This window comes from Haplochromis burtoni, unplaced genomic scaffold, assembly GCF_018398535.1.
Source record: "Haplochromis burtoni strain Fernald_Lab_line unplaced genomic scaffold, NCSU_Asbu1 Contig_2, whole genome shotgun sequence".
Lineage (NCBI taxonomy): Eukaryota > Metazoa > Chordata > Actinopteri > Cichliformes > Cichlidae > Haplochromis > Haplochromis burtoni.
This window is the reverse complement of record NW_024582363.1, coordinates 3,936,727-4,008,815: the sequence shown is the minus strand read 5'-3', so window position 1 is coordinate 4,008,815 and position 72,089 is coordinate 3,936,727. Positions and strand designations below refer to the sequence as shown.

Sequence of the window (72,089 nt, the reverse complement as noted above, 5' to 3'; positions counted from 1 at the left end):
CTATCAGGAAGCAGTGAGCCTTTGAAGCGGACCACACCAGGCAGAGGTTCATCCCCTGAGCGCAGCTGGACACGCACCTTGGAACCACAGTCAATATCACGGACACGCTCTAGCCGTGACTTGTTACAGAGTAGCGCATACCGTTCCTCACAGTTAGTAATGGGGAAGAGCAATTCAGCCAGCTTCTCATCCAGCTCCAAGACGTCCCGCTCATCCAGGCTCAAAACCACGTTGGTTTGGTCCAGAATACGGAGACTTTTCTTCCCCTTGCATGGGGGCAGCGTTCTTCCTAGGCTGTTGCGCTCCTGACAGGCCTGGCCAAGACTGCCACGGGGAATCCTCAGGGTCTTCTGGGGAGGCTTCTCCACTGTACACTCCTTTACAACCATGTAGAACCGCCAGTCCTCCCTGAAGCCCCCACTGGGCTTCTCCTGGCTCCACAGGGCAGAGCTCATGTCTGCATGCTAGGCAGAAGCTCCAATGTCAAGGCAACCTTGACCTGTGGTCTAAGAAGAAACGGGAAAAATTAGGAAAAACCCCCCCACAAAACCCCCGCCCAGAACACTTAAGGTTTGACCTAATAAGTGAAAGTGATGAGCTTACATTTCTGCAATGTAAATTAATGTGGTTAGACAGCTGCGGTTATGTGCTTTAATACCACAATAAGTTAAACATTAAAATAATTCATAACATTAACAATATTTCTAATCTAGAAATTTTCCAAAGCACAAATCAGAACTCAACTAACAAGAACAACTGCTCATTCTGTCTAAAAGTACAATTGAGCAAAAAACAAACAAACAAAAAACACACATTGGAACAGTTTCATTAATTAGATGCAAAAAGATGTGTGATGAGCCATACTGAAATTAACCACGGCAAAACTCTGGTAAAACGGTCTTAACTGCACTGAGAGTTCAGAAAATCTGTGATCCAGTTCGCTTGTTTTGGTTTCTTCTGAGAGATTGTTGTGCTCTTGTGTATTCTCCCTCATCTACATTCAGTAGACCAGTGATTTCTATTTAAAAATCAGCACTTTGTGTAAAATTACTACTTATTTCAAATTTCTAAAAATAGAGAGTGAGCAAACAGTTGACTTATTCTGACACTCTGGGTAAGACAGATACTAGTCGGGTGGATTTCCCCTGATCACACCTCAGATATGATTTTTCAACCACCCGACAGAGTCAAGAGCACACAATACTTCTACATCCGTCAATTGTTTCAAGCATGACAGCAGCTGCTGAACTGCGACATTTACTCCGTCAATACGCTGTTGTTTTTAAGAGCCTGAGTAACGTTAGACCAATTTTACAAGATTTTGTAAGGCTAACGCCATACATGGCTAAAACCCAACACAGATTGAAAATGAAAGTAATTTCAAACTGACACGCGCTGACCTGCTGTGACATTGAGTTAACGGGGTCTTTCAGATGACACCTACAAAGCGATACTATGACTTGCTTTAATCATCATTTTCCTTTGACAACATCAGCAGCGTGTCGCCGGGCAGAAGCTGTCAGTCAAAGGCCCTTTAAGAGAGGAAAGTGGCTAGCGTACAGTGAGCTAAAATGCACCAGACAGTCATTTACGTCCAGTGCCAACAACACGGACACCTTACCTTTGATATGCGTGAATTCGGTTAGTGGCTACAAATGGCTGTCATTTCGAAGTCCATTCCAGTTAGACAAATGCTTCTGAAAACAGGTTAAACTGCTCCCGTAATAACCTCTGATTAGCTAAATGGACAGCTAATGCTACTATCCTAACCAGCTAAGTATCACGCTAAAGTTAGCCTAGCGAGCCGGTCAACAGCAAGAAGGCTGGCAGAAGACTGCCACCTTCCTAAGTGTACTAAAAACATTTAAATACACCTATTCTCCACGAGAAATATGTGAAATAATACAGTGTATCGCTACATCTATGAGATATATTATTTACAGGAGACGACCACACTAAACTTAATGTATGACGTCCTCGTGTTCGCTGACAGACATTGGTTAGTCGTTTCTTTCTAAAACGCTGATTCGCTGTTTGTTTTGTCAATAACCAAGTCCCACTTTCTGGGGTTTTCCCACGGACGGCAGAAAGTGTAGTTAGGTTGGAGTGTGGCTTCCAAGGCAGATGATGCTCATCAGCTGCAGGCAGTTCAGAAATATTTATTTAAATAGAAGCAATTTTACACTATAATTATGAAATTAAAAAATTGGTATAAAATTAAATATGGCCTAAGAGTAAGAAGATTGACATTATTAATAGTAACATGTACTTAAGTATAAAATTGCTGGAGATCTGTCTGTGAAGGTTCTCAGTCTCAAGTGTTGGAGATCATTTGTAATTTTCTCAGTATAACCAAACAGGTTCGTTATATGTTCCAAGTTTTAAAGTGTCAAAGACAATACAGCCTCTCCATTGTGGTCCTGTGAGATTTCTTCTTCTTCTTTGGGCTGCTCCCTTTAGGGGTTCTCACAGTGGATCATCTGGCTCCATCTTACCTTATCCCTTGCATCTTGCTCTGTCACACCAACTCTTTGCATGTCCTCCTTCTATGAATCTTCTCCTTAGTCTTCTTTTTTTTTTTATTCCTGCTTGACAGCTCCATCTTTGACATTTTTTGTTCATGTTCATTATCTAAACTGGTCAACCCTGTGCTGTCCCTCTGATCTACTAATTTCTAATCTTGTCCATTCTGTTCTCCCCCAATGAAAATCTTAACATCTTCAGCTCTGCCCTATGCCTTTTTGTCATTGCCACCATCTGCATAATACATACATCTGCAACCATACATAATAGCAGGTCTCACTATCACTTCGTAAATCATCCCTTTCATTCTTGCTACTATTGTTCACACCAACTCTCACCTCGACCCACTCCAGCCTGCATACGCTTTTTTCTCCATTTCTCTTGTGCACTGTGCATTTCTTTGAATGGTGGACCCCAGATATTTAAACTCATCTACCTTCACTATCTCTGCTCCTAGCATCTTCATATTTAGAAGTTGTCTAATTCGTCTCTCTCTCATTCACACACAAATTCTGTCTTACTTCTACTGACTTTCATTTCTCTTCCCTTCACCTACACCTCTCTTCACCTCTCCAGGTTCTTCCACCTGCTCTGTACTTGCATTACAGATCAGTACAGATCAGACTCCTCCATGAACTCTTCTGTCAACTTACAACCATTTGGTCAACCTGTGTTGTTTTTAAATGTGCTTATGAATAAATTGATTGATTGATTGATTGATTGATTCCCACCCCAACCTGAAACACATCTGTCTCTCCTACCGCACACTTCATTAGTGTCTTACTGTCCTCATACATACTTCTTGGCCACTGCCGACTTTCTCATACAGTACCACAGTTCCCTCTTGGCACCATCAAGTTTGTTCAGTATGTGACCTAAATCTATATTTCTATAAAACAAAGGGGGAATGATGTGCTGCTGCAATTTCAAGTGTTTGCACTACTGTCTGGGGCCTGTTCATGAAACAGTAACCAAAATAAGATACAACTCTTAGATCATACCATTAAAAATATTTTGCTTGTCATGTCATCTTAGGGTGAAAAGCATGTCTCAGATCAGTAGTTTGAGCTCCAGTTATGGCTTTTTTTGTATTCATTGCTTTTTGGACTGACTACTTGTTACTATATTTCTAAAATATAGAATTACTCAGTTTCAACTATTACTATTCACAGTATTGTGACCATTCTTTTTTTTTTAAAGAAAATGACTAACCTACACAGCATGACTACTTTTGTTTTACAATTAGTACAAGTTGAACTCTCTGAAGCAGCTTTCTTGTAGTTTTTTAAGCAATCTTTTGGAATAACTCTCCAGGCTTCTTGAAGGACATTCAAAGCTCTTCTTTGGATATTGGCTGCCTTTTGTGTCAAGCTGATCCCTCAATGCTTCAGTAGGGCTCTGGGAAGGCCAATCCATGACTGATGGTGTGTTATTCTATCTAGGTCTGCTTTTACTGCATTGCCAATGTGCTTGAGATCATTGTCGTGTGATCATTGTAGTGCATTATTTTAAATCTGACAGTATTTTTCTGTTTTCTTTATATAATCATTTTTGACAAAATGCCCAACATCACTGGTTCAAATGCAGCTGTCTCTGAAACACAGGTTTACAGATGGCTATAGAGATTCACTGTTATACCTCTTTCCCTCCGTATCTCTTTTCATGCATATATACTGTTGCTGATTTGAAATTAAAAAAATACATTTGGTTTGATCAGTCCATAAGACTGTTTTACACATTTTTAGTCCAGGTTTTTATATTCTGGCATAACTCAGTTCTTTCTCTCTGTTTCCCTTCTTTGACTGAGACCATATAACAAGTCAACCACCCTACTATGCCAGTAGAGCTTGAATTAGCTCCAGAATTTAAATATCTTGGGGTCATTATAGACCCAACATTATCCTACAAGAGTCACATAAATAAAGTGTCCCAGGTACTTAAATTTAATGATCGAAATTTTAATCATATACGTAATAATTTAAATATGAATGTTGCCAAAACTTATTTTTACTCAATGATCATCTCTCATATGGACTATTGTTTGACGTCCTGGTCACTTGCTTGTCCAACAACACTTAAAACTATTGAAAACATTTATAAAAGAAGTTTAAAACTACTTGACAAAAAACCAACTTCCCACCACCACTGTCATGTGTTAAAAAAACATAAATTACTGAACTTCAATAACTTAGTGAAACTTAAAAGAGTGTGTTTAATATATAAAGTCTTACACTCCCTTGCTCCACCACCACTAAAGCAGTTCATTAGGCATAAAGAAAGCTCAGACAGGCCCACTCGAGCTTCAATCCAAGGAGACTTGTTTATACCCCACAGACGGACAGCATTTGGGCAGAACGTCCTCTCTGTTAAGCCATCTGTGGAACAGTCTTTCTCAACCCATTAGAGAATGCTCGACATTCAATTTGTTTAAGGCAAAGGTTAAAAACTGGTTATGGACAAATCAAGTGTGTGATCATGTATGAGTTGTATAGTTTTAATGTTTTATTTGGGAACAGAATGGTGTGTATGTGTAAGTTTGGTGATGGAGTTTTTATTATGAATGTATGATGAATTTTTATGAATTATTATGTCTATTTTTTATGTTTAAGGACAATAGATGGAAATTAGCCTTTGGCTATAATCTGGTATGTTTACATTCATGTAATTTTTTTTTTTTTACATTTATGTTCATTAACATGCACTGTCCTAAATAAAATAAATAAATAAATAAATGTTCTCACCTTATGTGAATCTGATTCAAGTACTTTAGCTGCATTTATTCAATCAGGATTAACAGAATGGGAATTATCTTTTTATAGGATGTTTTTTTAATTACATATCTGCTTAATGAGCATTATATTAAAAGACAGAAAATAGAAACCAGTTTACATACATGACAAAAACAGGTAACATAGACAGCATAAATATAGTATATAGTGTAAAACAGAATACACCCAATTTCCACCAAACATTCCACAGAGTTGTAAACTCATTCCTACAACAAACAACCAGAAAAAAAACATCTAACAAAATGTGCTCTATAAACTTTTCTGCTGTGATAAGTTTTAACAAACAAAAATTGAAACTTGTCATGTCAGTAATTTCTACTTTTAACTTGCACATTAAGGACTGTAAGAATACTCTTTGTAAATGTCCCAGACAGTTTTCTGTATCAGTACAGTAAAAACATGCATCTGATCTGATACAGAAAATTGTTTTTCTTTTTTTTCCCACTCCAAAACAGCATATTTGCCTCTGCCCTTCTATGCAAACTTCAAATGTAACATTTTTTTGTAACCTAAAGACAATGTAACTGGACATGTGTAGCTGTTTCTGACTGAAGGATATGAAGGTGTTACAACTCTTCCATAACGGTAACCACAGACTATACAGTCTTACATTCTGTAGTAAAATTTCACACCTCTTTCCACTAACAACTACAAAATAAAATAAAGAAACAAAAAATAAAAATAACACTTCTGCTGTTACTATGAGTAGTAGAAGTTGTGTTGGTGATGTAAAAGGTAGTATTTGTTATGGTATAAAGCAATGCCACACCACTTCCACCTATAAAACCCCAATAAAGAGGTGTATGTATTTTGCAACCTTGAAAAAACACTGATCCAAAAAATTTTTAAAACCCTATTACACATATTTTAAATCTCAAATAAAAATAGAAACTATTCCTGTAATAAATAAAATACATTTTCTTGCAAAGTAAAGTCCTTTGCCACTGTAATACAAATCAGAAGATCAGTCTTGATTCCAGTTGCTTCATTTCTTCTGCATCCTCCAAACTGAGATCATTGTTTCTTAACCTATAATGCAAAAAGAAGAGACAGTAGTAGTAAATAAATGAACAGGAGACATGGGAACAAAAACAAAGAAAAAAAATATTCTAGCATACACCAAACTGATGCATTTTTTTCTTGGCACTGAAACTGACAAACAACTTGTCTGGATGCAAACAGTCCAAAAGTGGATGCTCTAAAGAATATAAGGAACTTTATATTCATGAGTGTCAGGCTTGCTGAGCATTACATACCATACCGATGTCACATATGTATTGTGTTTAAGGGCTTGAATCAGACATTCCACCCCCATTCTGGTTATGCAGTTTTCTGTCAACCTTTAACAGGAAATAAGAGGGTGGAGCATTTTAAGCACTGCTGTGCAAGCAGTGGTTACCATCAAACCAGACAGCTATTGGTAATCTGCATACAACTTGTGTCTAACACTTACCAAAGTTCCTGCAGTGATGTGCTCTTCCTGATGAGATTAGCGAGGGCACATGCTCCTGCACTCCCTACACCATTGCCTACCAGGCTGTAAGCAAAATGTGCAGGGATGCGTTTTCAAAAACAACTGATAAAACATCCTAACATATCATGTAAATAGCACTTTCATGGTTTTCATAATGTGAAAGTTAAGCAAACATGTTCCAGAATTATTGCAAATCTTACCTTAGCCACACCAGAGAGTTGCTTTTCTCAAGACTACTAGCAAGGGCCTCAGTTCCTGCATCACCTATCCTATTGCCCCATAACCTGGAAATGCAAAGAAATACTGTAAATGAAAATTCATCAACAATAAAACATGACATTTTATGGGAAACACTTACCCTAAGTACGCCAAGGTTTGATTGGCTTTCAGTCCCTCTGCCAGCTGCTTTGCTCCTTCTGCTGTTATGTTATTGTTGCCTAGCCTTGAAGAGAAGAAGGTTATTTGTTAATCTTTTGGTCATTGGGCCAACAGTAGAGTCACATTTGATGACAAACGCTGACCTTAAAGAAATGAAGACCTGCTTGGTCTTCAATAAATAAGAAAAATCCTGCATGCAAGCATCAGTTAATTTGTTGTTGAAGAGCCTGGAAAGAAACAAAAAGATTTTGAAAGTTGGCTGATAAAATTTAATTTAACTGGCAGTATTAATCATCTTGATAATACATACGCAATTTTCTGAAAGCTGTCACACTGGATGACTTTAGCAATCAGTTTGCGGATGCCCTCATCTGTAATGTTGTTATTTCTGAGGCTAAGGAAGGAACAATAGGCATTTCAGAATAAAAACTGCTCCTCTCTTAGAGTGAAAGCAGTTAGAGAGTTTGTTCACTCTAATGAATTGCCGTTCAATCTATTAACCAAGGAAATTTAACAAACGAGAAATGTGTAATTTCCACTTACTAAAGGGAATTGCAAATGTGCATGCACGGGAGAAGCTGTTCCACTCCAACATCACCCACAGAGTTGTTGTCCAGCTGGAGGCCTACAGGATTTCTTAAGTGCTGGAGCACATAAGCAAGCGCAGTGCACTCTACAGGTCCGATATTACAGTATGTCAATTTCAGATGGTCCACCTCCAACTTGCTCATAGCATCTTTAGCTATCTGACTCTCCTGCATCTCATAGAGGCATTTTATAAGCCACACAAAGTCGGGCATTGCATGCATGCTCTTCTTTTCCCCTTGTACAGGTTGGGGAATGGACCTAAAGTGTTTCTGAATGCCTTTGGAAAGGCATTTTGCCACCTGTCTGGCCTTTTTTTCCACCGCAGCGCTGGGGCAGCAGTGGAGCCACAGATTTTGATGGCGCTGGGACAATAGTCCAGACACAAACATGGCTGTGATTTGCAGATTTGGTGTCTCTGCTGCTTTACTTTCCTTCTCTGAAGCTTGCTGTTGTTGATCACTGGAAGGCAAGCAGGCTCCAAAGCAGACACGGGTCAGACCTGTCTCCCTCATGTTCTCTAGCTCAAAGAGCTTTGGGATAACTGAACGGTTAGTGTTACTTGACAAAACAATGAAGAGAGCAGCAAAGAAACATTGCAATGTCACATGACTGAATTCATAGCACTTGGAGTGGGTAGAGGACATATCTTTGCTTTTTATGAGAAAAACCATGCAGATATCCTTTTCAGTTACACCACATGCTTCAAGGTCTGTACCTGAAAAAATATAACAGGTAGATCTTATCCCCTCAAATGCAAGCTGTCCAAGAAGAAGGACTGTTTTTAGGTGCTCCTGTAGCCAGCCTAAACCCATCGTGCTCTTCAGAGGACTTTGGTGCTGGAGAAAGTGCTGTAAGATCATCAGGTAAACATCTGTAATTGTTTTGGGGCTGCCTTCTCCACAGCCCAGCAGCTCCTTGTGGCACTGTGAAACTATCCAGCAGAGAACTGGACTGTGACATAGTCCAAGTAAAGCTGTGTTCGCCTGCATTGACTCTAAAACCTTAGCGGCTACAGTGGGGTCCCTGTGATGTTTCCGTACAAAACAGTCAATCCCAGCTGGGGAAAACCCTTTCAGGACAACCTCTTTGCGTAGGTGCTTCTTTAACAATGGGCTCACTGCTTCTGAACGGCCAGTGACCACTTTCTGCACCCCCTTCATGAGGGAACCCTGGATTAAGTTGAACAATAATACATGAACAGGTGCACGCTGGGTGGGGCAGCAAACTCTGTGTTCATCTGTAAAGCTCTGCTTGAGCTCATCCAGGCCATCAAAAGTGAACAGGATTTGATGCGGGTGGTCCAAGATGAACTGGAAAATTTCTTCTTGATTCCGGTCTGGCCAGCAGCAGTGCTGAAACAACAACTCCTGGACTGACAGTTCATTGTGCTCTGAATTCAACCTACGACAGCTGAATGGAAATAGAAGGAGAAAGTCTTGAAGGGCTAACCCTCGAGCCCAAAGCAAGTGCAGCCTCTGGAGAAGGGTGCTTTTTCCACTGCCTGCCTCCCCAGATACTAGCACTGTGTCGGCCTCCTCATTCACTATACCCGCCAAACCAACGATGTCTTCCAATCCCAAGGGTCCATGGGCATTAACTTCAGCTAGTTCCAGCTCGCCGTCAGTGTAAATGTCATCAAGAGACATATGGCTAGTTCCCCCATAAGTGCTGAGAAAGCAGGCCTGAGCAGACACAGAGCTGCTCAGCTTCTTCTGGTACTTTAAAAACTCTGTGAAAGAAAAATTTGTGAAGAACAGATGGAATGAGTGAACAAGTCATCATTTCATACATCCTGTATCTCTTTGGTAAAATGTGGAACATGCATAATCTTGTAATATAATCTGCCAATTTTGTGTTTCAAAGCATAACCAGAAACCTTCTGTATTTCGGACATTATTCCCTTGAGGGTGATCAAGGATAGCTTTACTCATAAAAACAATACATATTGCTGCGATTTTAAACATTGCTTTTTACAGTAACAGACCTTTGGGAGGAGTCAGGTCCCTCTGGTTAAGTGGAAATCCAGGTTCTTGTTTTTGGTGAATGTACTGCAGGAGAACCGATGCTGCTAAATCACCTCTGGATCTAACATGGTCAAGCAGACGCCTTGCCTGATTGATCACATGGACATGGATGAAAATAATAAAAAGTTTATTTTTGACAGTTATTTGGATTGTTGCAGAGTTATATAAAAGACCAACTTACATATTCATAATCTAATAATGCAACAGCAGAAAGAGCTTTACCTTGCTTAGCTTAGCACAAAGACAGGCAGCAAGTGGTAAAAACCTTGCCTGGATCTATACAAAGGCAGCAAGATATGTTTACCAGTTTTCTTTATATTATTTTATATTACTTGTATAATTACTCAGGAATATCAGAATAGTATTAGATCTATTTAAAGTAATAGTATTGACTGATAAAGTAACATAAAAAATAACAAAAATACTCCAGCACTTCTGTCTGTATGACATCTAAGTATCAGGAATTCAGAAATAATGACAAGCTTCATTCCAAGACAGTTTAAAGGTAAAGAACAATTGCATAAAGTTGTCAAACCACATTTTAACAATGTGACATTCAGGTGCTTACAGTACCTGTTGGGTGGGAGTATATATAGGTAACCGCACTTCATCACAATCAGCTGAAGAAAAGTGACCCGAATCCAGCAGAGCTTCTAGAACACCATCAACACAGCCCTGAAGCTTGTGGACAAGGCTCGGTCGTTGAGCCAGAAGAGTTTGATTAGAAGTGCTCTGACGTTCATCGTTTTCTTCTAGATTTGAGCAGGATTCAGAGAAAGAGAGCCCCACTGCCTGTGCTTCAGGCAAAACCAGTTTGAGAGCATGTAGAAAGAGCCCACATGTGTCCACACCCTTTGTATAGACCAGATCAAGCAGCTGTCTTGCATTGGTATACAGTGTTCTTCCTGGTACCTGTATGTTCTGGTAGTCCTCCCATATGAGCGCCCCCTGGGCAAGCAGTATATCCAGAACCCTCTCCAGATGCTCAGCTGACCCACTGCTGCACAGTGCATGCAGTATCTTCGTCCTTTGTTTAAGCACTAGTTCCTCGGCAAGCATTCTTTCTCCATATCAGTGCCCATGCTCAGGGACATTCAGTTTGTGGTTACTTCTGCTTCTTGTGGTGTGAAAACCTGTCACAGCAAATGGCCAAATGTCAACATGTTACTATGGGCCAACTAGAGCTTCCTTCTTTCTTTTCTAACTCTGTTTTGAATACCATACAGCAGTACATGTCATTTTGTGCGTCTTTCTCTTAAGCCATAACAAAAAGTTAAACCAGAATGAAAAGAATATATGGCTACCATTACATACACAGCAAATGTGTTGCTGGTCCCTTTAAAACATGTACAAGTACGAAATAGCTGACTAAGCGACCTCAATTGCAGACGTAAGTAACACAAAATAAAACCACAAAAAAGAACACTTACTTACTTGGCTTTCTTTCCTCCCTCTGTCATACGAACAGAGCCGCTGTAGAGTTATAGGGTCCTACCCCTTCCCTATTCTGCAGCTGAAAGTGAAACTTTCCCTGATTCCAAGTCCCTCCCATAATATGGTAACTAAATACAGGCGGAGATGTGGCATAGACGCAATGGTCAACTTCTCTGGTGCTTTCCAAACAGAGCAAACAATGGTGACTTGATACTTAAGGTTGGTTAAATATAGCTTGCCACACTCAAGCGCTTACATTTCACTGAGACTTCCACATCCTCTTGTCTCGTTTGCAAGATACTGCATTCTTCAGACCACAAAGAGGAACTGCAGTTTTTAAAAAAGCAGAAGGTTGAATAGAAAGGGTAATTTGGGGTGGGATTTTTTTCTCTCTCTTCTTTTAAAGAAAGTGGCGGAAACTTTTACGGGTCTTAGGTATTTCCAATCCTCATTGCAGTTTGGTGTTGCAACCACTTGATGGAACTATTGCATAAGAAAACAACATGGTGTCGGCACAGATTTTCCACTTTTAGCAGTTTCTTTTTGTATCACTAAAGCTGTCTTCTTCGAATCAATTCAATCAGAGCTCAAACTGTGTCTGTGGGCACAAGATACTGCGGTTCAATTAGAAATCAAGCAGAAAATCCCAGCAGATTCATAAAGAGGTTGTAGGAAATCATCTTGCTGCGGTATCAGTTTTACAATGTTAGAACAGAAACTGAGAACCTGCAGTGTAGGCTGCATGCTGTGCATCTGATCTAAACTTCAAAAAAACCCAACCCTAAAACCGCACATAATGCTCCTTACTCCCTCTGCATTCTTTGAAGCTGAGATAAAATAGGTGCGAGAGTGACTTTTCGGGCAGTCATATATTTATCATTTTCATTATTACAGCTCCCTCCTGAGTAACATGATTAGCTTATTGTGTGTGTTCGCTGTGCCCTGTTCGAGAAAATCCTCAAACACTCAAGGGCAGGAGTAATCAAAGACAAACTGGAGTAAAACTTTCAAACGGGAGTTTCTCTTCTTCTTTTGCTTGTTCTTCTTGTCTGAAAACAGGCAACTCCACCAAGGGGAGTGTAATGCAGAGTGCTCTCTGTCAGGCATCTTACTTGAAGCTTTAAGGTGGAGTTCTGTTATCCAAATCACAGCAGGGGGGTCGAGAGAAGTTTCAACACATAAGAAAAAGGGTAAAATAATGTCGAAAATAAAAAAATAAAATACACACACGGTCCCAAAAGACATAGCTGTATATTTCTGTGCTCTGTTTAGAGACTGTTCCAAACACTTTTTTTATTGCAGGAAAAATATGTAACTCCACTTCATTTGTTTGGACTATATAATATTCTTCATTATTAGTATTATTTTTATATTATTAGGAGCTGTTTTGTTGTTCAATCACTTTAAAGACAACTATATATATATATAAAAAAAATTCTTTATCCTTCAAGTAGAGGTCCTCTGCCAGAGGCCTGGGAGCTTGATGGTCCTGCACAGTATCTTAGCTGTTCCTGGGACTGCGCTCTTCTGGACAGAGATGTTGCTCTTGGGATGTGCTGGAGCTTGGTGGTCACGCCACCAAATGCTGGGATTACCACTAAGACTACCGTTGCCTTCATCCTCCACATCTTCTGGAGTTCTTCTCTTAGCCTTTGGTACTTTTTCAGCTTCACATGTTCTTTCTACCTGATGTCTCTGTCATTCAGTATAGCTACTTCTATCCCTATGGCTGTCTTCCTCTGTATGTGTATGCGTGTTTGTGTATGTTATTTACTTATTTATTTTTCACGACAAGCTTGAAATCGCAAATTACATCAAATTACGCTTGAACCACAGGATCTAATCCCTATCTTGGACTTTATTGGACATGAGTGTTAAGTCTTGACCCACCCAGCACTAAATAACCTCACCCACTAAATCAGCTTTAAACTGCATGTCTATGAGTAAGAGTGCAGCTCGGGGCTGGATCCTTCTCACTCCTGTAACAGAGATGGAATACTTTGGCTGCAGCCCTTTTATCACTGTGCATTCTTTCTGTGCAGATATCAAAAGCACATGTTGTGAGCTCAGTGTTAAGCCAGGTGCACTGATGGGCTGTTTGTGTACTGATTGCTTTACCAGAGATTCAGAACTCCCAGAAGCAAGCCGGCATGTTTCATTTTTAGTGTAATCTTACAGTTACACAAAGTTTGCTTGTTTTTAAAACATATGTAGTGAACTTTGAAACTACTATATTGCAAAAAAAATAATATAACATAACATAACATGATATGACAAAATCAAACAGTCAAATAATCAGAAGCTGTAATTGATCACTGTCAGGGAAATTCGGTACAATGACACCACAAACATGAGCACACCGATTTGCATTATTGTTAAAATGTATTGACTTAAAATCAGTCAGCTAACAGTTTATGTTTTTGTATGAGATAGTGCTTCCTTAACAGGTTACTGAAATTATAGTGGCACTTTGTCAAAAAGACTTTGGAAAACAGTCATATCTTTTTTATAATTAAAAGTTTAATATTTGTTTCAGAGATCAGTTCCCATAACTCCTAAACATAATTCTCTAGGAAACATAAATAAGATGGAATATTAGAGATGTTTTAATCAAAATACAGAGAACTTCAAACCAGTGATGCAAAAAAAAAGCATTCTTCCCAGTGTGCTTGTTTACACAAGCAGTAAAACTTTTATTTTAACAGGTTGCAAACTAAAAACAACAAGGCAGCCATGTTATCTGTGGTATTGCAGGTTAAAAAGCTGAGTGTGTGGTATATTGACATGCTGTAATATTGCTTTCCACTGAGAGAATAGCTGAGTGAATTACCTCATTCAATTTCTAAAGTTAAAGTTGGAGGACAACTAGTGCAGCATGCATAAATATAAGCCATAAAATGCCTTTTATATTGGAAGGATTTATGTATAATTAGAAATAGCCTCTTCAAGCCAGAAAGACAAGTATTCAGCAGAGGAAGTGGATGGCGTCGCTTTCGGAGCTGACGGGTTAAGAGGAGCATGTGTCCATGATGATGTGTGTATGGGTGTGTGTGTCAATCAGGATTTAATTGACAGGAAGATTAAAGCTCACATCTGAGAGCTCCCTTTTTGCAGGAGCAGCCAAGTTGAAGGAGTCTGGTCTCCGGCATCTGCCCGAGGTTTAGGGTGCTGTGCTCAAGGTTAGCGCAAGCACCCTGCTGAGTGTGCGCTGTCTGAGATGGGTCCTACTTGTTGGACATTCATTATCAAACTCTGTTTGCGCCTTTCATCTGCAGCTCTTTGCAGCACTCAACGTAAACTACAGAGGCACCTTGCAGCTTGACACCTCTCCATTCAGTCTGTACCTTAAACAGCATGCTGCCACATCAAAGAGCTGCGGCTGCCTTTGATGTTGCAAAAAGAAAGAGCTCCAATGATCTACTAAAAACCAATGCAACTTTCTGGAGCCTTGTTTTATTCATTTGCTATCTCGAGAAGTCTGGAGTCAGCCTCTGGAAGTCCAGACAGATTTGGACTTTGAAAAAGTTGGACAGTGCAATTTGCAGAATGGAGTGAAAAGGAACAGTCTGCTGCCTTTTGTGTTGTTGTTGTGGCAGGGTTTATATCTTATGGTGAGCTATTTAATTCATAAGTTAAAGCGGATTAAGACTGAGTTTAGATATAAATGTATGTAAAATGGCAAAACAACTTTGCTCTCTGTGTTATTACATCAGTTCATGCAATAAAACTGCAAAGATCAGGCCACATATCAATATCACGGATCCTCTTAAACCTCTCATGCATATTATAGACTGCTGTAGATGCAAAACAATCTATTTTAACTTTTTAAAATGGACTCACCGTATAGCCTCACAATCTCTTTTGCTTGGCAAAGGTAAAATAAAGGATGCATAGAACATTGTTCTTTACTTCTGCCATTCATTTGACCAAGTTCTTCAAAAACATAGGGATCAGAATATACAAGACAAAATTAAACTGTGATCCTTGTTTGTTGTTTGTTTTTTTTTATACCCAATACTAAATAACATAATAATAACTTAATAAACAGATTGTGTTTGCTTAAAATGTTCACATTGTTCTGGAGTTATGATATATAAGAAATACTGGACTAGTGGAAAAATAACTTTCAGTCCTATGCACGAGCCTCCACAGCACCAGAGCTAAACAAAGTCATTGCCATCTTAGTAATTACAGGATGAATTAAATCCTTCTAATTATGATTTCATCAGCTATAACAAAGGAATTGTCCAAAATGAAAAGTGGCATTTAATGAAAATGAGTTCTGGGTCAGTCACACTGAACTTTAACACTTTGTCAGCGTCTTTCCTAATTGAATGAACTTGACAATAATTGAAGTGTTTTATTTTTGCCCTTCTTTAGACACATAAAAGACTGCCATGGCAATTAGCTTTAATTCTCTATTTTCCCCTTTTCTTTTCATGCTCTTGAGGAGGCTGGGACCGGCATATTCCGATCATTTGCATTATCCAAAGCAAATCTGCTTTGAAGTTCTGAGATTCTGTAAGAAAAAAGAACCACTTATCCCACATGAAAAAATGTTCAAAGCTCATAAATTCACTGGAACAGATGTACATTATCATTGGATTTGCCTTTCCCCCTCTCTTTGCTCCTTTATTGGTAATAGACTACCTCATGTCCTTCTCATCCTTTAGCGTTTAGCATCTTCCCTTTACAGAAGCTAGCACCCTGCTGTGCCAATCCACACTTCAAAGCTTTTTGCCTATCTGCTGGAAACAAAGCACAGAGGACATATTATGGCAGCCTCTCATTTCCCCATATTTAAGTCAATATCATTGCGTCTTGCCAGTGGTATCACAGAGATGGGGTATTTCTAAAAGACCATTCCTTCTAACCCATGTCTCCCAACAACTCAAATATAACACAGTACACATTCACAGCAGCTGTTTATCCTATTATAGTCCCAGCTAATGTGGATTTTTTCCATGACAGTCACCAGACTCTTCATAGCCTTAAATATGGAATAACCACACACATGGTTATTATCTCAGTAATGACTTTAAACTAAACATAAAAAAAATAATCAAGGTTTAGAAAAATCACTGTGTCACTATTAGGAAGTAAACTCTGCTGTGCTGAGCTCCTCACCTTTAATTACACTAAGCAACTGTCACCTTCAATAATATCCTCTTAGCCAACAGCACACTTAAATACCTTTATGATGTGCAGTGCTGAGAGAGTGCAGCTCTTTATTTTCTTCTGTAAGCTGCTTTTCTTGGTAATTGTTCACTGTAATTGCTGTTAGCAGAGGTTAGGTATGGAGGCCTATCTCCTCCCACCACTCCCCCTGCCAGTGGCAGACACCCTCAGACATCGGTGCGTTGGTGGTTCTTTGTGTCCGGGGATGGGCGTCCAGGTACACACCGGCTCACTCCTGGTGGCTGCTTGTCGAGGCCTGGAGCCTGGGGCTCGCTCGGGTCCCTTCGGGGGGTGGGGTGCCCTCGGCCTCTGGGCCTGGGGCTCGGTCACTCTGGCACAGCTGGCTGCCGGCTTCTGCTCCGCGGCTGCTGAGTGACCCCTCATCTGGGGCTCTCCTCAGCTCTTTCCGGGAGAGTGGCACGGTTGTCCCTCTGTTGGTCTTCCTTGGTCTCCTGTGCTCTGAGGGCCTCTGGATGTCTGGAGCCTGGATCTCCTCCATACCTGCTTCATGTCCTGGAGGACGAGGCTGTGGCCCCCCACACCCTCTAGCAGATCATTACATGAAGGAACCTTTTGAATACAAGCGCGCTCATGCTCACAGGTGTACACACGAGTGCTCACACACACAAACTACACCCTTTTTGGCTCCTACCTCAAAGCACACTGCGCTGTCGATCTTACATGCTGCACAATAATATTCAACATTTAGTATTTACTGTTATATTCACATAGATTATCGCGATGATGTTGTTCAATATATTGCTCTCTTTTTTTGCTTGTATTCTCTTTTTTCTTTCTCAACAGGTGATCCAGGTGATTGATATATGTATTTTTTGTTTGTTTGTTTGTTTTTGTTTGTTTTTGTTTTTTGCCCTTTATCACCGTTCCTCTTCCCCGCTGTTTTTCTTTCCCTACCTCTCTTTCTTTCTCCCTTTTCTTTCCCCCAGTCATGTCTGTCCCGTGTGTAGCAAGTGAAAATAAAATAAAATAAATAATAAAAACAAAGGTCAATCAAATGGACCAATACGGCAAGGGATGGTCCATTTGGTAAAGTAAATCCATTGGACATCTTTCTTGGCCTTTAGACAATAATTCTGATGGCAAAAGAACCAAACGGGACAGGCCAAAAAAAGAAAAAAAAGAAGTAGAGTTTATGTATAACTGACTCTGTGCCATATGCTCAGACTTTCTATCTATGGTGTAAGCCAGAAGTTGACCTTCCATCCATCAGTACCTCTAGATCATTTGCACGTATTTATATTGACTATTTTTATTAACTAGACTTTAAACTCATATCGGCACTCGAGTTTGCACAGCATATAGCATTCAAGGACAGAGAAGACCTGATTGCAACTCTAGCAATTAATAAAATGCTACTACTATTGCTATAAACAATAATAGTAATAACAACTGAATTATAACATTATGGTTTAACAGCACACAAAAACACTTTTCAGGTGGATGAAAATGTAATGAATCTGGTCGGTAGACCTTCCTATTTATTGCAATTTATCTTAATTTGCCCAACAGTTTTTAAAGAACCACATAAGCTCAGCAGTAACTCATCATCATCCTCAAAAAGGACAATTAAAGTCTATTACAACTTGCCAATTAGTAGTAATGGAAATCAATACTGATATCTCCTGACACCTTGAATAATTCTTGCTATGTCTGCTTGCAGACAATAACAAGTTGCTAGTTGTTTAAAAAAAAAATGTTGGAAAACTAGACATCTGGATTGCGTCTCACAATGGAAAAAATCTTATATTTCCAATTGTCATATGACACAAAGCCCATATCAGCTAAGCTAAGAATAATGATATAATGATATCTGTTTCAAGTTTGGCTTTTTTGGAAGTCACATGATAGTAGTCCCCAGCCCATGTGAGTGAATCCAAAGCCTTTTTTTAACTGCAGGGCAATTATTGCGCTCAACAGAAGAGGCAAGAGTTTCATAAAAAGCACAGTGGGCAGCATTGTAAAATGAAAAAAAAACAAACAATGTCCATCTGTACTAACGAGCTTATAAAGAAAGAAAGAAAGAAAGAAAAAGAAAAAGAACTGCAAAAGAACAAAGGTGGCAAATGTAAGACCACATATTTATTTTGCTTGGCTGGATGATAAATCAGTAGAAGAAGAACAATGAGAGCGTAATAAAAAGGGGAAGTCATTGCATGTGGAAAACCATATCTAGATCTGCTTGTTGACTATAACTCCAAGAGCTGAGAAATGGTACAACTTCAAGTTATAGGCTTATAAGGCTTATACACAGAGATCATTTCAGTTAAAGTTCTTTATGAAATGACAAAAAAATCGTGGATGTTCAGATCTGTAGAGGTTAACAAAGTTGAAATGAACAGTCAGTAGTAGATCACCTTTCTTAAGACCTCCAAATTTGGAACTTGCAAAGCATGTTCTACATCCTTAACACTTTTACCTGCCACACTTATGAAGTGTCCTGAACCAAAGAGATTGAGCAGCAGAGACAGGCTTACAGATGGGAAGAAGGCACTGTCTCCAGTGCCGTCATTTCAAAAGGCGTGAATGCATTATCCAACCGTTACTCTGCACTGGAGGAGAAAATCTCCATGAACACCAAGGCTATTACCAACATATGTGAAGAGTTGAAAGGAGTGGAGATCAAAGTCAGTAAAAAAAAAAAAGAAGAAGAAGAAGAAAATGTCAGAAAAAAAGAAGAAGCAGCCTCATGCCAGGCTACAGAGAAAAGATGATGCAGTAGGATACAGTAAGAAATGGCACTTTCAGCTATATGGCATCTGAGACTCGCAATGTAGATGTATGGACTGTAAGTTTTTGAACACTTCTTTCTCTTCTTTTGAGAAAAGAATTTCAGGGTTCATGTAACAAAACATCCATCTATGAAATTCACATGTTTAGAATAAATTGCAGTTGGTGGTTTGCGAATTTTAATAAAGGGCCTGAAAGCTCCAGTCAAAAATAGTCAGCTGGTGTTTCTTTTACTGATTGCTCTGCTCTCTTGGTTTTCATTAGTTATGGACAATACAGCTTTACACAGGGCAATTATGGCATTTATTAGCTTTGCCAGGATCTTACAAAAGATTTCTGTTTATGATGAGCAATGCTGTCCGTGATGCTCACTTGCGTAATCTTTAAATCACTTCAGAATTTTTTATCTGTATACAATGTAATTAAAAGCTTGTGGCTAACAAACTACAGCTCTGCAGGAACTATTATGCTCTTTATTATACTTCAGAATTGCTTTCAGAGGATGACCGCTTTGAGTTCGAGAGAGTGTCTTTAGTTTGTATGCACCTAATGATACACCTCAGGCCAGGACTATACTTTCCTTTCCATCTTTGAAATTTAAAAATCACTAGGATAAGTACAAGTAAGCCTGTAAGACTAAAAGTGCATCTGATATAAATGGATGACCATGTGGAGATTTCTCAAAATCTTAATACTTGGAAGGTTAAAACTTTTCGTGTGATCTGTTGATGGCTACAAACATGTGAGTTCAAACAAATACTGTTATGTATATCTTCCTATGTATGTTTTTCCTCCTTAACCTTATGCAGGAAACATGTTAAACATTAGCCAAAAATTAGCTTCATAATACTAAATATATATGTGTTTCCATCGAAAAACAAAAAGTATTTCTGTGGTATGTTTTATGTAGTTAAAGCTAGACATAGCTCATGCTTTCCATTTAAGTGATCACGCTGTAACAACTGTAACCACTTACTACTTACCTCTTATTGGATGTCTGATGCTTTTAATAGCCAATCTTTAAAGCAGTAGTAACAGTAACCTGGTAAGCTGTTTTAGGATAGAAACCATTTGTAATGATGATACATACAAGTTCTGCGGGTTACACTGGCTCGCTCACACAAATAGCCATGTTCGTGAGAGGAAGCCATATCACATTGCCAAGAGGCAGACTCTCTGCAGTTGCCACAACCAGAGATAAGCTGCTAAGCTTCAGATGAAAGTGCATGTACATGTCGAGAGTGTGGCATGGTGAGCAGCTGTCTGTGGTCAGCCTGATTTGGGAGCCCTCTGTGACACCACCAGTTAAGATACAGTGGAGTGGAGGATTTACTGTATACATTTCACCCACACCCTTTTTCATCAGTCCAGTTTAATTCTTGGAAAATAAAAAAAAGTCAATCCACCAAAAAGAAGAGCAAATTACACGAGATATTTAATTAATTAGAAGCAGTCTATTGAGACAATATGGAACTGAGCACTTTAAGATGTGATGGGGCCTGATTATTCGAGACTTTGAATGTGAGCAGAGGGATTTAAAATTCAATTCTGAATTCAACAGGGCTGCATGGTGGTGTGGTTGTGCTAACCACCACACCACAGAAGACCCTGAGTTCAGCTCTGGCTGTGGCCTTTTTGCGTGGAGTTTCAGGTTATCCCTGTGTTTGTGTGGGTTCTCACTGTAAGCAAGGAAACTGTAGAACCTAAAATTAGAGTAACATTAAATCATTCGACTATTTTGTTTTTGTACATGCTCATTATGGCGCCTTGGTAATATATACATTTTACCTTTTCTGAACATGGATGAAGGGCTGGTGATTATATTGTGCTTTTTCATTCTGATTGACCATTCAACACACTATTAGTCCAACCCTCATTCACCCAATTACACGCACACACTCTCATACAAGCTCTTTTTTTAAATCTAGCATCCACACTACTTCAGACACACTTTGATGGATATACTGGGGGTAACTCAGGGTTTAGTATTCTGACAATAGATACTTTGACATGCAGTTACCTTGAGGTCCAGTAATTTCCCCTAGGAGGTACACAGTCATGTAGATTGTATCTATAGGGATATTGATACAGTCTACAGTTCTTACAGTCTACAGAAATTGTGCATCACTATGGAGGAGGAAGAGTAGTAGCAATCTATATACACTGAAAAAAGAACAAAAAAACCCCATGATAACATATCTATACATCCCAACTGGTTTCTTATATTTCAATGCACAAAGTGTACATAAGACAAAGTGTAAAGTTTTTATGAGTGCTTAATGACTACTTAATGAAGACATTGCTATAGTTTCAAAAGAATCTGACATGTAGTCAAAAAAAGAGGAAATTGACACAGCTTTCCATATTGATCTCTGATATTGTATGTCCTGTGCATAATTTTAAAAACATTAAACAGAAAATATTCTTAAGTAACTCCAGAAGTCATGCAGTTTAATAGGAACAGGTTCATACTTTAATAAAAGGGTATTTTCCCTTGGCACAGATCTGCTATCAAATAAATAAAGCAATTAATCAAATACAATCTAATATAAACTAAATGTCATGGAAATAGAAAAAAAACATTAGATGACCATGGAAGATGCGAAAAGACAGCTAGAGCTAAACAGGTTTACAGCAAACAGCAAGTGAAAGTGTATATCTCTGTGGGTGAACAGACAGATTTCCTTCCAGATAAGTGGGACGGTCACTGTGGATACTATGGGACAGCAGGAAAATGAAAAACCTTGACAGTAATTTAACTATAAAAAACCCTATCTTTATATATGATGCTGGTTTAACCTTTCTGCAGTCCAATATATACATCAGGTTAAAAACAGTGATGATACATAAATCTTATAAAGCAAATTACTGGTGCATTAGATACTACTGTGACTCAGAATACTGACAGTTCAACAGGACCAAAGTAGGTGCATCAAAAGCAGTTTGTGTGACACAGATTAAAATGTTATGTTTGAAAAGCGGCATTCATACATTGAAATTCATGTTACACTCATGCCCACATAACAATCTGCCAAAAAGAGTAATAAAAAATACATTTTGTTAGATTTTGAGGGACAGCTGAGGACTTGGCTGCTAAGAAACGAAACAACAACAAAAAATCTGAGTTTTCTTCCTCACAAAATATAACTCCGTTACCTTGGTGTGATAAAAGAAACAATAGGGATAGCAACAGTGCTGGTTAGAGAGGGAGGTTGTAAGAACACAAGGTTTTCTTAGAGGTTGAGGTACGCTCCCTCAAAGAAAGTCTGCTCGACAAACCAGAAACGCAACTGCTTTCCCAACCCTTAACAAATGCTGTTGAGGCACACGCTATCAAGAACATTTGAGGTTTTTAGTGAAGGTTAGTCTATGAATGTGAAGCAGGGCATTAAAAAAATTCAAATGAAGAGAGAGCTCTGTGTGTTCAGTCAAACACTTTCAGGGTTAAAAGAAATTTTAAAAATTCCAACCTGGCTTTTGGTCTGAGTCACTCAAATTCCTTCAGAAGCTCTCGTCCACCATGACAAATGAGACCACCCTACAGTCGCCTGCTCACTGTCCATTACCACAGGAGAACCATTTTCACACTCGTATTTGGAAACTAGTATCTACAAACCTACAGCGCTGAGAGGGCTCCAGTAGAAATGACTTTTTATCTAGGAAAAACAGTAAGAGGTGAGAAAGCTAAGGCATGGAGCACAGCTGTGACCCCAGCCTGAAAATGAGGCCGTCATTGCCACCAGGTCCCACGAGATGGCCCGTCTGACCGGTGCTTCTGCTGAAAACAGGCTACAGCTGTGAGACAACACCACAGGGCTAAGGGCAAGACTGGCATACGCTGCATTCCTGTGTATTACAATCACACACACACACCCTTACGACAAACTAAGACAATCAAAAACAATCCTTTCAATGTACTTCAAGTGGATGCATTGTGGACAATTATGAGCCCTGGGGCCTGATTTGCAAAAGCCATATGGTGAAAACGCCCTTCCTCTGAATGTAGATTTCCATTGCACAAGGCACTTAAACACAGAAAACTACAGCTGCACAGGGGCAAGTTCTTTTCAGTGTGACACTGAAAAGTGCTTGCCTAGAATTAAGGAAATCAGCACTCTCATACCAGCAGCTAGTAGGTTACTGCTTCTGTCAGAGCTGAGATGGCACAGGTATGGTGATGCTAGTCCCCTCGAGCATCAGGGGACAATATGAATAGACAGTCCCGGTGCTGGCAGGACAGCAGCAGTGAGCGGTGAATTATGGCTGCAGTGGAGACTGCAGGGCCCCATGTCATCCAGCACCAGAGGAATGAGACAGCTGAAAGAGCACCACAAACAGAGCCTTGTTGGCTGAGCGCTGAGGCCACATGGCGGCACGGTGAAAGACCTGCTGACAGCTGAGGGACAGGAAGATGCCATGGAAACAGAGGGAGAAGCCGTGTGACCCTGGGCAAGGATGACAAAGCTGCTACCAATTGGGGAAAGAACTAGACTTGGAAACAGAAAACCAGAGTGCGCAAAACTGTGGACAAATTCTGGGAGTGTGAATATGTGTCTCTGCTAATAGCCGAAACACAACACTTCGGAAATATTGCATGCATGCTCAGCAAAGCATTTTTGCTGCATAAATAATAAACTGTAAATAAGCCTTGTTAAAGGCCACACTGCACAGTGATGAATGAACACACCCACCTTGTGCTGGTAACAAGGTTTCAATTTATGCAAACATGCCACTAAAGCTATGTGATTTATCTCTAACATTTTAAATATTTAAATAAAGAAAGAGCTTCTTGGAGCGCATCAAGATCTTTACACCAGATATATTCTAAAAGCTAACTGCTGTCTGAAAAAAATCACAGGACATAACATAAAATAACATAACATAACATTTTAAAAACACTGGCAACTCAGTTTTGCTTGTGTCATGAGTTGGAGCTTCTGAACAGCACTGTTGAGGGTTAGGATTTTAGTCACTTGCCATAATTACAGGTTACATTTGGGTGAGAGTTGAAAGTCAGTGTGAAGGAGTGTGTGACACTGGATCACTAACAGAGTTTGATAGAAAAAATGAGGCTGCTAGTGGTCTTAATAAAAATGCAGTTGTGAAGGAAAACACAGAGCTTCAGATAGTGAATACAAAGATATCACATTATCAATAAAGCTTATAAAATTGACAACAATATTTACTTTATGTACAGCAAATGTTAGTTAATAAATGTAAGGAGCTATTCAACATTTCAGTACTGCAGATTGTGACAAAAATGTTTAAGTACATTGAAAATAACCTCTGAATACTTAGTCAAAGTCACCTTTACAACAACAATTAGGATAAAATTGGAGGTAGCAGCGGATTTAGGATCGCTCTTCTTTTTCACTTTAGAACATTTCAACATTTTCCTTCCCATTTTTGCTGACGGGGCGTTGTATGCTTAAATCAGAATCTTCATAATCATCTCTACAGCCTACATTAAATACTCACACACAAACGAGTGCACTTCAAGTGGTTTTCAGCAGACAGCGGTGTTGTGACACTCAGACACACGCACACGCAGACCCTTGTTTACCCATGCATTCACACAAAATTTCGCTCTCACACACACACACACACTGCACCCTGCTCTGCAATCACTTAAATTCCTTCATATGTTTTCATCTTAATGTCTCTCTTCCTCTTGTCCCTCTTTTCCTTGAAAACCTTTTGGCTTAGTGGTCTGGAAGGATTGTGGTGCTGGTTTGGAGTTGTACAGTTCATCCAGTAGAGGATCAGAGAACCAGGGCGAGAGGAACAAGTGAGCAGCTCCTCTTTGCTTCCTCTCAACCCCCCACCCTCAAGCTCCTTAGTCTTATATTACTGTACTGTGGCCTCCTGCTGCATACCCAACCTTCTCTATGTTTGGCAACCTCTTTAATAATACTGATTAACAACATGTCAGTATGTGCACCCGTCCCATGATCCTCCTCTCCACCTCAATGTCTATCAGCATGCCACTACATGGGTAACTGCCCAGAGTTTTAGGAGGGAGCAGCCTGCACTCTGTGTCTGCTGACCGGGATGGGTTTTGTGGCCTTACAGGAGTGCTGAGCTGTTCCAGGCAGGATGGAAATTCAGGACTGGTAAAAATGGTGGTAGTGGTGATGGTGTTCGTGGTGATGGTGATGCTCATGCCGCTGCACAACTTGCGCCAGACCCCCCTCATAGAGCAGCACGCTAGGTAGGTCCCTCACCTGCTCCTTCTCCACCACTGGCCCAGGTGCTGGTAGAGGGCCTAAGGCTCGGTAGCCCTGGCTCTCTTTGGATCGTTGCTTGTGTTTGCGGTACGGAGCTGTAGACTGATGAGGAGGAGTCTGACTGGGTAGAGCTGGAGGAGGGGGAATACCTCGGCTCCTCATCACTCTGCCATTGATCTGCGCAGGAGGTGTACGGCTGTGTGTCTTTGGAGAACGGAGGGCATGTTTCCCTGAGTCTTGGCCTCGCAGCCGGGCAGAGTGGAGGTTGTCTGGAGCAACGGTGTCCACAACAGTCTGTAAGCGGCGGTGATGGGGATGGGAGTGACCATTTTCTGGTTCATGGGAGCGAGAACGAGTCTGGTTAGATGACCTGGCCTGAGGCTCTGCTTTAGTCATCTCTGCAGCAGGGGCTGTGAAGGAGAGACAAAAATGTTTATTTTAAACAACTGCAAACAACTACAAACTATGATGGGGTCACAGAACTGACATTCAAAGTGAAGTGGGCCCTTTAAATTCAGTAATAAAATCAGAGAAAATGGAGCAACTCAATGACAGAGTGGTTAGAAAGCATATTGTGTGGCAGAGAATGGTATAACCTCCCAGTCTGTGGCATCTCATTCCCCTGCCCTCTTTACCCAAATTTCCCATCTATTCCAACTCTGCTATCTTAACAATAGCAAATGGCAAAAGAAGAATTTGATAAAAGTAAAGTGAACCACAGTGTAAAAAATGCTGTGTGACCAGCTTTCTAATAAATTTTGTCTTAAGGTTTGACGGTAGGATTCTGGCAGCCACGTGTCAGGTTCTTTCTCCGTGCAGATAACCCTGAAACAACTTGACAGAGAGCAGATCTCTGTTAGCACTTTCCTGACAGAGCTAACATTAAAATAATCACATGTCATCACTAACCATCAGATCAAGGCTGTTGCTCATTACACCTAATACTTCACTTAACAACAGCCCACTCTGTTGATGGGCTCTAGCCTTGAACACTTGATGTATTGTGCTTGCCTGAGCCCAGATGTTTGTACTGGCGAGGAGCGCAGTGGGCTGCTAGTTCCATCTAATGGCTCCAAGCAGGTGCCACAGTAATGAGGGCCCCTGGATGCAGCTTCAAAGGGCCACCGTCTGCATTTCTCCCTCCCCTCCCCTTCCACTGGCCCCTGTCCACTCACCGGCTCCGAAGCGGGACGTGTAGTTTTCGATGCCTGCCAGGTCCAAGTAGTGGTTCCTGCGTTCCAGGTTCTCATCCACACAGTGGCGCTGGCAGCCAGGCTGGGTGTGGTGGTCACTGTGGTGGCGCCTGTGGACACAAGCGGCACCGCTCATTAGGTAGCAGTTTGGGCCACTGAGGTTCACTATGGTAATGTTTGGAGAAAGTAAAACAAGTGTTCCTTATGATCAGCCTGTGGCACGGTAATTGTTAGAGAAGTGAGATTGTGATAGGAAAATCACTGGTTTGAATGTCAACTGGGAGTACTTGAACAGCACAGAGAGTGAAGTGTCTCTGCTGTTTATTCTTCCTCATTGCAATGCACTGGGCACAGCTAATTAGAGAGTAAAGGAATATTACAGAAGCCATGTAAGAAGTCCTCCTAAAACAAACTTTGCCCCTAGACGTGTTTTGTAGGAATGTTTCTACTTTTAGATTGAAAAATCAGTGGCACAAGCCTTAACATGCTGCTTATTCATATACAACTGTATACACTACAACCAGCAGACACTGAGACACGTGCAAGAGAGATGGGTTTACCTTAGGAGTGCTCGAGACTTCTTCTCTGCACTCTTGGGGTCTTCAATGCACTTGTCATTTTTCTCTCTTGGGTGGGGTAAGTCTGAGTATGTGTGAAAGACAGGAGGCTATTATCAAAGAGAGCAACACAGAGCTGCCACACACACACACACCCAAGCACGAACGACAACAGTCACACAAGCCTCAGAAGAAAGCAACCTTTGTTTTGGGGTTTTACTTTGAAGATCTATAGAAAAGGAAAAACAACAGTGCTTCATTTATTCTATTTTCAACTCCCAGTCTTTTATAAGGCGTGGAATAAAAAAAAAACATGCAGACTTCAGAAATAGTTTATTAAGGACGTGAGATCTGATGCGGTTTGAAATTAGCATGAAGTCAACCAGCAATCTTTTCAAAGCATGCTCTGCCTCAATCTCTTGACAGATATTTATAGCCGAAACAATAGGACGCAAACACACAGGAATATATACTTTTTGAGATATTTCTCCCTGACGACTTGTTTACCAAGTCGTCAGTGAGAAAAGTTAAGTTGAACGCAGCTATATTTTCCCAGCAGCTCTGAGAAGGGGGGACGAAGAGAGGGGGAGCAGGGGGGAAAAAAGGGAACTTTGGAGAAAAGAAAAATGGCTGTGGTTATCAAAAGGACTCAGCACATCTCTTAAGGTTTCTTTCAGAGTATTTGAAGGCGCTGAGGGAGGGGGCTCTCTCTTGGCTCTGTCACTCCCCCCATCATTAAAAATGAACCCCATTGAGTGGGAGAGATGGAGCGACGCCGAAACTGCAAGGAACAAAGCGCTGACAGGCCTGAAGAAGCCGCCTTTCTGCATGACAACAAACACATGTCTGGATGAGCTGACAGCATGCAACACAAGGGGGACCCCGAAATGCCCTCTCTTCTCCGCTGCTCCCACCCACTGCGTTAATGCGAGCTTTACCTGTGGCACCCTGCGTGCAGCTCCTCCACCGCTGGCTGGAGTCAGGAGCCACAGAGAGCTTGACACGTAATGTCTTGCTGCTGCCAGGAGAATGGTTGACTGAAGCGTCGACAACCTCGTAGATGGTGTGCAGCAGGCTGGTGATATCCTGCAGAAAACAGAAGATGAGAATTTGTTAAATTGGAGAGCGTTTTTTTAATCTTTCATTAATTAAATCTTCAATCTTGCAGATTCTTAGTCACACTGGTACAAATACAGATTTTCAAGAGAAATGGAACATGGGAGAGTATTCTTATGCCGACACTCTGAATCCAAGAATCTTAAGCTTTAAGCATTTAGACCATGCATAATAAATATCATGCTAGCGAAGAATTTACAGAAGTGTCTTAGACAACAGTGAACAGAGAAACTGACATCAGTTGCTTCTGCTTTCCAAGTGAAGCGATCAAGTTGGGTATAAAGACAAGTTATAAATTCATAAAAACAAATGTCTTGTCAGTGGCACGGAAGCCTGTCAGGCCTGATATGAGTTGTATTAAGCTGTGAGCGCTGCACTTTCTATATTTGTTAAATTTGTTGAAGATACATCTACAGTAGCGGCAACATCTAGGCATAGTAACACATACAAACAAGGATCAGATAAATACTATGCTGAAAAGGGGAAAAGCTAAAACTGTTTATACAAACGAATAACTTTTGTTGTCAATACTCTAAAATGAAAAATGTTCACATAGCAGTAAGCTGAGTGACCACACATTGTAACATAGTGCTAGCTCTTGTGGCTCGTTAATCGGTATATTTTGCACTGAACTAATGACTCCCGCTTAAGTATCGGGAACTATGATGGATTCTTTCCTGGGTACAGAAGTAAAAAGTCCAGACTCGTATCATGTGCTGCATCTCAGATGTCTTTAGGAAGTAAGAGGGTTTCACTATAACTGCTAAGAATCAAGACCGAACCACACAAGACTGCAAAAGCATGATTTTTACTCACTATACCACTATGACTCATAAAAAGGACTATTATAAATTCTACAGGGATCAGTTCCACATACTGGTTTCAGACACAGACAAAATGTAAAAAATTTCAATTAAAATAAAATAAAAGCTTCCCGTGTCATTTTTGGGTTTCCTTTTCTTTTTATTTGTGTGAATGGATTACAAAAAAAGAGAGAGAGAGAGAGAGAGCTGGAGAAGAAAGCTTTTCTTTCCCCCCTCCAAGCCGCTGTCTCATGAGCCGTGGAGCCACAGGCAATGCCAAAAAAGCTGCACAGCCAACCACACAGAGGACAGCTCCAGTCTCTTTGCGCTGTTTCAAGTTGTTCTCAAAAAACACGGGCCTTTCTCGATGTTCTCTCAGATCTGTACCAGGCAGACGCAAGCCACAAGGTGCCTCACAGGAGCGGAAACACATACCTTTGCTGGATTCAGTTCTTACAAGTAAGACTGGGTTACAGGCTTTTTCTATCCATGCTTCCCTTTCGGGTGTGGCGATACCAAAAAGAAGTGAACAGGGAAGTTATTGATTTTTATTCCAACCTAAGGTGGGACATGATTCAGGATAAGCAAACTGCCGGCCAGGCTTTTTCTGTGCAAATCTCTTTAATGTGTGAAACATGCAGGAGAATAAACAAATACAGATTTCACGTTTCAAGGATTTCAATTTAAATTTAGTGCATGTTTTTGGCAGTTATTTGGATGTATTCACTGTCTTATTATCACGTCTTCTTTTATTTATTCATTAGGCAATTAAAGGCTTTTCCACTGAAGCAGGCGATTACCTCTCGCGTAACTTTGCCGCTGTTGTCAAAGTCGTAGAGGGTGAAGGTCCACTCCTGCCTGTTATCCTCCTCCACAGACACAGCGCACTCCAACTCCTGAAACAGCCCAGCATTGAATCAGTACCATACAGTGTGTGAGTGTGTATTTGTGTGTCCTGCTATTGCCCTAGTTTCATCCAGAGGGGGAAGTAATAAATGTCCTGTTTTGTGTTGACACTCACTTCAAACTGGAGCTGTTTCTGTGGCCCTGCGGGAGATTGGCTGTCCCTCTCCTGCATCTTCTCCTCCACACAGCAGCTGTCTGTCTTCTCCGGGGGTAAAGCCACTGCAATGGCACACACACAGACACACACAAAGATAAAAGAGAGAGCCTGAGGATGGCAGCATTGGGTGCAGCCACAACCTGAGGATATGTCGTTGCAATCAAGTGCGCCTTGTAAGCTCTGACTTCCGAGTTTGGCAGCCACAATTAAGACATGTCATCCATTCCAGCGCTCCTGGATGTAAAAACACAGCCAAACTCTTAACCGTTTTTGCCTTACACTTTTTATCATTAAATTGTATTTCTATTTATTTGATCCCAGTTATATATTTTGCAAGCAGAACAGCACTTTGATGAGCTTAGGAACAACTTGCAAATTAGGTTGGATTTTCTGTTTGGTTGGGGGTTTTTTTTTCCACTGGGCTGCTGAGGTGCACTGAAGTTGTAGGTTTTATTTACACTGTTTTTGATCATGCTCAAAGGCTGCAGAAAATCAAAGCACAGTTTGGTTCTCACAGTTCAAAAATGCTTTTTGGAACATTTCATGTTAGCAATCAGAGCAAACTGATCCATGACAGTGTGGGGTCAAGTCCCTACAGCGATAAAAAAAAAAACAAGGATGTGATTCTTGTTTTTTAAAAGACATTTAAAGGAGCCTCTACCAGAAACTGAAAAAACACTTTTGTATTTTTCTGCATGAAGTTAGGCAAAGAGTCCATTACTTCATCATTCCATTGAGCAGAAGTACTACAGAATCAAAACAATAAAATCAAGGATGGGAGATGAAACGTTGAAACTGTGACAGCCCTAATTCTCTGGTGGCAAAAGCTCTTCCATCATCCACACACATAGTAATAGTTTTAAGCCGTTAGCTACAATATATTGCATATCATCTCAGTGGGTTCACCCTGAGAGGGGATGTTAAACATGAAACTGAATGGCATAACATGCCTAAAACATGACAGAATATGGCAACCAGCATTTGAATATAAATGGTGGAAGTGACAGAGCTGAAGGTCTCCAAGAGGCCCCCGAGCCCAGCTCAGTGCAGCAGAGCTCACCATTTTATTGGAAAGATATATACCGTACATCAACATCCAGGCTCACAGTTAGACCGTCTGTGGAAAATGTGTCGCATACATTTTACCAATTAATATGACATCGTTATTCACCTCTTTACTGAACACAGAGTCACCTGGACAGGGTTCAAAGTAACAGTGTTGTGCTAATACAAACCACGAGACCTAAGCGTTCTTTCAACCCCAAATCAGTGAGCATAGGTGAGGCTATGTCCCGCTGTTTGATCAGAGGTGCTCAAAGTGAACACTGTGTGTGAAAGCAAATCTACCACTGATGTGAATGCATCTGCACTGGCTCCATGACTCTGCCTTTTGATGAATCAGTTGGCACAAATGTCTGTATAGAGTGCTTCAGGGATGATGTGTTTTTGTAGGCCAACCAGGAAGAAAGCATCGCCATGGTTACCTGGGGGAAAAAATCCATTGAGATTTTTCAAAGATTTTTGGTTTACTGGAGAAAATTTGTTTATGATTTTAAACATATTCTCCTCAAGTTAATTCAGCTGTGACAGTTGTGACATTATATGCAATTACCAAAAGTCACAATGCAATATTAGCTTATGAACAAACAACATGACAACTTCAGCACCACCACCACCACTAATCTCTAATCTCATTTGGTGTGATGATGTTAAATGTCTCCAACAACGTGTTTAGTTTCGTTTAACCTTGTATTAGCAAGCGCCTTTTCTGGGATAAATAAAAGCTCTGAAATTCACCGGTGGAGTATTTAAATGGTCAAAGAGTTGTGTTAACCACTCTTTGTATGTTTTGGCATCTAAAGAAACATAAATTCATAAACCTTGACTTTGAAATGAGTGAAGTGGAAGTGCCTTTAAACATGAGGTCAAAGTTGAGGAAGGAGTTGTTGTTTTTTTACTCTATTACAAGGTTCAACTGTCGCTGTTCAGTTCAAAGTCTAACTTTCAGTGTTGCGTGTTAGCCCAGATCTAATGCAACCAAAATTGTCTTCTATGCTTTGAAATCAAGCATTTGTTTAGAACACAAGGCCACAGACACAAACAGTATGTAACTGAGAAGCAGGAGGTGTACCAGTCAGGACCTTTACAACTCTATGAATTACCCAGACACATCATTACCTTATTCTCACAGATGTATTCAGCCGTAGCCCCTAGTACGTTTCACCTCTGGTCATTTAGGTTTCCCCTTCCACCATCCCCATCACCCAATCACAGCCACAAAGTCTGTATCCACCCATAAAGCCACACCCCTCACCCCCACCCTCCCCAAACCCCTCCCACCACACTTTGAAGTTCCATTCTCAAACCTTCTGGAAGAGGATCAGACCGGCTGTAAAACAGAATCACTAATTAATTAAGCCAAGTCAAATCTGAAACACTGTTTGTTTGCTCGCCAACAGAGCAGACACAACAGCCCAATTTCTTTCCTCCTGATCCAAAGCAGATCAAAGCAGACCTGTCTCATCCCTGGGTAGGGGAAAATGCCAGAAATGAAAGGCATCATCCCAGGGAGCTTTTACCAACTTTTTGGAGAGAAGCAGCATTTGGGGTCCTGCTGTTTGATCATCTGAGGTGCTCAAAGGGAACATTGTGTGCGAAGGCAAATCTGTTCCGAAGCAGGCTCAATATGGTGGTGAGATGCTTATCTCACGGCTAATAAAATGCCGGGAGGAGTAACAGTAATCTGTTATCACCCTCCTCCCCCCCTCTGACCCCCTCCCAATCACAGACATAAGCCCACTCTTTATGAGTGAAGCTGCTGCTACGGGATTGGCTGCACATCAGATCTGAGGGGCAAGATGAGGGCAGTCGAGTCTGGCACCCTCCATGCCAAGGCCGTTCCAGTGACTGCACTACACTTGTGCATGCATACGCGTTATGCAAACACACACACACACGGAGAGAGCATCACAGGCAGGTTGGGAAAGCTGCCACACACTATGAGCAATCACACTCAGTCGGCTTAGCTAAAATACTTTATTACACATAGCAGCCCCCCACTCCCTCCCCTATATGTACAGGCAGAACCAGCATGATTTTGGGAAGGCCTGGATGTTTTGCTTTTTGTATTGAAAGGTAACTTTCCTCCAGCAGTTTTGTGACCAGCTGTAATCGCTGTGTATCCAACACGTGAGCCAGATGTGAAAGGATGTGATGATGGAAAGGACTGTTTCTCTTTTTCAACAAAAGGTTAAAGAGTATATTAAAAAAGTTTGCAACGGTAGGTTTTCTTGAATCGTAGCAGTACAGATGTAAATAATCCTTAAGCTAATTTCATCACTGAGCTTTTTTTCCTCTTCTCAATTTTTGCTGCATGTTTTCTTTAACTTACTTCCTTAAGACAAAAGAAGCCCTTTCTCTTTGTTGTTCGTGCTGTCATTTCTTCTCTCTCTCTTCCCATTTTATCTGTACTCATCTTTGTGAAATCTATAGATACTGGATCTGATCAAACTAAATGGAGTTAATGCTATAAAACCTCCACAGCTACTCTTATTAGGGACCTAGTAGTCCATTTTTATGTTTACAAAAGGTCAATTTATTCAAGACTGAAAACAGACAACATGAACATATCAAATGCCTATAGAAATATTTTAACAATTCAAGCTATAATCAGCTTTGCCCAACCTGAGATCTAAGCAAGATCTGTAACTACTCTGTTTCTCAAACAAAAACAACATTTTTTAGAGGTCAGTACTATGTAGATATTGACACATAAACTATGAAATCTTTTATTAAGCTGTCTTGAACTGTGGCTATTAATCAAAGTGAATGAAGAGAGCAGCATACTCTAATTAGCAACATCTGTCTTGAAGGGAGGACAGGCTTGGCCCATACACAGTTTAGCCCAGTTGCTAAAAATCATTTCAAACTCCATTTATCAGTCACATTATCTCTTGTCTCTCTGCTATTATCCACTGAAGTGAAACTGAAGTAAAACGGAATTTTCTGACATGCCTCCAGATTCTGGCTTGGTCTCATTCGACCCTACATTTTTGCCTGCACCTCACGTCCAATCGTGTCTTTAAATGGGAGGGAGAGACTTTCTCCTCCCAGAGCTCTTAATCCAGGATCACATCACATCAGGGAAAAAACATGGGGGAATGGAGGCACTTTGCAGTGCACCGCTGGGGAGGGGCGGATGAGAGATGGAGGAGGTGAAAAGGCAGGAGGGAAAGTAAAAGGGACTTCATCAGCACATTGCTGGGGCTTAGAGAATGGGTGTGGAGCAGAGGAGGAAGGGATGAAGCACTGGATCAAAGAGCCACACAAATACCTGAAGTTCAATTCCAAATAGTGTTTTTGGGATAGGGGTTTTTTTTCCATTCAACTGAAACAGTACTCCAACTAATTTCACCACAGAGAGGAAAAAGATTGGGAGAGACCTACCTTCTAAACGATAGTGTTCATTGCCAATCCCCTCAGCACATGCTTCATCCATGGAGTCCTGAGCAGAGAAAGAAAAAGACGCATATATCATTGTTTTAAGTCACATAAAGCAAAAGTCGTCATATTTTTGTCACATAAAAACAAACATCTTTAACGATGCAAATCCACACCACTGCTTTTCAACGCAGAGTGACATGGCCGAATCGAAATTACAGCTTTTATATATCTATATATGAACAAAGTTTGACAAGTGCGCGCTGAGCTTAAACAGCAGCGGAAAGTTTAAGAGGTTGGTAATTGCAGGACTGAAACAAACTAAGCAAAAGACTGGCAGTCAGATTTGAGACTATGAAAGAAATTTTTAAATTACTACCACTGACCCGTCAGCGGGTTCTGAGAAAGACTGTTGGCTATTTCAGTGTCAGACTCTCACTACAGCAGCAGGCTTGGGGATTTCTTTTTATCCTGGGACATTTTCACCTGGGACCCCTCTTCTGGAAGCTCAGACTGTTAGTGCATACCACAGAGGCTGGAGGGATATGTGATCCTTAGAGTTTACTATGGAAAAGTCTGGCTCAGGTATCCATGTGGCAACACATTCATTCAGCTGAAAATCATTACTCACAGGCTGACAAATGCATATAAATGCATGAATGTTTTTCGTTGCACATAAACCCCTGCAAAAGAAAAGCTTGTTAAAACTGCACAAAATGTGTTAAAAAGCAGACTTGTCACTGGCGATGATTAACACAGACAACTGTTAACGAACTTTATAAAACAACGTGCATGTTTATTGTGCCTTCTGTGATCATAAATGTGAGAAAGACAGGTGTGTTACAGTGTGAGAGCAGATTTCTGAGTACTCCAGTGTGGTAAAGGGTCAAATTGGCTGATCCTACTCTCCTCAGTCTACTACTGGCTAGGTTACAACACCATGGGTGGCCCGAGGAAGAGAATACAACTAACCACAGGACAAGGGCTGATAGACTAATACCCCAAAGCAGAGACCTGGGAAAAATCTGTTTGTTATTGGTATGAGTAGGTCAACACAGATTCCAACTTGGCTTCATGGCCCTGCTCTACAGAAGATGTCTGCAAATCTGGGCAACTCACACCTGGCTGATTCACAGGAGAATCGGCCAGAGGAAAATTATACGAATTTGATTTTGAGGTTACTTATCCCTGGGATTTCCAGTAAATGTTCTAGTAAGCTGCAGTTATCTTAAATAAAGTATCATTATAGGTCTGATAATACTAGTGTTTACTAGTGGAAGTTTTAATTTCTTATACAAAGTCTCTTGTTTTAAAGAAAATTATTCAGCCTGAGTTCGGTTAATCACTACTTGCCCCAGTCACAGAGACTCCCTTCCACAGTACACATATCTCACTACTAAAGTGCTAAAATAATACAGAATAACACTGCATGATTACTAGATAAAGTATTGACTTCTCTTTTTATATCAGTATACATAATTCCACCTCATTTTTAAACTCAGATAGTGAAAAAGCCACAAAGGAGTGAGCCTGTTGATATGTGCGAACCTATTCAGATGGTTTACAGACACTGTCACTTAACCCCAGAAAAACAAAATCAATCCACAACAAACATTCCTTTAATTCCTTACGCACCAAAAAACAGACCCTCACGCACGCACACAAACAGCATCTTGAATGTGTTTCAGTTTTTTGATGAATGATCCAGAATTATTGAGGGGTTAGCCAAGAACATGAGAAAAAGGGGGAAGAGGAATGTACTAATTGGTTGTTGTCTGTGGTGATGGATGGGAGCTATATTATTAGCATGCTGGGGTTACTCTCTGGGATTTGCTCTGGTCAGTGTTAAGAAGAAAATATCTCAGGATTTTTTTCTTCTTTTTTTGTAATTTCACATGCACACACCCACACACAAGCAGATCCAAACACATTCGCCTTCTCCTCTGATCAAAACTCTCTAACCACAAATAGATGTGAAAATACCAAAAGACCAAACAGAAATAATTCTAAAACTGGAACAGAACAACCTTATTTCTCCTCTAAAGTGCATTTCCCTTTTCCATGTAGCATGTCAATGATTATTTTTGACAGTCTAATTAAAAACTTCATGTTGTAAAGCTGTCAAGTATAAAGATATAAAGGTTAAATCTGACTTACAAAAGTACTTTACCTTGAAGCATAACTTCTGTCTTTGGCAATGATGGATCAAATCACCAAAATGCCATTTAGTTCTAAAAATAAACATTGTTTGCTTCAAGGTTTCCCACCACTCAATTGGTCACAAGAACAATAAAGCAATTTTTTTGTTTAGCAACAGAAAAGGGAAGATTTTTACTGCAAAACTAAGATTCTTGGATTATCTGTGCGTTTTATGTGACCTATTTATATAATATGCAGTCAAAGTTTCCAAATAACGAGGTCAGCATATATACAAGTAATTCTCACAAGCCAAATCCTCACTAGACTCTGCTCTTCAGTCTTTATAAGGTCATCTCAAACATGCTGCTATGGATGTAACAACCAAAGCCCCACCCACCTGCTGTTTAAACCTTCTGTTTGCAACAGGCGGCCAATTAGAAGAAAGTTGGCTTTATGAGAGGGTTGCCTTAAAAGGGAGAGAGTGAGCTGAGGGAATTCACAAACGGCCAATATGAGATAGCCAAGATTATTCTGAATAATTGAAGAAAAAAAGGTGGAGCTGGAAATAAGAATTACAGGTCCCTGTTTAACGTCCTCAACACAACTGTTATGTCATTCCAAATAAAAGATGATTGTTTCTAGTTATCTTTTCTTTTCAGCTACACAAATGTCCTTTTTTGTTATTTTATCACCCAATTCTAGATGTAATACGAGTAAAAAACTCCACCAAAAAACACCTGAAATAGAAACAACAAATACTCATTTGCACATAATGAATACATAAAAAAATGCAATTAAAATCACATACTAGCAGCTATAGTTGATCTTAAATATAAAAGTCACATTTTTCAAAACCACAAAAATAAAAGTTTGAACTCATTCGTGCTGGTTGGATTTGAAATGAAAAAGCTCAACATGGATTTGCCCTAAACTGCGATGCTGGTCATCCTCTTGAAATGTATTTCTGAACTAATGAGTGGAGACGAGGCTCGACTGATGCAACATTTACAAACACGTAATGAATCTGAATGCTCAGGGCTATCAAACGAGAAGACCATGTCTCATTAAATTCACACACAGTGCGTGTCCGCAATAATCTTGAAAATGCGTGTAAAACAGTAACCACAACAGAGCCATCAATCTTATTTGGAAAAGAAATGAGGCAGTAATGGGCATCTATGGGACTCTTGTAAATTCAGAGGGCAGAGGTCACTGTGACAGAGCGCTTCAAAGAGAAGACGCCCTTTCACCCCTCTCATCTACAGTAGCACAACCTCAGCTTAGACAAAATTTAAACCTCCATAATGACATAAAATCCACACTGACGCACTGTTGATCTGACTCTGTTATACAATAGGTGTTACAGCGTTAGGTGTTTGCACTCCTGTTTCTCATTGAGGCAGTTTTATGAAAACTCAATCATGGAGTTACTTTCCAGTAGTGTCTCTGTGGGATTCAGCCCAAACTGCAGCCTCCAGGGCACAAACAAACATTTTTTTCTCGACTTGGGACCAGCTAAAACAATTTCCTGACATGATGTTAAATGTTCTGTGGAAACCAGAGCATAAAGAATTTCGCTTTCAATAGCAGCCCGTTCTTTCAGAGCTTCTTCGAGCGTTTTAGTGTAAGCATACACGTGTGAATCCTGTGTGCTTTAAAGTTGTTCAATCCCCTTCACCAGAAAGTGATTTATTACTGGACTGTAACACAGAACACAGTGTGCCAGTCCCATTACAACATCCCATCTACATTGCTCACTGGTCTGAAGGCCTGTTTAGTTTGGCCATTGGAACTGTTTTGGAAACCTCATCAACGGTACACTTTATAAATATGGATTTGGAAGTGCCAAAGACGGATGAAATGTTTAATAATATTTATTGTGCTAACATCATATACAGTGTTACAACTTTAAATGTCTTTTATTTGTCTTATTTATTAACAAAACTGTCAGCTGTTAGACGTTATAAAAAAGAATGCCAAATTAACATCATCTGTTTCATTGATTGGGGTTACATTAGTATAAAGCAAACTAAAAATAAAATATTATCTGGTGCTAAAACTGTGTTGAAAAGATTTCAACCTTCCAAAACCCATTAGTCAGAAAATGTGTCTTTAGATAGTCTAGACATAGATGGCGGGTTTACATACCTCTTTGTCCATGTTTAACTCTTTATTAAAGATGTTTTATAATTTACTACTTATTTTGTGATTTTGGCTGTTAAATTACAAAATAAGAGAGTGCTCATAAAATGGGCGGGTCAATGGTAAAAGCAGGTTAACGTCACACTATTTTATTTAAATTGGCAATATGTGTAAGATAGCAAAGTCCAAATCCAAAGGTAGCAAGCTACAAAAAAACGATGACTGATACAAATTTCCAATATTTATTTGTTAACTAAAGGGAAAATGATGAGGTCACTGTTTATTAACGTCGTAGCAATGTACTTCAACTACCTTACAAATTGTATGTATTTGTATAGTGCTTTACTAGTCCCTAAGGACCCCAAAAGCGCTTTACAAAACCAGTCATCCACCCATTCACACACTGGTGATGGCAAGCTACATTGTAGCCACAGCCACCCTGGGCTGTACTGACAGAGGCGAAGCTGCCGGACAGTGGCGCCACCGGGGCCTCTGACCACCGTCCTTGTGCCCAAGGACACACGACAGAGACTGTCCAAGCCGGGGCTCGAACCGGCAACCTTCCGACTACAAGGCAAACTCCCAACTCTTGAGCCACGATCGCCCCCATTGTTGTAAACAAAGCTGCCTGGGTAGCCTTCGCAGGAGGTCGCAGGAGGCAACACACATGAAACCACTAGCTCCCTGTGAGTTCACTAGGCAGTTCCCACACAGATGCAATCAGACATCTTTGTACAATGGAGCTGTCAGGCTGAAGACTGTTTAAAGTTTTTATAGCAGTGTGCATGAGACAGAATCAAAGCTAATATGGATATATTTGTCATAGCCCAACCTGATACGAAGCCAATTTAATTCTAAATAATTTGTTGTAGCACATTCTGAAGGAAATTAAATTAAAATGCCACAGTCCTATTAACACATTTTACAAATTATTTTCATCTTGCTTCGGGTAGACAACCTCACGGTACTAAAACGTTGGCCTTGTTGGCAGTTAAAATAATATTTTCTGAGATTAATGTCAGTGCGGGGTGAGACACATGGATTGTGTTTTGGCTAGATCCAAACGTGGCAAAGACCTGACAATGGGTAGGAAGGGGCACACAGTTTACTTTAGTAACACCCGGAGCGCTAAAGGCGGATTTGGAAAGGAATCGGTGTTACGAACAGACCAGGATGTCAGAGTGAAACGAGAGACAGCACTGATGGAACCAATGGAGACAAACGAAGGCTGACGACCAGAGAGTATCCGAGCTCCTGACGTGAAAGGAACGAAGAAAGCAGGTGAGGGATCTTCCTTTTGAAGCCATCCCCATGGTCACCAGACTACTACCTGAAAATTGTAAAAAATAAATGACTCAAAGGATCCCTTATTTGAATCCTGAAATAATCAGATAAGTCCCTGATGCAGTTCGTGATGTCTGGAAAGACCTTTTATCCAGCCTAACCCAGATAAAAGGCCTTAAAATACCTAGTGGAGGCTCTGTACCTGCCTATCATATCCACCATGCAAAATCATCTGGAAGTCTGACTGGCAACAGTTTTATTTTTCAGCATGACACTAATCCCAAACATATATCAAGGCAGTAAAGGCATATCCAGGTATGCTTTTACTGCACTGGCAGTAAAAGCATACCTGGATAGGTCTGTGAAGGTTCTCAGTCATCCAGGTCATTGTAGTCAAAGGAGCTTGCAAAGAAAAGCGTCTGGACTTTAAATCAGGTTTAAATCTGGGACTCTCCGCCATTTGACCTTAGAACTGAAGAAGCTTCTCGGATGAGAGGTGAAACGTCTTCAAGCAACTTAAAGAAGTCCAGACGCTTTTCTTTGCAAGCTCCTTTGACCATACCTGGATAGAGAAACACACAGTGGAACACTATCACTCATGGATTGGCCTCCCCAGAGCCTGGGCCTCAACATTATTGATGAAGTGCACAATCGTCTTGACAGAAAATGAAGCAAAAGGCAGCCACATCCAAAGAAGAGCTTTGAATGTCTTTCAAGAAGCCTGTAAACATATTCCAGAAGACAACTTAAAGAATTTAGAAGAAAGCTTGTCTAAGGGAGTTCAAAATAATAACAACTGTGGTCATATCAAATATTGACATTCTAGCTTGTTACAATCATCCAAACTCTGTTTTTGCCTCATATACTGTTTTTCCAGTAACTGAGTGGGTTTGGTCTTGCCTCCCTGGATAGAGCAAGGAGACAGCAAAAATGAAAAAGTGAGCACATGTCAGCACAGAACCAACTTGCAGAGTTAAGTTAGAAAGTTGCCTCTAGTGTCATTCTTACACAGGCACTGCAGACATGGACCCCACTGGGCCACTTTTTCTTCAAGTCTGTGTTTGAAGAAAAAGGGTACATTAAAGTGCAAGTAATATGTACTTGTATGTGATTGTGGGGAAAGTCCCACAAGGCTTCTTGGTCTCTATGCTGTCTGCCTTCATGACCCACCACACAGGCTGACAATTTATGCGACTGACGACAGCTCTCCCTGATCGCGCGCCAGGGCTCAGTGGAGTCAGGCCTCGAGAGCAATGGCAGCACTACTGGCACTCCATCAAAACCCAGGAAAAATCTCATTAGAACTGCGGCCCTCCCTCCGTTGCAAGAAAACACCTTCAGAGTTGCACAGTTCTGAGCAGCGGTGCGGACTTGAAGCGGCGAGCAACGCACACAGACAGCCATTTAGCCAAACAGGCAAGACAGGCAGAAAGTGGAAATAGCAGCGATGCTTCTCCAAGTATGGCTGCTTCCCTGAGTCTTTCAAACACGGGAGGGCTGAGGGCACTGACACTTACATAAAAGCCACCAGGCACTGGAGGGGGTGAAGAAGACTACTGCAGAAAGTGAGAAGTGATTACTCTCACTTGTAAAAGATTCGCAACCACAACATGTTCAATATTTGCATTTATATATGTTAATTCACAGGCCATATCACAGAATACATATGACTTGCGCATCCTCATACCAGGTATGTGAAGACACACTGAAGTTATCACCATATATTTATACATATTTCCATAAATCTAGTTCACTTGGCAACCGGAATGATTTTGACTGATTCCGAGTAACCTGGACTGAAGCCATTAGGAAAGTTCATGAATTACTAATGGAGAAAACAGCTGTATAGCATGGGGATTTTTCCGAAGCTCCAAAGCACACACACACAGCCCCAGTGCTGAAAACCAAGAGTAAAACAACCACAAAAAATCTTATTAGTTTTAGAACTGCAAATTAGCTTATAGGTGTAGTGTTACCTCAAGAGAGGACCCCCTCCCCCCCTCACCATCCTAAAAAGTAAAGTGAGGCAATTTCAAAGGACTGAGCTACACACCTCTTGGAATCTGGAGCAGTACCTATCCTGCAATGTATGCTAAGCGTCACGGTGGTGCCGCTGAAGGAAAAAAATGGACCACCAATAATCATCAAAAAACAGTTTAGACCTGGATTCAAGCTTCTTTTTCAGCTCTTTATGCTGGAGTGCTCCTCACCTTCCAGCAACATTAAACAGCCTCATTCAAAACACTACATAGCAGTAAAACATGACGCTCTGAGATGGAGCCAAGATAGAGGGTGTTGATGTGAGGTAGTGAAGCAATGCACTGCCTCTGAGTGAGGCTTCAAAGGGGATCAGTTTTCACACATGAAATAAAGATCTCAGATAATCATATAGCATAGCAAAGCTGACGTGAGACGGTCCCATTTATGGAGGGTAGGAAGATGGGGCCAATTTTTAAACCACCTACAGCCTGAGAGCCATGGCAAATTAATGTCTCTGCATTTCTCTCCAGCCAAACATGATAAATCTGTTTTTTTGTTTTTACAAAGAGACTACCAGGCTTATCGTGATATGATGAAGTAGTTTACTGAAATCACTCCAGTAGAACGGATGCTTAGGCTGTCTAAAATTTCAGAGCACTGCAGCACTCTGAACAAATGCATAAGACACATTTCATAAGTAGTCTGCAATGCCAAAAGGAAGTCATATCTGCTCTGTTTTACAATGCAATTTTATGCCTTTGATAAGAAACTCAATGCCTTTCCAAGGGGTCACAGTAAGAAAATCTTTTGATGCTGAGCCTTTCACATGCACCCTTTCACAAAATAACTGCTATCTGGTGGATGCTTTTAATCTGAAGCACCTTACGGTACATCTGGCGTATGCTAGACGTACTGTATAGTAAACATACTACACAGCTGACCAACACTGTTACCGGTTTAATGAGAAACAAAAACACAACAGAAGGCTTATAATCAGATTACACAATGTGAAAAAGTGTTTCCTCTCCTTCATCTCAACCACTTTGTCTGCGTTGATTTTTCACCCCCTCTACAGAAAGAGCAACACTTAAGTTGAGTGGATAACAAACCTAAAGAATAATTGAGCAATTGCAACTCCTTAAACTTTGTCGACTAAACAGGGCTAAATGTGTAATTTGACGTCTCAGAGGGAGCTTCAAAGACATACACACTCTCTGCAGACTCGGCGGCCCCATGCCTGACACCCCCTCAGTCACGGCACACCCACCTCTCTTCCTGCACCCCAGGAAGGAAATTATAGCCACAGAGTTTGGATCCATCACCAGGCAGGTTGGAGGAAGCAGCTCTATGATTAAAGTGTGCATGGTCAGCAATACACAAAGCTGGAAGGGTTTGAGGAGGCTGCACATGCCGGAGGGCTTACCGTGTTAACTCCAGTTCACAACACAGGTCATGGAGAGATTCTCCACACACAAACATACACACACACACACACCAGGGTAAAAAAAATCCTTGCATATGGTGTGGCTCAGCAGACCTTGCCCTGTGTGTTGTATGCTAAATTAAACGACACGTGTCCGTGTGGTGAAAGTGCAAATTTTGCACACGTGTTGGCTTTCTCTTCAAATTCATTTGTTGTTATTGCTTTTTTGTTTTTGTTTTTTTACACCACCATCAAGGGCAGCGATTGGATGCCTTTCCTTTTTGGAGCGATAGTGCACAGCCACCAGTCATTTCTCCACGTCAGATTAACATTGCAAACACTGCTGGTCACATTACCTCACCCACATCAAAGGCTGCCTCCTGAAAGGCTCAGTGGAATATTAGCAGAGATTTACAGCCCTCATCTCTATGCTTCAGAAACATGCTGATCCAAAGTAATCTCCCTCCCCCTCTCTCTTTTTTTGTGTTCTATGTGTGAAGTTGGCCAATACTTTAATGACCCATTTACAAAACTTTTACACCTGCAAAGATAAGCTTTTACAACTCAGCCAGCCCCTCGGGCAGTAAACCCTGCGTGTTACTTGAGGTAACAACCTTGATTAGCTTTTGAAAAATATGTAACCACTGCGATTAACATGTATCACAGTGTTTATCAAAGCCATATCTTGCCAGACAGGAGGAGAGGGGGGAAGCATGGTGTCAAGACCAAGAGTCTAACGCCATGATCGCCCCTACAGCAATTTAGACAACTCATCACGTTTGTTTCGTTTCCTACAACAGGAGAATTATTGGGCTTCATCTAGGAAACTTTTCTTACTTTGTTCAAACCCTACTTGAGATATTGAAGAGTATTAAAAAATAACAGAGCCAGCTCTGCCAGGATTAGATATACTTTGCCAAAGCTGTAAACAAAACTATTAGCACGCATGCTTTACAGCAGTTACCACTCCAACATGTTAACCGTAGTCATTCTGCGTCTTCTTTTACTGAGATGTCTACAGTTGAACTTCTAGTTAACAGAGTTCATAGAGAACAGTCACAGACAGACATAAAGATTACATGTGAACAGAAAGCAAGGTTTTTATTTTAACTTTTTCTTTGGGAGTCAAGAGAGTTAAATGGGATATGAGCAAGAGGTTAATCCTTATAACATGTTCTCAACCAGCCAGTGAACTGCATTTTGGGAATGTCAATTCTCAAGTGAAAGCTACAGTTTGGAAGAGAATGGAGACGGCCTGTCGCTTGGCCTTGATTTACAGGTGGTTCCCGACTGCCAAAAGTAACAAATCACAACATTATGGCCCTCTGAATTCAGAGCCAAGTCCAGTTCCAAAGAATAGGGGAAAGAGAATAGGAGCAGATTAAAAGAGAAGAGAGGGTGTCTTACACAAAATGACACACCTCATCTCCAAAAGCTTATGTGGTTAGATATCTCATGAAATCTGTTCCATTTTGAACCTTTCTTGGCAAAAAAGGGCAGAGCAGTTCTTCTGGGGTTACAGAGTGCATGCATGCACTATGGTTGGGTAATTTGCCAAATATATTGGCACAACTACTTCCAAGGTGTAAAGAAGAGGTCAAAACTTCAGCAGCATTTGTATAAAGAACAATTTCATTGCTAGGCTGAAGCAGCTTCTGAGTATATGGGCATTGGCATAGGTCATCATCTGGTGGAGGTTTTTCTTGTTTTGTTTTATTTTGTTTTATTTACTGATCTGACTTAAGATCTGCACTAGAGCTAAGAGTTGTAAACTGACAGAGATTCTCATCATGTAAGACTGGCAAATCTAGTGATGTAAAGATCTGTATGATCCAGGTTAAGTACGGTGGAGGAAAGCACCAATGTGAAGGTGTTTCTGTGTCCATCACATTTGTAACTAACACGTTATTTCAGAGACCATTCTAGGTTAGCTAGTTTACTTTTAGTAGCTCTCCAGGAGAACCAGACTGTGCATTTTAACAGAATATGGTATTTGCCAAATGTGTCAGTCATTACTGCAAAATAGGATGGATTATATATTTAAGACAAATGCTTGGAAACACTCTTGCTTCCGTGTCTGAGTGCAAGACTCAATGTGTTACATTGTGTCTAGAGGGTTTTAGTAATTAGTCAAAGCTCTCTTTGAGGAGAGACAGTCCTTCAGTCGTCTGGGTGGCTTCAGACGCCAGTCTCAAGTACTGCAAAGTGTGGGAGGAAAAGGGTTTTAGTCAAGAAGTCTACCTCGAGGGCAGCAAGACAGTGACAGGCACTTCAGCCTTTTACCAAAGACAAATGAGAAGATCCACCCCAGTAACTTCACATGCCAGTGGCTACAGTTTAAAGTTTTTGCTCCAAAATAGCATAAAATGAATGATGATGATGTTTCCACGATGTTTTAAAATCTTACATTTTCTGAACAAAATCATAATTTGTATGTAAGTTTGTAATGTTTTAAGAAAGGACTCTTTTTGAGCAATTTTTCATTATTGGATATACTACATGTCAGATTAAAAGCTGGCACACACCAAATATCTCATCTACTAAGCTAGTTTTGTAAGGTCTCTTTTAGGTCTGCCTTCTGGGCTCATTCCAGCCACCATACACAAGAAAACAACCTGTAGATTAAATGCCATAAAATCTGATCTTTGTAATCAAGTTCCCCCAAATGACAGTTGCTGGTGCATTTATTCAAAGCCAAATACTAAACCTTGTCACTGTAATAAACAGTGGGACTCCACGTGGTAGGTGGCAGTTATGAAAACCTCTAACATGTGCATGCTGACCAGATGGGACTGACCTCAACACCAAGGTGGCCAAATTCTTCCTTTCTGCCTGTGCACACTCATGCCCATGCACTCACACACACATGAACGCGCAGCATGTTTGGAGCAGCCATCTTGCCAGCCACAAGCCACCACCTCAAAACATCGCTCACATCTGACCTTTTAACTGTGGACTTATAATCTCTGTAATTACAGAGAGTGTTTCAACTTAGCAAGTAAACATAGCAGCAGAAATAGACACTTCAACTACTATATACAAGCGCGCTGGTGCCAGAGGCACGTTTCTATTCATAGCTGACTGGAATTAGTGGCTTGTGTCACTGCTCACCATAATGAACTTGCAGTGGAGTAGTTACACAATTGCAAACTGCTTCCACATTTTACTAACATTGTTCATATTAAAGCATAGATAAAATTAAAAATAAAATTCCTAATGGTTTAATAGACCAGCTGCATTGTGTCAGAATCGTAATTGCCATAAAAAGCATACAGGAAGCATTAACATCCTTTATGAACAATGACAATGAGAAGATCAGAGTAATATACACAAATGTAGGTTTCAATTTAGACAGAAGGGGATTTAATTTAATGTTGTTTGAATTGGATTCCAAATATAAAGTTGTCTAAATGAAGAGGAAATATTTGATGGTAAAAAACAGGACACTTTAACACTCTAAATACACGCCTATGGTAATAAGACTTGCACATCATCTCTCATAAACCCACAGCCAAACCTATATTTACATTTCAGACCATGTTGTAAGTCTAAAGAGCTTGAAAATTAGACTGCAGTCCCTAAAGACGTACAAATCCTACATTTAAGAATTTTTTTACATGTGAGTGGGACATTTCTGTTGCTATGAAAAAGTTAAGCGAAGAAGTTGTGAGTTTGAAAGACAGGGTAAATGGCTCTTTGCGGAGCAGAGGGCTGATCTTCTCCATTCAGTGCCTACAGGGTGAGGTCCTCCTTGGATTGTGGCACCTGTGGAGAATAAACACTCCGGGGGTGGACAGCTTTCCTTTCAGCAGGGTTGATCTTCTGTTTAACTTTCCTTCCACTAAAAACATCCCCTAACAGACAATCCAGACCTCCTCCATCCCTGGCGCCACAGGAAAAGTTGAGGAGCCCTGGAACCTCTGTCAGTAAGAGGCACAATGCTCTCCCACCTCTGTTTACCTAAACCCACTTCCTCCATTCCCTCCACCTCAGGTGGCCTTAGAGCCCTGGTCACCAAAGAGCACAAACACAAGGAGGATAAATACACCAGCAGGGTTCAAGGAAGCTGTGAACTCCATCAGTGGCATTTCCCTAGGTCCAGTTTGTAAGACAAAGATGCGGAAGAGAATCACACTGAGACTATTAGCTGTGATAAATAGATTCACATAACAAGATAAACACATGGATAGTGCGTGTATGTATATCAGTGAGTGCTTCTGCGTTTCATGGTCCACAAGTGTGCATGTTCACTACACACTCATGAGAGCTTGATCGCAGTTTTATGCAGATGTTAATCTTGTCTTATATGAGAGTCAGTTTGAGTGCTCAGTCAAATTATTCAGCACTTACTGCATGGGCCACAGCGCAACCCGCAGGGGAACCCGATAAACAAACAACAGAGAATTATTCAGGGTTTAAACACTTAAACACCCACTTCAGCTGAGCCTTTTAAGTGGGTGATTAAATTGAGCACTGAGCTCCCACAGAAACCCCAGGACCACCGCAGGGTCCCCAGTCACCTAGAGTTTTCTCCCAGACCCATGCACACAACGCCACCTATCCCGGAAGTATGAAAGTCTATTTTTGCATTCGCTTTACGCAAGAAAAACATGGAAAAATAACTACAACATATCAGACCACAGCTTTCTCATCCTCTCAATCTTCAAAATTTTGCAATTCGCTCTGAGAAACTTCTAGCTATCTACATGTTTTACATTTTATTACTCTTATTTATAACTTCATGTTTCTTGTCAAAAATGTAAAAAGCAAAACATTTATAAGTTTAGCATGTCCCATGCAGAAACACATCAAAAAAGATAATGACGTCAGTTAAAGAAACTCTGTAATTAGAGTCGCACCATCCATACTGTTTACTACTTATCAGCCATTTCAATCCACAGGGAGACTAAAGAGGAGAACATCCTCTATCCATTCTTTCGAGTCGTGAAATAAATGCCACCCTCAAGTGCGGAACAAAACTCTCCAGCCAAAAAGACACTTTGATCAACAGCTATCCGTTGCTCCGTACTGAGCATATATTTGGGAAAACAAAGCACAATCTCAGCTGCTAATCCCCTGAGATTCAGAGCACATTCCCGTGGAAGCCTTTGATCTGTGAAGTGCATCCGGACAGCTGACTCCAGACACACTGCACACTTACATGCACACGCTTGAACAGATATGCACATACATGAGCATTTCACTCTGGCTAATGACATGTTAATAATTTTATGTCTACTGAGACCTACAGTGACAGTTCCTTCACAAAGAATATGTTAAAGACTTCTACGTCTTAATAAATTCCGTTGTAGGTATAATATGATGAAATATATGGAAATTGATTCATTAAATTTAATAAAAAAGAAACACAAGTAACCCTGATCAAGTGTCTAAATGCTACTAGAGCTCAATCTTACACAAAACCTCAACATTCTTTGACATAAAGAAGACACCATTCACAACAGCTGAGAGTTATCCACTCTGCTTTGTCACACAGGAGAAACTCTTCCAGCTTTCAGGAATCTTTTTGACATATGATGCCTGATGTGACATTAAAGCCACGTCCACTTCCTTGAACCTCCCAGTCCCCCAGCTACGCTGATGTCAGCCCAAGACTTCCACAGCATCTTCTCATGGGAAAATAAGAAGAAAATCGCCAAGCCCCTCCATGGCCAGGTGGTACCCCTCCTCCCAAAGGCCAGGGCTTTTCTTCTCTTTAGAGTGTGGCTCCAAACTTTTCTCCCAGCCTCTTCAAAGAGCAACAACAGGCCCTTGGTCCCTTGGGAGCACAGAGGGGGTAGAGCCCAATGGGAGAGGGGCATACGTCACACAGCACGCACAAGAGGGCAGCGGTGGGAAAAGAAAACGCACAGGGAGAAAACAGAAAGAAGGAGAGAAAGAGGAAGAGGAGTCTGCATTTGAAAGGTGCTTTCAGCTTCTAGACAAGGGCCCTTGCTTTGTGAAAACGACAAGGAAAGAAAAAGCACAACAGCAGAAGCGAAAAACGAAAAATGAAGGGGGCGCAAAACCTGCCATGTCTTTTATCAGACTTGGAGACTGAGGGAATGCATTTAAAAGCTTTAGGCCTATTTCCAAAAAAACGTTTCTACTTTCAAAAAAACAAAACAAAAACAAATCAAAGACCTAGCAACCAACTGTGAGACAGGAGGAGTTGGGGCCAGAAGTTCCACTGTGATTCACTTCTGAGTTGCATTTGTCGACTGATGTACCTTTGCTTTTTTTCTGCGCGCCTCACAAACTGATGGAAGTTCAGCTGAAGAAAAAAACTAATCCAGGCTTTGGAGAGTGGTAGCTTGGCAAGACTGGACATGGAGGGGTTTTTTTCTATACAGAGGGTAGGGCTTTAGGGTGGAGTGGCCATCAGTGTCACTAAAAACACCCCCCAGCGTGGCCCACTTCAAATGCAGCCTCGTTTCATCAGCCGCAACTGACACAAGGCCACAGGGTGAGCGCAACAAACAGATGGAGGATAGGAAGGGAGAAAGGAGGAGAAGGGAGAAGCAAAAGAGGGGGAAGGGGATTTCAGAATTGAAAGGGAAAACTTATGAAGAAGGCAAGTGACAAGTGGCACTCAGTTCCAAATGAGGTAAGCTCAGAAAGTAGTCACCAGAAACTTGAACTTCCAAGTCCAAAAGTCGTGAAAATCTTCAATCCCTATCAATGTCTCTGTCAGCAAAGAATTTTACAGGCTGCACATAACATATCAGATTTATTGGTACGTGCAGACACCATGCTGTGCACTCGGGCTAAAGTGTGCCAAGGCTCACATGACCTGGATCTCGTGTGTTGAGGACCAACGGGTCCACCTGCCCACACCACTCACTCACTGTCTGCCAAGCTCCCGCAACCTTACATCTGACAACACAAATCATGAATGGGTGTAGAGCCTGCGTGGAATCATCATTAAGTCTTCAAGTGCTTTCAAGTACAAGCCTTAGTGTGTCCGTGTGTGCTCGAACACAATTTCAATCTAAAACCATTAAATGAAGAAAAACTGCCAATGTGAGGCACTCTACTGAACAATGACCACTTTAAAATCTGCAGTGTTCTGATGGGGAATATGGTTTGAAAAAAAAAAATGGTTCAAAAGAATTCCAAGCGTGGACTCCCCACTGTTGACACCCGACCCACATTCTGCCGGACCCTGTTTCAGCATGGAGAGGGGGCTTAAAGAATAATGGGTATAAATAACTATCTCACCAGGTATTCTACGCAATATGGACAACTTTTAAAGCAAAGAGAGTAGACTTGTATTTTCGCACAAAAGATTAGCTCCCATTTTTGTTTTATTGTATTTTAAGCTTAAAGCACCGCAGGGCCAGCCTCTTAAACTTCTTCTCACACATCATTAAGTCTTTCAATTTAGTTAAAATGATATGGTAAGCATTTTCTTTAATAGAGGCAAACCTACTTCATTTTAACAACGACTCATGATCACTAAGATAATGCATTATTTATGGAGTCAATGAAACAGGTTTGGAATGACCTCCACTCATGGAATTATTCCGTAAATCCACTGGAAAGGTTGAGACTTGGTATGGTTTGTGTAACTCTTCTTAACAATACTGGGAAGAAAAGCAACACACGGTGCTTATGCCACACAACCCAAACATAAAACGTATGACTATGCAGTTATATAAGACTGTAGGGAAATTACGGAAAGCTATTTCACATCACGACACAGCTTGTAAACCACGTTGCTTCTGATTAATGATTAGGTTAATGTGAATGTTTATTCAAAGGCGACATTCGACCGCTCCCTTATTCACAAGGGGTTTCCGCATGCGGGTAGCTTGGCATACTTTTACGCCAAATGCCCTTCCTGACGCAACTCCCGCGGGATTTGTGTTTCTTCCCGGGATCAAACTGAGTATCTTTTGCTTATTAGGCAAATGTGTAGCTCAGTACACTACAGAGCATGAGGGATTGCAAAGTCTTGTCTTTATAAAAATGTAAACTATGCTTCATGCCCTGGGACAGAATGGGGAAAAAAACATAAATGCTTTAAACTTTAATAATCATTACAGATTTAGAATCCACTTTATAATCACAAAACAAAAGAGAAAAGTGCTCAAATAAATATTGATGTGGAAACAACTTTTCTTCTTTTATTCATTTTCCTTCTAAGTTATAAAATAAGCTATTAGACACCGAGACTTGAATTATTTATACAAGCTGAACTCTAAATTGTTCAAAAACATCCAACCCTTTTGGCGGGGGCCTCATCCATCCTGAGCCAAAACTTCACACATGACTGTTGCTGGGAAAAGCAGCATGTGAATATGTCGAGGAAAAAAGTAACGAATGTTTGTTTTTGCAGTAACAATTTATGGTAATTGCATGATAATAATGTGGTTTTAAATGCTTAAATTGCCCGAAGCATATGAACCCCGCTGAACATATAAACAGCTAAATAAATGGAATGGATTTTTGCTGCAGCAGCAGCTACATGCTCTGAAAAAGAAACATGGGATTCAGATTGTTTTTCCTCCATAAAACCCCTCTTCAAAATACATCCCAGTGCCTGCTGTGAGTGTGATCCTGATACCATATGATGAAGTTTGCTGCAGCTCTGGGCACATGTCAGGATGAACAATTTTTCATGTAGATGCCAAGCTCCCTACACTTTATTCTACAGCTCCGCTTACCAAATCTACCAAAGAACTCTTGCACCAGCAGACAAAACAACAGCGGATTTTATCTTTGGCTTTGGTGGGAATCAGCAGACCTTTTTGTTGCCTTACACTTTCTCGGGTTGTATGCCAATGACTTCTCATACTAGTGGTTCATTAAGGAATTATAATCTGCATGTGTATTTCTGTCTCACTTGTGTTATTTACAGTTCAAAAGCATGGGCATAACATGGTTTCAGCTTGCTGCATGAAAATGATGCCACGGAGCTGCATGTCGCTGATGATAGGATTCTAGTCTTTAAGAACACTGAACACTAAAGGATCTGTCGAGTATTTTAAAAAGGAAAATCATGCCATGCAATAACACAACAGAATATTACAGTAGGTGTGATATATCCTGGATTGTGGGATGCATTTAATAAATTGATGTATTTCTTCTCAAACTGTCTGGATTGTGAGTGGAGGGACTGATTTTCCTTTTCTTTTTTTTTTTTTTTTTTTGGGGGGGGGGTTGTTGTTGTTTTTTTAATTCTTGATGGGCTCCAATTCCTCAAACATGCTGCCTTTGAGGAAGGCATGGCAAACCAAAGAGGCTTAACGCTCCTCTGAAGCAATTCCAAAGGATTTCCCCGCTTGACAACAACAGCACCGTGTTTACGGCAATGCCAAAATACAAAACAAGCATGACCTCCAACATTTCTCTCTCCAGCCCTTACGATCCACACTTGTCACCGGACTGTCACACTGAGCTGCTTTCAAGGCTTGATCTATTGTTACCTGAAAAATAATCCCTCAATCAAGTGCATACGGCTGCGCATTTGTGAGCTCAACGGTCTTATTTTGCTCACAGGGAAAGCAAAAGTAAGATTGCGATTGGTTTACTTTAATTACCTTTTATCCCGTCATGAGCGACATTTAACTCACCGTGAACAGCCACTGTTAAAAGTTTATCCACCAAAGAGTCAAAAAAGACTGACAACACTTGAGGTTAAATGTAGCTTCGCGTGCTATCGTAGAAGTGGCATTAAAAAAATATGAAATAAAATGTTTGTTTTTTTAAAAACTGCTTAAGGTGTGAAACATGTACGAGGACACACGCAATACTTGAGTTACAAGACAAACTTTACAAATAAAAGAAGTCGTGGAGCAAAACTTCATTGTGAATATCCGAGTGTAGGTATACAGTCACACTCACCCGTGCAGTTAACCCGCAGTTATTCTTGTGGTGACAGTCCTGTTGCTCGAGGCGCGAGCTCGTGCAGTAGTATTTCTGCTTCACGAGCCAGTCATCGATTCCCTTCCTCGCCAAACAGGCATTCACTACAAAACTGTCGCCTGAAACACAAAAGCAGCAGCATTAGCAGTGAGTACAAACCGTTTTCTTCCTCTCTCTCTAGTGTGTTCACACTACAAGCGCGTTAACCTTCAAAGACTCTCGGAGTCTTCGTGCTGCAATAAACTGAGGCTGATACGGACTCTGGAAACTGCTCCGCTGTTCACAAACTGACCGAAATGCTCAGAAAATGTTTGAGTGCATCATGTAGGGGAATAAGTGCGCTTACCTTCTGGACTCTCCCGCGGTTTACAAATAGCAGCTTTTGAGAAGGAGATAGAAAAAGAAAAAGAAAGACAAGAGACAATGAATGTGTTACTCGAAAGTATCGCAACACCCAGCAACTACAGCTGTGATTTTTCTCTCGGGAATAAGACGTCTTACCATGTTTCGAGTGCAGTTTACCCATTTCTATGCATCGAGTTGGAGTTGAAAACCATCAGATGAATATAATCCAAAGAAGGAATAACAAAAAAATAGAGACGCGCTATCCAGACAGAGGAGCGTCCGTGGAGACCGAGAGCAGACTGCGCTCAGAACAGGACCATAAAACCAAGGAGCCAAACGAGCCTTTGATCCAGAGCGCCGCCACTGACGACACGCGCGATAAACAATAGGCTGTGCGACTTCCTTACACCGATTTCAGATTAAAGCACAAGCGACTGGCGATAGCTCAAGTAAAAATGGACCGAGAGAAGGGCATGTCATTCTGACTTTGAAAATAGCAAATATTTACAATGCGGCACACTCTTAGAGTCCAGAAACCAAACCTAATCTGGTTACAGGTGCACCACGGGTTAAAAAAAACACACACACACACACATACAACAGAACCCCTCAGTGACCCATGTTCGTGCTTTACAATGCTTTTATTATGAAAATTACATCTCAGGTTTTCCGGAGCGTCGTGACATTTTCTGTCTGCCTTTACGCTCCCGTTCGGCTCTGGCTTTCAAGCGCGCGCGAGGTGACGCCAAAACATTCATTTCTCTGTTTCATTTTTGCCAGTTGGGGTCTGGTGGCATCCTAAATGATCCCAAACCAGCGACCTCAGCTGTTATTTCAAATCCAAGCGTGTATGAAACCTCTGTTTGTTGTGGGTTTTTTGTTTGTTTGCTTGCTTGCTTTTATATTAAAATGAAATACAAATAAGCAAAACATAAAATAGATTCACTGGCAAGCTGTGAAACATTTCCCTCGGCTTGGGGTTTGGGTTGCTTACTCGGGCAGAATTATTTCTCTGCGTCTCACATCGCAAAGTATGTAAAATCTTTTCTTTTTTTTCATTATTTTGATTGAATTACCTTTGACGAAGCGTGCAATCATTAAATACAAATTCTCTTTGTATTCTCTTTTGACCTCTGACTACTTTTTCACTTTTTATCAACATTATCCTCTCAGATGGGCTTCCCAGGGGTAAAAGTCATTTCATACGGGGCTCCGTGGTCAGTGCCCGCCTGTCTTTTTGGGGTCTCTAATATGAAAATAAGGGTCTTAGTGGACTGAGGCAACAGATGAAAGCGGGCTAAGATTCTTTTGATGTCTTCAGATATAAGACAGAAGCCACTGTGCCATTTCATGCCAGGCTGCCAGTAGCTCAGTGTGAACGTAATATAACGCACAGTGGGCATCATCTTTTGAGAAAACACTGCAAAGTCGATACTCTAATCATCACCAGTGAAAGACTCAGCTTGAACAGGAATTGAATATTAGATTTATTTATTTATTTATTGGCACCAATTTTAGCAGCATTACAATTAGTGCTCAATCACAGTGTTCTTTTGGTCTGAAACACATCAAATCCAACCTGATCCATTATGTGAAGTGGAATTTTTTTTTTAGAGTGTTTGGTTCAAGAAATAGATAAAAGAAATCTTTTCCTATCACTTGTACAACATTTTCTTCCTCAGATTCTTGTATGATTTAATCTCAAAGAACTCACACTGTACAAAAAACTAATTAAAGTATTAAGTTCTCAATTCAGTCAAACCATTATGTCCTTTTTGATTTGAATTAATCCGATCAGTCATGTGTCCTTTATTTGGTGTAGCTAGGTTTTATGAACAAATGTTTCACCTGACACTTCACATCACATTTAAACACATATTATAAATAACAGGAGGATTTGAATCATAAAAGTTTTCTGAGGACTGTCACCTGAACGCAGGTCGTGAGAATTGCATAAAAGGTAATGTTTCATGTGCGTTTTCAATCAAACAGCAAAATGCTGGCATGGTTTTCCTAGAGCTGGATGTCTAAATTTAGTCTTCTTTTGTCGTTTCTGTGTCATGGAAATTTTTTCCTCTCCCTTTAAATCTTAAAACAGAAGTCTTTGTTCAATTTTAGGACATAATTTTAATATTTGATGTCCTTGGATGCAAATCCATGTTCTTACAGTGCTGCTAATCACTCCTATACTATCACTGGGTCCTGCTGTCAAGAAGTCAACACTGTGTTTTTATGTTTACATATTGCCTTTACCCGTGTGCCTCCAGCATACAGGCTGCCAGTATGTGAAGCACATATGCTGGCAGCCTACAAACTGTTGTTTATTTGTTTAAATTAGAAGGCAAGCTGATTTTCATTTTTGTGCATATTTTATGTGATCTGTATCCCACTGTATTCACCTGAGGACTATTCCCATTTAAAAAGCACAGTTGTTGATAGCGTTACATTTTTGAGAAAGGGCCTCAAAAAACTTGCTTGTAAAATGCAAAATGTAATGAAGCTTTCAAATGCTCAGCATTGCCGATTTACAGTTTTAGAAAGCCACCTGCGATTCCATCTGTCACAAATTTCACAAAAGTTTTGATACTTTTGTGGCAATCTCCACTCCCACCCAAACATACAGACGTGACCAGACTAGATGTTTTGTATGGTTTAAATATTCCGGAGACAAATATCAACCACATATTCTACATTCACAGGTTTAACTTTCACTGAAGTCTAACCAGCATGGGAGTTTAAGAAGTTATAACTTGTGTAGTTAAGCAGGTAATAACCACCTCTGCCTGGAGGAGAGTTGTTAATATCAAAACTCTAATCCTGCCTCAGACCCGATTTTTAAGGAAAGACACATCTTTCAGGATGTGGCTGTACAGTAGACACATGTCCTTAGGCTGGTCCACATGCACAATGTTTTCCGCATCATGACTCCATCGTCACGTGTTGTACTAAGAGGAATCAGACTCCCCTTTGAACTAGTCTGCCACAGACACAGATGAACGTGTTATTATAGCAACTCGTCTGAATTCGGTGGAAAAGAAGGCCTGTCCCTCTGACACACTTCCTGTCCTTTGAAGAGGCCAACGGAGAGATGGCTTTGCAGGCCCTATTTCCTAGCTTTCCCTTTGATGCCTGTGAGAGAGGAGGAGGTGGAGGGGGGGGGGGGGTTTAGAGCCATCTCCCGAACGTGAACCCCCAAACCTCCAATCAATCCCCATTATCAGGGGTACAGTTTATTTTTTGCCTGACACACAATCAAATCAGAGAATAAATGGAGTAAATATTTCGCTTCTATTGAGGCATTTGTCAAATGGAGTTGAAATCAGTCCCTTGATTATTGTTCTGTTTTTCCATTACGGCAAAAAAATGCTTCATAAGAACAAAGCTAAATTCTCTAGACACCTGTCTGATTGATGTAAGTATTTATATGCCTAGGGGAGCACCTACCTTGGTGGTCAGCTCTGGCTCATTCCATCATAAAACTGGGCATTCTCCAAGGAAACAAGCATAATGGGGGGTATTGAGGCAGCTAAATTCAGGGGCATCTAATGGTTTGTCTGTGTTTATGTCCTTGTAACAATGTTAGGGGCCTGATGCCTGGAGAGAGCGCTGGAGGGAATGCTGCCTGGTGGTGAAGAGGGGGATGTGAAGCATATAGAGGGAGAGAAGAGCAGCTGCTGGCCGCTTAAAGCTCAAACATGTGACTGTTGCCTTTATCTTGAGGAACAAAAGGGCGTGGATGTTGTAAAGGGCAGAAGACAATCGAGACTGAAGTACAGTGTTGATTCCTGCAGTGGTGGTGACTCAGCCCATTGTAGTGGCTCAGCATGCGATGTGTCAGGCAAAGGGTCTGCAGGGGGGGAACGACAGCCTGGCATGTGTTCGCCTTTCTGCATGGTGGAAGTAATGGAAATAACCTGGATTCTGAATATTTCTAGACTCTTTGGTGTCAGTTGGTCTTTGAGGCAAGTAGAGTAAAAGTGTGTTAAATCACATGAAGCTACACACTGCAACACTGTGCAACAAGTTTCTTTAAGAGCTTGGAAATAAGCACTGAAAAGAAAATTAAAAGATAACAAATTCCCTGCATTTGAAATTATGAAGACCCCCCCAAAAAACACATTTACTATTAAAACCACGGGTTGTGTACATGTTAATGGGAACATTTGTAGTTTATATATAGATTATCCAAAATATTGGAAGACTTAAAGCAACACTCCTAGTCTTGGTTTGGTCCTAACTAGTTTTGTTACAGCAGCATAAAATGTACAAAACGCAAAAAATAAGTATTGGGTAGTGAAACAATAAATTTGAAAAAGTGCATGTTGCAGACAGCACGTTCTAATACTAAGACTGCTGATCCTGTACTTAACATTATTGGTTTGTAGTGTAAAGTAGGGGAATCCTTATCATCCCGCTTAAAAATTCCTTTTTATCTTAACAGCAGCACATAAAACACCTCTAACGGGGCCTGAAGCTCGCTGACATTTCTTTTTAGTAAAATGTGTCTACATAAAGCGAGCAATGAAGAGAGCAAGTGGCGTGCAAAGCAACACACAGAAGCAGACCTTTTTTTTAGGAGCACCGCTGAATGACTACTAATTCTTCTGATGTCAAAAAGTCTCCAAATTTAGGCCAATATAATCAATACTTTCTGCTTCTGTACTTCTCTTTACTATCTGTACTAGACACTGGCTGCTTTTTTGAAGCGGTGGGGGTGTAGCCCCATCCAGAACGAGGACACAATTAGTGTATTCAGCCGAAAACAGTGGGGTTCCCCCTTTGATGTGGGGATCAAATGAAGGAGCTGTGTGTTTTTGTCCAAAATGACAGGCTTGCCAGGTTTACTAATGGGTAGCTAATAGAAAGAGAGGTTTATGATGCTCATTAATTACACAGTCTGTCATGTGTTGGAAAGCTAGAATAGAGGAGACGGGGAAAAGAGAAAGAGAGTCGGGTGCAACAGAGGAAGCAAAAGGAAGAGAGTGGGGGTAGTAGTCGTGGAAAACAGGCTGGGTGTACCCTGAAAGGGAGGAAAATATAAATGAATGGAGTGAAAGAGCAAGGGTACGGAGAAGATCTCCTAAAAGATCCATACAAAACCTGTCTTGATGGAAAGCAAGGAGAAGATGAAGAAGAAGAAAAAGAAAGGAACAGGAGGAGATAAAATAATCCGTTCCTAAAGATAAGAGCAGCCACCAAGACAGGAGCTTCAAAGAGCAGGAGACACTCTCATGGGAGCGTGCCATAAACCTTTTCCTCATCTTCAGAGGAAAATTCAGTCCCTGATCCAAACACGCCCAAGCTCTCAGCACCCACCACTCTGCAGGTGTCCAAGGCCCGGCGACTCCTGGGGTGGCGCGCACACTTCCAAGCAACTCTGCCTTTGAACTCCTTGGACTCATGTCGAGTGGTGATGGTGATCTGCACATAAGGTGCAAATGTGAATAGTTAATGAAGAGAGAAGAAAAAAAATCAGAGCCTGTCACTTCCACCACAGGAGAGGCTAGTGATCTCTGCTATCAGCTTCAACCAGCACAACTCCTATGAACCCTCTGGAGACACAGTTTGTCATCTCAAGCTGATCCACTAACAAAAGCCTTGCCAACAGTAACCTATCCGTAGAGACATAAGCCCCTTTTCCATTAATACCTCCTCAGATCAACTCGCCACGGATCGCCACTACTCGACTAAGAACAACTGGTTTTACATTACAATCCTGTACCACTTAACCTGTGTGGTTGTCGTCATAGCAATGCATTTGAGCGTCCGACGATGTAATTAATATGTGACACAAGCGCTAAAAATGATGGACATCGAGGCAAGAATATACCTGCTGCCCGTCTGTGGCTTTTCAGCAGACCCTCGTTGCCAGATTTTAATTTTCGTGAACAAGACGCTGTCATGACTCATCGAATGACGAGCAGGATACGCATTGATCCAAGAAGGTAGTAATGGAAAAGGGGCTAAAGTGGAGGTGTGACTTGTGGGACGTTGCTAGCAGTTGTCACGGTAAGTTTAGGTTAAATGAGGCTGTCCTTATGACTGAGCCCAGCCATTGAACTGTGAGAAACCAAGCAGCTCTTGTCCACGTAGGGCTGGGCACCAGTGGGGCCACTCAGTCAGACAAGGTTTATTTAGCTAAGCTCGAAGTCTCCCACACATAGAGGCTTGTGGTGCGATGGAATTCATTATCCTGGGCTGTTAACAGGCCATTGGTGTTTTGAAAAGTTTCAGCAGCCTTTGAAATTGCTCTCTCTGCTTGGGTTCAATCATGGAAGCCACGATCAAATTGCACTGACTGTTATATCATCTTCAAAGCATTCAACTCAAGAACTGAGGTCCACACAGGTAAACAGTTGTAGGATAATACCCAAATATTTAGCAGCACTTTCTCCCATGGTTTGGCACAGTGAAGCTCTTTCTGCAGAAAGACTTCCTGTCCACAGGCTTGTAACCTTTCACACTGAGATCCCCTATCCAACCACTGCAACTCAGTGTTCTAAATTCTGCAAATACGAACTGAGTCACTGTAATACAAGTGTTGAAAACACACAGTCTGACAAACAAAATACTGACTCCTGCTGAGAGAAGCAGTAAAGGCACCAGAAGTCATTAAATTTGCACATTAGTACCGTGTTGTGAAACACAGGAGCAAACACAGGTCCTTTTAATAAATTAAGGTAATCCACACAGCTGTAGGAACCATCAAAGTCAATCAATTCGACCATTTTGTCGTTCACCTGTGTATTCCATTGTAAACAATTTAAAAAGTATTAGAATTGCTGCATGGAGTTAGATTTAGTGGATGCCTATATTTTCCTAACTAAATGCAGTCACACGTCATATCAGTCTCCAACCACTGAGTTGTAATTTGGATTGTTGTGCTGTGCAAACTAAACTCAAACAGTTAAACACTGTTTATCGTTGTGCAGTACATGATTGCTCTGTATTAAAAGTTTAGATGGCCTTACAGTCCAGGGTCATCTTGTCATGGTTGTCACATAGTTTTCTGCCAAACACTTACCTTGACTAATAGCCACTTTTCCACTAGAAAGCATATGTTGCACATGTACAAATACACACAAGTTAATAACTCAGGTGCTCTATTGTAGTGTATTGTATTGCAGTATTATTGTACGTATAATTGTATTTATGTCTGTTATACATGTACCTTTGGGACTGATACAAATGTTGTTGTAATCAAACTGATATTTCTCATGCTATTCATTTATGAAGCTCTATTGTTTAAACTTCTGAACTACCTCTCTTCTATTCTCATTTCAATCTTGTTAAATGCGCATGATTAATTGAATCCTTAGATATTCATGCACAAACTAAGCTTGGTAGAAATGGTTTCAGGCACTGTCTCCCTTTAAAAACTGGGGGTTGTTTTGTTTTGTTTTATCATTTTTACATCTCTTCTGTTGCTTCTACCTGATGATTTTCTTTTCAGTGTTTAAAATCTCTCTTGTAAGGGAGAGTTTAATCTCAATAAAAACTATTTTTTGAATAATTTAAAAGAGATTATCCTATATGCTTTACTTTGTCAACATTTTTTTCTGCTATACAAGATAATGCTTGTGAGCTAAAAGTCCAGATTTCAGGCTGTTAAATATTCTCTTTCATACGGTCTTTGGTTTATTTGTTGGCATTTATATTAGATAGATATTCTTAATATGGACATCTCAGGCACACAGCTCCAGCTGTGAGTGTAGACAGTGTTTAAAACTGTTGTTTCAAACCTTTGTTTTTCAAGAGGCAGCTGGATTAAAGTAGAATTGAATGGATCTAAAACAGCTTGTTTTGGATAGTGGGTGGATGGATCTGTGGGATATATATAAATAAAGACTATTTAGAACAAGGTGTCATGTAAACTTCTCAGTAGTGTCCAGGAATGAGCACATGGGGATAAAAATGAGAGTAAAGCCCTCTTCTAATCAATTATTTTCTTTACAGATGTAGATTTACTACAGAGGAAAAGTTAGAGAAGTTAGAGACTTTTATAATATGTTCCCGACAAAGACAAAACATGATGGCAACATCTTAATTAACAATCTAAAAATACTAAAAAAACGTATGCATGGCTGTGGCTCAGGAGATAAAGTGGATCCTGAAGCCAACAAATCCCCCAATGCATCAGTGCTAGTTGAATGATAAAGTGCTCTGAGGGGTCAGTAAAACCATAAGTGCTATGTAAATACAGGTCCAATGAACATTTAATTATTCACATTCACTAAATGATCAATTTATTAAGCTGGAGGATAATACAATAACATTTTATGAAATGCTCTATGGAAGAACTATCAGGAGGATTTTGCAGCAAAGTATTTTTTAATGTCCTTACTTAAAAACAATCTCATAAAGCACATCATTTAACCAGACAAAAGCTGCAGAGTGCTGTCAGCAGAAACGGGCATGCCTCATCAGCTTTGTAAGCAAGTACTTAAAATTATTTTTCCACAGCAATAAAACATTCCTCAACTGGCTCACAGCTAACACCACAGAAATCTGCCTGTTGATTCTTAGCAAGAAAGCAATTAGGAAATGTTAGAAGAAAAACAATAAAAGCAACACTAATTCCTCACTGGTTGGTTTCTATCTCCATAAAATGTTTCAACCACTGTACAATACAGTGAACAAATAAATAATAAAGATTACTGATTCTTTTTATAGTCCTATTGCAGTCACAAGCCAAACCTATTTAAATTGTAAGTGGTAGCCTCCAAACTTGAATACTGTATGGTTACAATGTGGAGACAGAACAAAGTTAGACATTTAGTTTTTAAGTCTAAGCAGAGTTCTTTTTTCAAAACAACATTCATAGTTTTGATCAATAATGTATTGAGAAAAAAAAATGCAGGGTCCCAGCTTTTTCACAAAATATTGTCTTAATAGATATGCAATTACACTGGATATTTATATATGCATGGGTATATCACCGGATTTGATACATGACTATAAGTACACTCATGAAACATGAGTAACAATATTAAGAATGTATAGCCACACTACTGGCTATGTGAAATAGAACAGCAGGGCTTGAAATTAAGCACCATTGGAAAAAGCCCCCAGTGACAAAGCTAAAAACTGTTTGTCAGTCAAACCACTATAGTCATGACTGATATTTCCAGTAATATATAATTTGGCAGCATAGCAATGGGACACCTCACTACCCTTCATACCCTGCTGGGAGAGCAGCATCAAGGCAGAACAAGTATACATCAGTGACAACAGATATGATATTGATTAAGACAGCATGAAGGGCTTAGCTGCGGTGGAGATGGGTCACAAAGTATCTTAGAGCTGTACAGGCAGGCTTACATAGCATGCACAACAGAGGATACTCAACTAGATGTGTACAAGGCTGTGCGCTGAGCCATTATGCTGAGCTTCACTCTGTGCCCTGCCTAAACTAACTCTATGTTTGATTAAACTTATCATTCAGGCAACATACTGTCACTTCTCCAATTACTATCCAAATGAGGCTCATTGCCGTTATGCTGGCATGCAGCGGCTTTGATTGGCTTCTCTGATGGGATTTTTTTTTGTCTGGGACAAAAATCTAATGTTGCTACCAGCTTATGTTGCCAGTGGTTCCAACTCTTTTTTTTTTACATTTTTCAGTTGGTATTATCTGTACTTTGGTTATTGTCTTATTTTTGCATATCAGCACTCTAACATTGGTAAGATTAGATCGCTTAGTTTAACACCAAACTCACCTATGTTTGTTAAACATCTGTACAGCTTAATCTGGAAATACTGATACTGATATACTGATAAGCACTGATATTGTGTATCTTGGAGAAAAAGGTAGAAGTGATGTCACTGGAGGTCAGAAAAAAACATTCAGCTGTGTTTTAATTTTTTCTCTTTGGCAGAAGTCTACTTGTTTCCAAAATGTCTTTTAGTTTGGCTTGAGCCAGAGTTTTCACCGCAAGGAGAAATCACCGAAGTTGGTTAGCTTCTGTGTCACTCTATTGTCAAGACACGCCTATGTACCAGCTTGAGCATTTTATGTTGTATACAGACAGTGTCCTTTACAGAGAAGAAGAAACTGCAGCTCCCTCTAGCAGCTGATAAACTGCTCTTAAATTAACCAGACTTCCTAACTCGCCCGCTATTTGTCCCCCTGTTGGTGTATGCATTACTACTGCTCACTTTATAGTATGCAAAGATTTTCTATACGCAGTCAGTAAAGCTGGCTACAGAAATTGTCCTCTTTCCTACAGAGTGATGACCAAGGTGAGCTGTTAGGCTACAAAAAAACACCCATCAAAGATGTCAAATGCAGCTGGTGCAGTAAATGACCATCCACAAGCTCCTTTCATCGTGAGAGGAGGTTATACCTTTAGGGTTATGTTGAAGAGTAAAGCCAAAGTCAAACTGAAAGTGTGAAAATTAAATACACATTTACATTTTCAGATGTAATAATAAAAAAAATTCAAACAGTCTTTGAGTCATTAAAGAAACTAAAGCTTTTACCACCTCTGCTAAGAAACTAAACTGGCCACACAGGTAATGATAAAGTATTTCAGTATGTACATGTGACTCATAAAGTATTGCAAAAGATGTGGAGTGCTGCTCAGTACACTGGTGCTTGTTTGGCTGTGAAAGCGTTCTGGATTGAGGAGAGGGGGCAGTCACTCAATGATGCGTTACGTGAGATGCTTTCCAAACAGTGAGTGAACTGACCCCTGAAGCCAGGTCACTCCATGATGCCCCAGTGTCCAGCCAGACTCCACCCTCTCCTGTGAGAAGGGGCAGTTGGGGACTCACAATGCCGCAATTCTTCTCTGTAATGAAGTCTTTTTCCCATGAGAGAGAAAGGCTGGCCCATTGGATGTCTGGCAGTCAAACAACTGACTCCAAAGTTGGGGGTGGGGTTGAAGGTAAATGAAGAGGGGGTGAAGGGTCCAAAGAGGCTTGTCATGTCATTCTGCTGGAGGCTGTCCTATTTAGTTGGGTACCAGGAGGAAATTCAGAGAGGAGCAGGGACTGGAATTGGTACATTGTTTATTGGCTTAAGATAAAAATAAACAAAATCATGATGCTTTACAGTTGGTACAAACGTTATTTTACATCCAGCGATCCAAATACTTTGTGGGTCAGTGAATTTGAGAGAAAGAGAGAGAGGAAGAGAGAGAGAGCATGACCCCATCCCCCAGGCTAAATATAAGTGAAGCATCTGCCAGCTCTCCATGATCAAATACTGAGTTTTAATGCATCTGAATTCACAATATAGTTGATAAAAGTTTTTGTTTTCTGACTTTGCCATTATGCCATTATGGCTTATAGATTCTATCTTCAGTTGAACTGCTGAAATGCAGGTAAAACCTCGTTTAATTTCTACAACTACATTATTAATGAGTCTTTGTTTTGGAGGATGAAGCAGGGTCAGGTTTGTCTCCCTTTGCATGTTGGGAAACATCTGGAAAGCGTATGGGTCACAGTACAGTCTCTGACTGTGAGACTCTCAATGTCAGTGACCTTCACCATCACCTGTTAAAAATTTGTGTGCCAAGTACCTTATAATGCTCTATTTCAGTGACTCTTATTAGTATGGAAGTTTCAAACGTTCACTGGCTTACAGACTAAAGAAGCACCAAATCCTTTCAGTGATCCTTTTTTAACACATAAGGAAACATGCAAGTGATTTAACACATGCTAACATCTCAGAGAGTTTTTAGGCTATTTTTTTAGTAATATTATTCATGCAATTTGTTTTTGTCTGAAATAGGGATATGTATACAATTGCTGTAACTTAACAGGAATTTGAATATGCAAAATCTCTTGGCAAGGAAAAAATATTTCTGGCAGCAGAAGCTTTTTTGTTTCTGTTTTAATGCACATGTAGTATAAACTCTATGACCAGTTATGCTTTATCAGGTTTTGGTTGTGCAACTAAACAGTAGACATGCTGAGCAAAAGAGAGTTTTGGAAAATGCAAACTCTCTCTTAAAATCACTGGCTATCATCTGAAGACAATTTAGCTTTTTAAAATTTCTTCTATGTTTATAAACAATGGCTAGAACATGGAGAAGGAAATCTCTGTAAGCCCGGATATCCATTATCCACCATCCAAATAATCTGGCTAGACCAGATGTCCTCTGCTGCCATAGGTTACATCACCACACTAGCCAATGACTTTCCACACTGGTGTTACCTAAATCTTTGAGTATTAAAAAATACAAACAGAAAAAGTTAAGCTTTAAAAAATATCATTGCTTTTGTGTATAAAGTCGAAGAAACACATAAAAGCTTAACACACAAGCGTAATAATTAATAATTAGCTGTTGCAACCGCGTCTTGGTATTTTTCTCTTGGTCTGTTCCAGCACAGCAGAATCAAAGAGGAGCTTCTTTGGTTTCTCTGTTGTTTCTACTGTATCTGACTTTGAGGCATGATTATTGCTAGTAGACCTCTGACCTTAAAATGGTATTGCAGCTTAATCCAAGATTACGCATGTTTTCTCAGTACAAAGTACAAATCTCCCTCCATCTATCAAAGTTAAATGCTTTGAAAATCGGAGAAACAGCCCAAGGATAAATCTGTGAGGATAAAAAAGCAACAAATATGAAAAGGCCATTTCTGACCTCAGGACAACCCCAGATACAGCCAGTCACATTATTTGCTCTCACGCAAATTCAGATGGAATGGGAAAACAAACAATATCCTATTCATATTCTGTTCTTTCTTGTTTAACTACTGCTCACGCAGATCTTTCCCCCTTCATCAGAACATCTACATGTCCACATCTACATCCCCATAATATTGCCTCTAATATTATCTTCTAAGACCTGGCAGCACCTTAATTTAAAGCATTTTGTCATTGGAAGATCACACAGAGCCACACCTTGACGTGGCAGACCTCATCACTGGTTTGTTTGCTCAATGTCTCCGGTTGTTCCTCTTGGTTTCAACACAGTTTGAAGTCTTTTCCACTGCAAAGTTTGCAAGGCTGTAATTGGGAGCAGATGAGGAGGCCCCTGCGTGCCTCCAGAGTGATGTCAGCCATGGTGTAGAGAAAAGGACTGAGCGATGAGGAGGGGGTTAAGGGGATGGGTTTGGGGCAGATACATGTATTAAGTAAAGGTGGGCAATTCTTTGCAGATCTGCAGGTGGGCCAACTGGCATCAGCACCACTACGAAACACAGTCAAGGCATTCACACAGATACCAAATGTGTATAAACCTTTTTTTTAAAAATCCTTAATTAAAAGCATCTTTGGGGTAGTGTTAATGAGATAGATTCTTCTTTCCATGATGGAAATTATGGTCTCTTTATGGTATTGGAAACTAAGCAAAATGCTTCTTTGCAACACAAGACATATCAATATGCTGCACAATGTTTTCACCATCTATTATCTAATCAAAGAGACTCGTGAAGCTTTTTTTTCCCATTTTAAGCTTTAGTGTAACTGCTTTTTGTAGTGCCCTGCTTGTTGAGATTCTGTGATCTAAAATGTAAATTCGTTAAGCACTTTGCTCTTATCCTAGTACACACAAACTGTGCCCACCTAGTGCTGCCCTGACCCATTTCGCTGCATGCAGGACATTTGCATGAAAGGAATGAAACTCGATGCCAAAATAAACATCAATTAAAGCTGTCAAACGCCACCAAAAACAGCTGCAGCTTTGAACAGCTCGACCAGCAGGCTTCAAAAGAAAGCCATCTTTAAAGGGCTGCCTTGCATGTACCAAAGGCCAGGCTGGAATTAGCACGGCCTAGGTTAAAACAGAAATTACCTCTGCTAATGAACTGAGACGAAAGATGATTTCAGTAAATCCTCTGATAAAGTAACAGATATCGCTTCATTCAAGTGCACATGTATGCAATGTATACATGTGAGTAGTAAAGAAAACATAAGAAAAAATATAGGTTTGTGTTTTCTAATACAGACAAATATGTATTGCTAATATAACTTGAAAACATGAGCACTTTTTAAGCAGACACATTTCAGTTCTGTTTGCTCTTTGCAGCTGTAGATTTCAAATAAAGCACCACAGCTATTGTAAAGATAAAGGTTGTATAAACAAAGCTGACAGGTTCTCGGGAAGAGGGGAAAGCAAACAAATATTTGTTCCCTTCTTTGCAGAGAGCACAGGAAGAACTGTGGTAATTTGTCAATACAGCCTTTTGTTTGATTTTAATCTATTATGGCTCCTCTACTCTTGTCCATTTACTCATACAGAGCTCCCATTGCTTTACTGCCACGGTTCATTATTGCTTCAATATCATTTTTTTTTCTAGACAGACTGAAAAAAGGTTTTGTTCAAGATCTGGCTTCTCTTGGGCTCACACACACTGTAGCAAGTAATCGCTGCATTTGCTCTTTAGGATGAGTACAGTGGGATTTAGACGAATAATAACCTCACTTATACAATATGTAATTAATTAATTACAGGTATTAAAAAGATGAGAAAGTAAAGAGAACCCAATCAACCATTAATTGGGATTATTATGTTAGTTCCAGTAATATTGCAAACATTTCCCATTTCTCAAGTAACTGAGAGGTATACTACAAAACCAGGCTTTCTTTGTGTTAGCTGGTTTGACAAAACCTAAAACCTCAGAAGGAAATAATGTGTATCACAACAGTAGTTATCAACTTTGTCTGTTAAGCCAAGCTTTCGGCTTCTCCCTCTGTTTGCTCATGTAAAAAGGGGCATTTCATGTGTCAAATAACTCTTTTTGTGCAGCTGCCATGGCTGCAGATTAGAACTCGAAAACTTTAAAGTGGATACATTTTAAACATTAAAGGTTAGCATCCCACAGCCTAATAAGGGAAACATGAAAACTGCTTAAGTAGACCAAAGTGCAGTACATTTTTTTGATTGATCAGATATTATTGGAGTGTGTTCTGTGCTCTAGTTGCTGCACTTCAGCAGACAGACTTAGCAGCAGATCAGAAAGCATTTATATGTTTTCTGTACCACCAAAGGAATGCATGCAAATTCCAGTGCAAATCCACAGTTTGCGCTGCTTTAACACCACAGCTAGGCTTCATTTATATTGTTACTAAGGCAGGGCTTAACATCTTGCACATATAAAACATATTTGCCCTTCAGAAAAATCTATACTGCACTTAAAAAAAAGAATCAGTGGCACTTCCAGGTGACTAAAAACAAACAAACTCTGAACATAACCAGCTTCTGACCCCCAGCACTAGTGCTCAGCACTAGTTACCATGGGGATTTAGCCAGTTAAAACAATAACCTGATTTTAAGCTCAACAGAGCTCGCTAAGTTATTTAATGTTAATCGCACTTTGTAGTACATCCCTGAGACCACACTTAATACTATGTTGTTTTACTGTAAAGACATCATTTAATAGTCGTTTGATATAATGCTGAACGTCTATCGCGTATAAAAATTTGCGCCTGTTAGCCAGCAAGTTAGCACTTGCATTGCCATTGACACTTGGGAAGAGATGAATAGGCTCATTGTTTAAAATGGCAGATAGAAGAAGGATGGGTACAGTCAGTGAACTCAAGTTTGTAAATAAATTACTTTTCTTTTAGCCATCTTACTTTTCCTCTGTTTCCGTTACATGACCAAACCTGCCACCACATGTACGCAGGTATTTTAGTAAACGTTTAATATTGTCTATCCATTTTGGCCCTTCGTCAAAACCAAAATGTTTTTTTTGTCACTGAAAACTGAGCTTTTGAAAAACTCCTGCCAGCATGAAGAGTTTCAAAACCTCTGCGTCTTCATTACTATGTGGACAAGGAAACCTCTACGATTTTATCTACCAAAGTCAAGGAGTGCAACTTTATCAGACTGTGCTGTGTTATTGTTTGTGAGCTTTTGATTAGCCAATAATTCTTCACAATTAGGGTGATGTCGCCGCCTGCTGCTTTGCATTTTCATGTGAACAAAGATATTTTTCAAAATGAGCTCATAAAAAATCTCTGTTTAAAAAAATACTTGTGTATGTGTGGACATAGTTCAAGATGGTGACAATAAAGGGTGAAAAGTGTAGAGCTTTCAAGGTTTAAAACGTTGATTTACATGTTTTAGTATGAAAGCTGTCAAAATAATAAGTAAGCATGAAAAGGAAGCAATTTGAAATACAGGGAATTATTATGATAAGATCCTAAAACTAAAACTAAACTATTTAATACTTAACGGAACAGAGCCAAGCAAAATATATATTGTGCCTTGTTATGGTATGTTTTTTACCATGTTAGCATGATAATACTTATTGGGATTAGAATGTAATTAATTTTGCAGATATTTGGTCACATTTTGTTAAAATAATGTTGTTGTTTTTTAAATGACCTAATGGTGGCAATAGATGATAAACACCACTAAAGATACTGCTGTTAATTTTGTGGGACACAAACATCTGCATCAAATTTTCCAAACATTTAAGAGTTGTTGGAAAGAGTTATTGAAAACTACCACGAGTGTCAACCAAAGCAGCAGTCAGGGAATTGAGTGTTTGTACAAAATGTTATGATAATTCAGTCAGTAATAAAAAAAAAAGGGAGAACTATCCAAACAAGCAGTGTTTCCATCTTTAAAGCCACACTGGTATAATGACCAAAAAGGGAAAAAAATAAACAAAAGATAAATATAAAAATCCCTTTTAGACAGGCTCAGTGCATTGTTTGTACCCATCTGTCTTTGGACTGGCTTTTTACACAGTTTAACCGTGCTGTTACGATTTTTGTTTATTAAAGTCTCCTCAAAATGAAAGCAGAGCGTGTTCCTTCTGCTGTAAATTCTCTCTGATGTAGACAATAAAACATTTTTTGGTCTAAAAAGTTTACGCTATCACATTTTGGAGGTGGTATTAAGCACATTCATATTCCTAAGGACCTAAACAAACGTAGACCTCTTTGTTGTATTTCATATGAAAAGCAAAGCAATGGAGGCCCCGGGACATTTTCTCCACTGAAAGGGTAAACACATTTTCACCTTGCTACACACAGAGTAAAGCACCAGCCAAATTACCAAATTAACACAGAGCCATTTGAACGTCGGAAGAGAAGAAATAAAAGCTTCGCCCGCTTTGATCTGACGTCTGCAGGAGGAATCTTCTAGGCAAAATGTTAATCTACCCTCTACATTGCAGATTACCCCCGCCCTCCTTCAAAATGTGACTTTTCTCAGATGGTCAAGGTAATTTTGACCCACTTAGGCTGCTTTGATCCGAAACCCCTTTTAACAGATCCTCCATGCAAGAGTTCAAACTGATTTTGTCACTGCGACCACAGCCCCTTTGCTGAGATGCTCAGTCGAAGCTAAAGCTCTTCGAAGCTGCCAGAGTTGCTGACAGCCAGCAGAGTTGAAAGCACTTTCTAATGCTGACGTTCAGTGCAAGTGACTTGCTGCTAATGGGTTGCACTCCCATTTTTTTCCAGTGTGTGTACGTGGAAGGGGATGTCTGTCTGATACTTAAGAACAGCAGTTTTTTATTTCTTTTCAAGAAAATTATGCAGTTTGCAAATTACCTTGTTTGCGCCTGTATTTCAGATTTTTTCTTTCCTTTTTTTCTGAGACAGACTGACACCCTGCTTTATGTGGCTCTCCTTTTAAAGTCTCTCCTACTATGATTCTGGTTGCTCTGTTCTTAGACAGTGAATCGGTTCGGCTTCACAGCGGTACCCCATAGTAGCTGAGAGGTGACAGCAGCAAAGCACTGTCACAGCCGCATCACACACAGAAAAAAAAGAAATGTGATTAAAGAATCAGATAACGAGACAGAAACACAAGAGAGTGTTGAGAGACATGTTCACGGACTCTTCAGAAGCGATCTCAGAGCCTCTTTACTTGGAGACCTGTTCGCTGTCAGCACTACTCTTTTCTCCAACTTTTTTCAGGAATGTGTGAGCAGCATTCTGTCTGAGTTTACTTTGCTCAGTAACCAAAAAGCAAAAGCTTTACACTTCAGCTTCACACTGCAGTTGACTTGTATTTTCATTCCTTACTCTTGATGGATTGGTCACTTTTTCCCACTTAGCAGATATCACTGAAGTGCCTGGTTCAGCTCATGAACCCATAATGCTGGGAGTGTGGAAATATGTCTAGCAGTAAAGTGGTACTTTGGCACTAGACTTTGTAGGATGGCATAAACATAATCAAATGCTTTACACACCAGCAACCTGTGCAAGGCTCTAAAATATGGAATGATTGCCATGGTTTCGCATTGCTGTCTGTGTATAACACCCCAAAAGTCTTCAACATGGTTTCAAGGCCAGGTGTGATCAATACTTTATGATCAAACTGTCAGTTTGGCAGCAGGTAACACAACAGGCAACAACAGCAAAACACAGTGTGGGTAGAGTTAAAAGGCAGTTTAGCTTGTCAGGCTTATGATGGTCGGTAACAGGCAGGCAAGAAAAGCGGTTGGCAAAAAGCTGT

At 40.4% G+C, this 72,089-nt stretch overlaps 3 protein-coding genes across 8 annotated transcripts in view; all 3 read right to left on the bottom strand.

Moving 5' to 3' along the window:
- Nucleotides 1–1,990, bottom strand: part of cylda (cylindromatosis (turban tumor syndrome), a) — a 25,121-nt gene extending 23,131 nt beyond the window's left edge. For all 3 annotated transcript variants that reach the window (XM_005912975.2, XM_005912976.2, XM_005912977.2), the window contains exons 1-2: nt 1,622–1,990; nt 1–506 (exon numbers count right to left, since the gene is read on the bottom strand). The exon at nt 1–506 is cut by the window's left edge and continues 37 nt beyond it. In XM_005912975.2, coding sequence (XP_005913037.1) covers nt 1–455 — 455 coding nt within the window. In that variant the 5' untranslated portion in view covers nt 456–506; nt 1,622–1,990. The remainder of the gene's footprint in view (nt 507–1,621) is intronic.
- Nucleotides 1,991–5,331: 3,341 nt separating this feature from the next.
- On the bottom strand, nt 5,332–11,552 carry nod2 (nucleotide-binding oligomerization domain containing 2). Of its 4 annotated transcripts, none has more exons than XM_005912978.3 (12): nt 11,207–11,550; nt 10,350–10,909; nt 9,999–10,052; nt 9,737–9,863; nt 7,708–9,481; nt 7,475–7,558; nt 7,308–7,391; nt 7,145–7,228; nt 6,987–7,070; nt 6,766–6,849; nt 6,569–6,652; nt 5,332–6,341 (listed from the first exon to the last, which is right to left on the bottom strand). In XM_005912978.3, exons 2-12 carry the CDS (start codon nt 10,833–10,835, stop codon nt 6,269–6,271), a joined length of 3,018 nt encoding a protein of 1,005 aa, XP_005913040.1. In that variant the 5' UTR covers nt 10,836–10,909; nt 11,207–11,550; the 3' UTR covers nt 5,332–6,268. The 4 variants fall into 4 exon arrangements, with proteins under 4 accessions (XP_005913040.1, XP_005913041.1, XP_005913042.1 ...); XM_005912979.3 differs by having other exon boundaries at nt 11,211–11,550; XM_005912980.3 differs by lacking the exon at nt 9,999–10,052 and having other exon boundaries at nt 11,207–11,547.
- A 10,034-nt stretch (nt 11,553–21,586) lies between these two features.
- On the bottom strand, nt 21,587–54,089 carry nkd1 (NKD inhibitor of WNT signaling pathway 1). The gene is made up of 10 exons (XM_005912981.2): nt 53,875–54,089; nt 53,720–53,752; nt 53,353–53,492; nt 34,542–34,599; nt 30,054–30,157; nt 29,833–29,928; nt 28,052–28,199; nt 27,117–27,198; nt 26,539–26,666; nt 21,587–25,773 (listed from the first exon to the last, which is right to left on the bottom strand). Exons 1-10 carry the CDS (start codon nt 53,897–53,899, stop codon nt 25,241–25,243), a joined length of 1,347 nt encoding a protein of 448 aa, XP_005913043.1. The 5' UTR covers nt 53,900–54,089; the 3' UTR covers nt 21,587–25,240.
- Nucleotides 54,090–72,089: the final 18,000 nt, after the last annotated feature.

Excerpts from the sequence above, each read along its gene's own strand:
- nod2 (XM_005912978.3), bottom strand. The coding sequence starts at position 10,835 with ATGCTTGCCGAGGAACTAGTGCTTAAACAAAGGACGAAGATACTGCAT. Across the intron at positions 7,392-7,474 it reads GACAGCTTTCAGAAAATTGC|GCTCTTCAACAACAAATTAA; the intron begins GTATGTATTATC and ends GTTTCTTTCCAG. Across the intron at positions 6,342-6,568 it reads ACATATGTGACATCGGTATG|GTTAAGAAACAATGATCTCA; the intron begins GTATGTAATGCT and ends TTTGCATTATAG.
- nkd1 (XM_005912981.2), bottom strand. The coding sequence starts at position 53,899 with ATGGGTAAACTGCACTCGAAACATG. Across the intron at positions 53,493-53,719 it reads ACCGCGGGAGAGTCCAGAAG|GCGACAGTTTTGTAGTGAAT; the intron begins GTAAGCGCACTT and ends TTTGTGTTTCAG. Across the intron at positions 34,600-53,352 it reads ACTGCGGGTTAACTGCACGG|GACTCCATGGATGAAGCATG; the intron begins GTGAGTGTGACT and ends TTCTCTGCTCAG.